The sequence below is a fragment of the Mauremys mutica genome, chromosome 5 (genome assembly GCF_020497125.1).
Source record: "Mauremys mutica isolate MM-2020 ecotype Southern chromosome 5, ASM2049712v1, whole genome shotgun sequence".
NCBI lineage: Eukaryota > Metazoa > Chordata > Testudines > Geoemydidae > Mauremys > Mauremys mutica.
Window position 1 is genome coordinate 131141152 of NC_059076.1, and position 72089 is coordinate 131213240.

A 72089-nucleotide genomic window follows, 5' to 3' on the forward strand; every position below is an offset into this window, starting at 1 on the left:
AAGAAACTGTATCCAGAAGCAAATTGTTCCCTGACTCCCTGCTGGTTCACTGGCTCATTACTGACTGATCAGGATTGGATCGCCGACATCACTGCCTGCAGTGCATGCATGTTCTTTGGAGAGCTTCCATCTACAAAATGACCCAGCCCAGTGGCGTAGGACATGAGACCTAATGAGACTGGCACACACTGAAGCAGTTAATCCAGCCAAAATGCTGGACTCGTTTTAGGCATTTCATAATAGGCATTTTCTGGAGGATTTGGTAATGGGGTAAAAATCTTTTCACCCCTAGGTTGCTACTGACTCAGATCAGCCCAAGTTGGCAGATACTTGGAAGTTGTAACCTTCTGATGGTCTAAATGAAATGGGCTGGTGATCTCATCCTGTTGCAGTGCAGGATAACTGCCTAAAACCTACCCCTTCTAATGCTTCCTGCCTGTCCTGCTGTGCCTACCTACTCATGTTGTTGGCACTGTAGCACACTTTGGGACAATGGGAAGGGTCTTGACTGAGCATTCAGCTGCCAGGAGAGTCTTTGCTCTCCTCCATGAGTTACAGTTCTGGTAGTTCAAAAGCTCTTCACAATGTCTTCTTCCTAGGGAGAACTTGTCCTCAACACATGAATGCTAAAGAGGTTCTGGGCTATAGGGTATTCTGGGTTCTCTCAGTCTTCTCTGTTGATGCTGTTCCATTTTGGGCCAGAAAGGCAGTGAACATTACCCTATAGCTTAGAGGCTAAGGCACTTCCATGGGAAACCTCAGTTCCAATCCCTGGTCTGATTTACACCAAGTGACTATTTGCACATGGGTTTCCCATATCCTCTGTGAGTGCTTTAACCAGTTGCCTATTCAGGAGAACAGGGGCACCATCACCACCTCACTCTTGGCTTTTCTTCAGAAAGGGCTGAACTAGTTTAGGTGCCTCACTCCAGGAGAAAGTTCATGGCAGTGAATCCTGAGTGGAGACAGGAGCCTCCCTCCAGCCCAGAGTTAGGTGACTGAGTCCCTTTGAGAGGTATGGTTTCTTGGGCTACACTCCCTTCCTCAGCATTTCCTACTGGATAGCTTAGGCAGTTCCCTGCTCAGCGTGCAAGTGTCCGTGATTCCTCTTTTAGGAGCCTAACTCTCCCTGTGCATTGTATAGGGAGCCAGGGTGCCTAATCTAGGTTGTGAATTCCACTGGACACAGGGCACCTAAAAATTATGTGGCAACACCCTGTGAATCTACCTTTTAGCTAACGCTGTACAGCTCATGCTCTTTGTTTTTGAGATCCTTGGTTCACTCCCCTCTGACAACCAAGGTGATGGGGTGGATGCTGAGCTTTTCAAACCAGACATACAGGTTCTGATCCGAAATCACTGTGTGTCCTTCGTTTGACTTCAATGGTCTCTGGATCAGGTCTGTACAGAGAAACAAAATGTCTGGCTTGCAAGGACAGAATAATCTCTTCCCAGACCTGACAAAGAGTTCTGTGTTGCTTGTAAATGTCTCTCTTTCACCAACACAGGCTGGTCCAATGAAAGATATTATCTCACTCACCTTGTTCTCTAAGCGCTACGAGGTATTTATTAGATGTGATGGGTCAGTCAAATCACTAGGAGTTCAAACTGGCATGGGCACAAAGCGGGGTGACCTTTACCTGGAGTAGAATGGCCCTCGCAAAGCACAGAGCTCTTTTCTGTCTTTGACAATCTCAAAAACAAAAATCAAAGCAATGGCTTCCCGATTCATTCTTACAGCTATTTGTGCAGCTGCAGGAATTACATGTTTCTCACATTAGTATAGCCTTCGCTGAAGACTTGAGGGGATCTAGCCCAACTTTCGTACTCAGCGGGTCAGATAACTTTGCAAGGGGTTCTATTCAGATAGCACAGAATCATAGAATATTAGGGTTGGAAGAGACCTCAGGAGGTCGTCTAGTCCAACCCCTGCTCAAAACAGGACCAACACCAACTAAATCATCCCAGCCAAGGCTTTGTCAAGCCTGACCTTAAAAACCTCTAAGGAAGGAGATTCCACCATCTCCCTAGGTAACCCATCCCAGTGCTTTACCACCCTCCTAGTGAAAGAGTGTTTCCTAATATCCAACCTAGACCTTCCCCACTGCAACTTGAGACCATTGCTTCTTGTTCTGTCATCTGCCACCACTGAGAACATAAGAATATAAGAATGGCCATAATGGGTCAGACCAAAGGTCCATCTAGCCCAGTATCCTGTCTACAGACAGTGACCAATGCCAGGTGTCCCAGAGGAAGTGAACCTAACAGGCAATGATCAAGCAATCTCTCTCCTGCCATCCATCTCCACCCTCTGACAGACAGAGTCTAGGGACACCATTCCTTACCTATCCTGGCTAATAGCCATTAATGGACTTAACCTCCATGAATTTATCTAGAATTTATTTAGAACAGCCTAGCTCCATCCTCTTTGGAAGGTAATTGAAGGCTTCTATCAAATCCTCCCTCACTCTTCTCTTCTGCAGACTAAATAACGTCAGTTCCCTCAGCCTCTCCTTGTAAGTCATGTGCCCCAGCCCCCTAATCATTTTCTTGCCCTCCGCGGGATTCTCTCCAATTTGTCCACATTGCTGCTGTACCTCTCATTTGTTGCCAGTTTTTCTTTTTCTCTTCCTTTCCCTCCAGCTGTCTGCATGCTGCGTAATCCTTGTTAATGCTGTAAATAACACCATTGTGTAACTTCATAAAAGGCCCATCAAGCCACACTTCCCAGTAAATGACATCAAAATGCCTGCTGAAGTGGCATGTAAGTCAATAACGACTGCAAGACCCAAACCAAAAATCTCAACAGAGAGAAAAAAATATTGGTACTTACCATTTTCCTTCCAGACCTTACTATTTCCCTGTCTTGTTTCCAGAGTGTGACTGGGACAATTACCAGTGCTTTCATGTGGCTATAAAACCAAGTGTTATTATCCAGTGTTGCCAACTAGGCTGGTTATTCTTGCTCAATAGCAAATTAAAAGCAAAAAAAAAAAAAAGGTTATAGAAAATATTGCTCAGAAACATGCACCATTGGGGGCTTTTTGATATTCTTAGGGATGGAGTCGCTGCTTGGCGAAGGCCACTTTGCTCCATGTAAAGTGAACTCGCACCAGCCGAAGGAACTCCCCTGGAGAATTACTCATGTGTACGGGAAATTCCAACTGGTGTAAAACTGGGAGTCGGAGCTCTGCTAACTCCATCCCATGATGCCTCTTCTGCTGGAGGTGCACTGCCTGGCAGGGTCATGTCAGGGAAGGAGAGGATGTGTTTTGGTAGGGAAGATAGGTGAGTCTGGGGAGGGAAGGAGAACATCTTCCATCAGTAGCATAAATGAAAGCTGCTGCTATGCTGTGAAAAATGCTACCGTATCAGAATGATGGCTCTTTGCAGCTGCTTTGCACTCACTTTGCACTGGTAAAAAAGATTGCAAGGGATGCTAAGCAATGATGAAGTGGGCACAAATATCCTGATTCTACAGGACTTTTCAGTAAGGGAGAGGAAATATTTTCCATCCGTGCACAAGATCCTTGAAAGTCAGCAAATCTCCCTCTGTCTTTTCAAACTAATTGTATTAGAACAGGAAGAAAAAATAGTCCAAGGGACAGAAACACCTGAAGTACCATTGCTACGAATATTGTTTGGCCTTATTTGAGATGGCCTTGCACTCCGTGTTGTCATTTACATTGTTATAATAGGAGAGCAGAATAGGGGTAAAACACTGATTTGATCTCATGTTATACCCACTTGTCACAGGTGTAAATAACTAATAAGGGACAAGGCAGTGGAAGAATAGGCCAATTAACTGTTACTGCGTTGGCTAATTAATTTGCAAAACATGCCTGTGACATGAGTAGACATGTTTCATTCCCATTTTCCAGTAGAGAAAGATGGGGTACAGGCAAGATGCTTCACTGGAAACCTGTTACAGAGTGAGGAATAAGATCCATCTCTCCTGACCTCCACTCTTGTTCTTAACCTCAAGAGACTCCTTTCTCCTCAACTTATTGAGGCCTGCTCCAAAGCACAGGCATATCAATAGGAATCTTTTCAATGACTTTTCAAAGTGAATAAGGAAGTTATTTACTTGTTCCCATAATATAAGAACTAGGGGCCAACCAATGAAATTAATGGGCAGCAGGTTTAAAACAAATAAAAGGAAGTTCTTCTTCACACAGTGCACAGTCAACCTGTGGAACTCCTTGCCTGAGGAGGTTGTGAAGGCTAGGACTATAACAGTGTTTAAAAGAGAACTGGATAAATTCATGGAAGTTAAGTCCATTAATGGCTATTAGCCAGGATGGGTAAGGAATGGTGTCTCTAGCCTCTGTTTGTCAGAGGGTGGAGTTGGATGGCAGAAGAGAGATTACTTGATCATTACCTGTTATGTTCACTCCCTCTGGGACATCTGGCATGGGTCACTGTTGGTAGACAGGATACTGAGATGGGTGAACCTTTGGTCTGACCCAGTATGGCCAGTCTTAGGTTCTTATGTTCTTATGACTTCAGTGGGCTTTGGATCAGGCCCTGACTGATTGGCAAATGTTTAAAGGCAGGGGTGATGGAAGGTAAGACTAAATTGGCTAATGGTAAAGCTCATCATTCCCAGTTTACAGATGGGGAAACTGAGGCAAGATGGACTTATCCAATATCTGATTTTGTGTGTAAATGCAGGTTTCTGCGGGCTTGGCTGGTGCACGGATCTTTTTGCAGACTCACCCATCACTACCTACTTTAGAAATCCTTTGTCTTAATTGAACAATGCCTGGTTTTTAGCAGAAATGATGGATCACAGAGTCAGAGATTAATTGGTTTTAAGGCCAGACAGGACTACCATGATCATCTAGCCTGACCTTGTGCATAACAGGCTATAGGATCTCATGCATTAATTCCTATATCTAGCCCAATGACGCCTGGCTGAGCCATAGCGTATCTTTTTGAAAGACGGCCAGTCTTGATATAAAGTGTCCCGGTGATGGAGAATTTACCACATCCCTGGGAAAGCTCTGCCAATGGCTGATTTTATTGTTCAAATTCTGCATCCTCGCTATATAGTTAAGTTTGCTTTGTGTGCCATAATATAAATGGGACAATAAGGTAGAGATGGCAATATTTAACCCAAATTCTGCTGTCCTCCACACTGGACCTCACCTGGGATTACCGGTAAACACTGCCACCCATGCCCCGCTGCTCACAGCGTCTCCACACCATAAGACAAACATTGGCGGAGACATTGACTAACTCCTCTGATATCACAGCAAAGACGAGGGGCGTGGGAACCTGATACACTCCTTCTCTCTTGGCATCCCTGGCTCACCAGTTGAGGAGCGGCGTTCCCAGTATCAAAGCAGGGGACGGGGAAAGGTTGGATTCAGCCACCATCCCAAATTATCATCCACAAAGCAGCAGCTGCACTGCAGCGTAGTCCCACAATAAGCAGAAAGACTTGGCATTAGTACCCACCACTATATACTGTAGCCAAATAAGCAGAGCTCAGTTAGCATCATTGTATTTGTAGCCAGGTTATACTGAGTGGTTGCCTTTTCCTCACTCTAGTCCCGAGAACTTTACCACCAGTTACTACCTACTCCAAGAAATAATAGTACTTGGTACTTACACCGTATTTTTCATTTGTCGCGCTCAAAGAACTTTACAAGAGATGGTAAAGCTCCTCATTCCCAGTTTATAGATGGGGAAACTGAGGCAAAATGGACTTATCCAAGGTCACTCACAAATAGTGCCCAGAATAGGGCCCCAAATTCCCTGATTCCTAGCTCTGTGCCCTAAAACTGAACATGCTTCTCTGCGCAGCCCAATCTCTGCTGTCTCTCAGTAGACGGGCACGGTCTTTCCTTCCTGGTATAGATGGCAAGAGTAATAGAATCAAATGCCGATGCTGGATTTATATTATAAAAGGGGCTAGATAATTTTATGCCCGATAACATTTGTAGGTGTGAATGGCCAGAGAGAGGGAATTACATTTAAGGCATTAGGGCATACACTGAAAACCAAAGGGGTCGGGAAAGAGTAGAGACCCTGAACTCCGCTCTCCTCCCTGTTTGTCATTAAGCTTTTACCACATTCCATTCTACCTTCAGTCAAAGCATCTGCAGTTGTAATTAGGCCAGATTCCCTAACCCCATAGGTTGGTACCACTTAGCTCTACTCTACCAGAGATCAGAGATTTGTTTTCCCATCTCTCAGGAGCAGTTTACAGTAATTCTCCCCAGCAACAGCCAATACATCCAAATGACCTTGGCTAAAGCAAAACTTATGTCACATAGGAAGCAAAGAGAAACTCCACAGAAATGCAAACAAAAGGAACCTAATGTATCTCAGCCTGTGCAAAAAAATGTGACTTGCTAGGCTGAAAACCTTCAAGTCACAAGCACGGAATGTTACCTCCAACATATGTGCAAAAGCCCTCACTCTCATTCCCCGGACTCTGACAAAGATGGTAGGGCCTAGAGTCCTCCACCAAAACTGAGATCCCATTGTGCTGGGCATTGTAAAAAACATGTAGTGAGATACAGTCCGTGCCTCAAAGCACTTTACTAGCTAAACAGACGAAGGGTAGGAGACAGGAACCATTATTAACCCATTTTGAAAATGGGAAACTGAGGCAGAGAAAATTAAGTGATTTACTCAAGGTCACACAGATAGTCTTTGGCAGATGAGCAAATCAACCACACATATTCTGAGTGCTAGTCCACTACCTTAAGTCATCATTAAGATCTCTATCTGGTCAGTATCCCATCGGTATCGGGGAGCAATCTCTCTTCCACGGGAGTCACAAATGCTTTTTTTATAGCCACCAGGTGTTTTTTGTTCTTCATCATTTCTGGTTGGCCACCCATTACATCCGTTTCCACAGACCCAATGTTTGCTGAATAATATTGCCCCACAACCTTCTCAGTTAAGGATTATCAATATGCTATCACTCCTCTACACCACCATTTGTCTTAGAATTTGGGGCCACTCATTTTTCTGTCTCTCATAGAGCCAAATGCACATCCGTGATGGTTTCTGCCTGGAAGTCACAAATGATGGGAGCTGTTTACCCGAGATATTTCCAGGTGAATTCATTCATCCAGACACTATCCACGAATTTGGAAGTACCCATCACACAGAATTTGGCAAGAACGCTTGTCTTTATCTCTATCAAATAGGATTCTTTGCAACCTAGGGTGCCTCCCCTCCCTAAAGTCAGTGCCACAGACAGAATGTTGGACTCGATTTACCAATGCTCTGATCTAGTGCAATTCCTGTAGGCATAATCATGATCCACGCTGAGGAGTAAGGTGGCAGAAGGCGCTCCCTGCAGCTTTTCATCGATTGCTTGTGCAGACAACATCTGATGATTTTAAATGAGAAACAGCTGAATATACCTGCTTATTATGGGGTCAGGTCATGCAAGCCTGAATCAGCCCTTACAGATAAATGAGAGTTTTGATTGAGAAAGGACTGAGGGTTGCATCCTGCAAACCGTTTTTCATTTGAATAGTCCTTCCTTATAGAAGTAGTCCCATTGCCTTCAATGGGGCTGCTCATGTGAATAAGGATTACTGACAGGTAAAGGATTTCTGGGATAGGGTCTTCAGCAAAGACTGATCCAGCTCCAGTCAATCGAATTTTGGTCATTGATTTCAAACAGGCCCCAGCTGAAGAGAATTTTTGACTATATAAAAGAGAGAGGAAGGAAGGAAAGAAGTATTCCCAAATTCACAGCGATTACCAGGAATTAACTCAGTGAACTATGGCTACCGTCAGGGCTGGCTTTAGGCCGATTCACCTGCTTCCCAGGAATCGGGCCCCGCACCTAAAAGGGCCCCATGCCTGGGCCCCGCGCTTTAGGCGCCGTTTAAATTTTTTTTTTTACACACCCGTCAGCGGTCTGCTCTGGGGTCTTCAGTGGCATTTCGGTGGCGGGGGGTCCTTCGGTGCCACGGAAGACCCGGAGCGGACCCCCCGCTGCTGAAGTGCCGCCGAAGCCCCGGACCACCACCGAGTATTCGAATCGGGCCGCGCAGTTAATAAAGCCAGCCCTGGCTACTGTAGCACCATAAATTCAGCTCCAGTGAAAGAATAGCTGAGCAATAAAATGAATGCATGCCAAGCTCCCTATAGGAAGGGGCTGTTGCAGATAGCCTATGGAAACAAATAATGTCTCGCTATCCATAGGTACACCCGGAAAGCATCCATCATCCTTACTTACTTTATACCATGCAGCCACATTAGCATTTAGCTCATGTAAGCTGATGGCAAAAATAATCAATGTCGCTAGATGAGGAGAATGGTAGTAAATACTCTTTTTTTCTTTAGTGTGCTAGACTGGTTTGAAGAGAGATGCATTTACCCTGGAACATTACAGAAAGCAAGGTAAAAAAAAAGACATCAAAAATACCAGCTGGTAGCATGTTTTTAAGATGCTGTAGTCATTATGGAAGGATGGTTTGCAGTGAGAATAAAAGGAAGAATTTCCTGTAGCCGCCTGTTTTGACAACAAATGATTATTGTCAAAGAGCTGGATGAGAACTGCTCACCTAAACAGCATCAGATATTCTATGATTCTATTTGTCTAAAGTTCCTTCCCCCACCCAACAGCAGCAGTGGGATCCTCCTTCCCCCATGTGACATTATTGACATAAACTGTGACCATACAGATCATCGTTTGCACCACCGTTATATATTTGCAGCAAATATTGTACAAAGGTTGTCAAGTAAGATGTCTATGACAAGGTTATGATTTGCTCATTATGATTATGCTGTCTGTATGTGTGTATCATTTTTTGTAGTTGAAGTTATGAGTATTGGCTACGTACTTGTATCTCAATGTGTTTGATTCTAAGTAGCCTCAGTGAAGCATTTGGTCAGCTTCTTGAGAAGGGATTATTTTTAGTAAGTGCCTAATCAAGAAACACTTAACTGACAATGGACTTTGGGAGACACCAATCCACATCTGAGCTTTCCTGGGAACGTTCAAACTAACATGTAAACAATGGCATTGGCCTGCAAACTGAGTCATGAATGGACATGTGACTTGCCCACGTGACTCCAAGCTCCATCTTGCTGCTGTGATTTTCCACAGTAAGAACAAAGAGGTGTCCTTCCATGAGCAGAGAATATAAAAGGCCCTGAAAACCCCTCCATCTTGTCTTCAGTCCTGCTTCTGACCTCTGGAGGAACTTTGCTGCAAACTGAAGCTCTGAATAAAGGTCTGAATGACCCATCCCAGCTGTGGATGTACTCCAGAGACTTAATTTGAGCCTGCAGTTTATTCCATCACTGCTACAAGCCTGAACCAGGAACTTTGCCATCACTGTATGTAATTGATTCCATTTAACCAATTTTAGCTCTCATCTATATCTTTTTCCTTTTATAAATAAACCTTTAGATTTTAGATTCTAAAGGATTGGCAACAGCATGATTTGTGGGTAAGATCTGATTTGTATATTGACCTGGGTCTAGGGCTTGGTCCTTTGGGATCAGGAGAACCCTTTTTCTTTTACTGGGGTATTGGTTTTCATCCCCATTCATCCCCATAACGGGTGGCACTGGTGGTGATACTGGGAAACTGGAGTGTCTAAGGGAATTGCTTGTGTGACTTATGGTTAGCTAGTGGGGTGAGACCGAAGTCCTCTCTGTCTGGCTGGTTTGGTTTGCCTTAGAAGTGGAGAAACCCTAGGCTTGGGCTGTAACTGCCCTGCTCTAAGCAATTTGTCCTGAACTGATGCTCTCAGAAGTGTCCCACCAAAGGCAGCATCGTTATACCCCACTATACCAGCCACTGGAGATCTTTACAAATGTATTGCAGTTCCAGTGTCCCTGCAATGAATTCTCATGTGGTAGCTGGCCAGATCCCCAGCTGATGTAAATCAGCATAGATGCACTGTAGTCAATGGAGCTGTACCAATGTATATCAGCCAAGAAACTAGCCCATAGTGTCCCCAGGGATCTGGAGCATCACACAGTGTATCGCCCAGCCAACCATGGGACCCAACACTAGACAGAGTTGGAGGACTTCTTGATAGCCCCATGGAGAGCCAGCGTTCAAAGACTGGAAGGTTGACCAGCATTTGGTTGGGGTTGCAGATGTGGGGGGAGGGATAGCTCAGTGGTTTGAGCATTGGCCTGCTAAACCCAGGGTTGTGAGTTCAATCCTTGAGGGGGCCATTTAGAGAACTGGGGTAAAAATCTGTCTGGGGATTGGTCCTGCTTTGAGCAGGGGGTTGGACTAGATGACCTTCTGAGTCTCTTCCAACCCTAATAGTCTATGTGGAATGTCCCACTGATCTAGGGCTTTATCTACACTGCATACCACTAGTGGTGGTATGTAAGGGATGTGTAGCTACACACTGCAGTGGAAAGCTGGCTGCATGCACACTGCAGTGTGTAGCTACCCTCTTCAGTGAAAGGCTCTGGCAGCAGGGAGCTCCCAGAGCCTTTTACCTGCTATCTCCCCATTACCAGAACCTTTCCCTGCAGTGGGGAAAGGCTCTGGCAGTGGGGAGGCAGCAAGACACTATATTGCTAAAAATAGCAGTGGAGATGGGGGAAGCATGGCTTGGGTGTGTAGAGAGCCGTGTAGGGTACATACCTTAAGGGTTCAGGTGTGGCGTGTCTTTACTCTATTTGCCTAAGCGGTACCTGACAGTCTACCCTATTTATACCTGTGCTAGGGGAGCATGCAGTGTATGTTCCTTACACACTACCATAAGGAGTGTGCAGTATAGACATACCCTAGATTGTGGGGGGGGGGGAGATCCTGTTAAGTGGAGCTGGTGGGTAGGTGGGACTTTGATGGCTCAGGTAATGTTTGGATAATCTGTCTTTGGATGAAATATGGTTGGTGACCTAGGGTCTGAATATACTGTGATGGAATGCACCCATGTATTCACACCCTATACACTACTGTAAAAAACATTGTACAAAATATACCTAGTGAGGTATTATTTGAAAACTAATAACTCACTGGTCAATAATATCATGATGAAAAGTGCACAACAACATTATAAGTAAAGTTATAAACATAGGATGAAATTAGGTCTGAAATGTTTTTATTCCAGACAAGTCTGGGTAAACCTGATTCTCAAAAAAAAAAGGACAAGTTGGCATCTCTAGCCAAGTGTCAAAGCTGTTAAGTGGCAATTATTTGGCTAGGAATCAGGGCAGTAACAAACATCTGTGTCTTAGGAAACAACAGCATGAAACCTCTTTCATCACAACATGCCTTGTCTCCATCCTCTCACAGCAGGGGTAACCCTCAGGAAAATGCATTTCAAAGGGTGACTGAACTATAAAATCAAGGGGCAAAACCACCCTGAGTTGTCTCCCCCTATGCATCATCTTTCTCATTTCACCTAAGATGGCAAAAGAGCCTTTGGATTTGGGGACCAAACTCTGGCCTGAGAATTTGGTCAACAATGTTACTAGGAACATATGGTAAGGGACTGCACCTTGAACCAAGTCTAGTTTGTTAAGTTTAAGACTTAGTACACCTCTACCTCGATATAACGCTGTCCTCGGGAGTCAAAAAATCTTACTGCATTATAGGTGAAACCATATTATATTGAACTTGCTTTGATCCACCGGAGTGTGCAGCTCCACCCCCCTGGAGCACTGCTTTACCGTGTAATATCCAAATTTGTGTTATATCGGGTCACATTATATCGGGGTAGAGGTGTACTAGGAAGCATTTTATCTTTATTTCTCTTGTAACCATTTCTGACTTTAATGCCTTAGGTTTTAGGTGAGTAAAAGTATACCTCTTTGTAGTTAAATAAACTTGTTTTATTCTTTAATAAAAACTAATCCAGTGTTGTGTTTAAACTAAATTGTGTGGGTAGCTTCATTAAAAGTAGCAAACTGTTGTATATTGTTCCCCTTAGGGGGGCAATGGACCTAAAATATCTGGACAGTCCAGCAGAGTTAATGTTCTCATTAACAGAACGTAGTTTAAGAGTTTCAGATAAACCAGTCATAATATGGGTCAAATGGGCTGATTCAAGCCATGCAATATGAGTTGGGTTTTTTTAAATACTCCAAACCATCCCTAATTTACAAACTTCTTAGACATCTTCTCATTAAAGATGTATGGGCAAAGGCAGGAAAGTGATTTTATAGTCATATCCATGAAGGTCAGAGTTAAAAAACAACAGTTGTAGGATTTATTATGGCTTGTTCCATTGAGTCTCTTAAAAGTAATTTCGGAGAAACTCAATTTCAGGTATTATAAATGTGCCGTGATGAATAACATTCTAATTTAAACAATATTGGTGCAACTGGAAGTGGGATCAGAGATCACGCATGGGCTGCTGAATGGTAGAAACTGAGCTAGTTAAAATTCTGCTGTGCCTTTCATGTGAGTCAACCCAAGACTGAGATGGTAGGTGTTTGAATATCTGATACCTTTTATATTATAGCTAATATAATTATATTCTCACTTCTGCTCACCTATAAAAAGAATTCAAATTTGCACTCAAAAGATTGTTACCCCTTTTTCGCTGATCATTGCTTAGAAAGGTATTTCACATGAGAGGTTTGTTATCTTTAATAGCACTTAAATTACTTAAAGCAATTACCTGCATCAATTTAAATTCTGTAGAGGTTATTAAAATACTCTTGTGGCAACTGTAAAGAAATATGAAAATAAGTAAAGATTAAATTGTACACTCTCTTGGAAAGTCATCTGCTTGGAGCATATTCAGTCTTTGATTACTCGCTAGCACGTTTGCCTCCTAATCTGTAGTAAATTTTTTCATGTACAATTGACCTAATTCTAATATTAGAAAAGGGTCTAAATGCAAAACCACATACCTGAACAGCAGGGGTTCAAAAGTCAAATCCAGGCATGGATTTTACAAATAATCACTAGCTTTATAATAAACCCACCTCCTGCATGCAAACATCCTTGAGCTTTGGGGAGTTTGTACACCGCATCTGGATTTGAATTTTTCATTGTGGGCCTGTTTCTCTTCAATATAAAACAAAGAGAATTAACTACCTGTAAACATACACACACATAGATCTGGGTTTTTGTTTAATTTTTGTTTTAATTCTCTCATTTCATCTCAAGAGATGTGCTGTACTAGCTTGGGAAAAGTTGCTACCACTCATGGACTTGCCTCAGAGCAATCTGCCTCAGTGCCTTCCCCAGGAGCCTCCCTGCTCCTTGTGGTTCCCCCTCTCAGACTGATCTCTCTCAGCTTTTTATGAGGCTCAGGTTTCCATTAATCTATCACCTGACCCCTTAGTTCCACTCCCTCAGACCAGGAAGCAGCTAATTAACTATACCAATGGCCATACTGAATCAGACCAATGGTCCATCTAGCCCCGTATCCTGTCTTCTGACAGCAGTCAGTGCCAGATGTTTCAGAGGGAATGAACAGAACAGGGCAATTATCAGGTGATCCATCCTCTGTCCTCCAGTCCTGGCTGCTGGCAGTTGGATATAGAGACACCCAGAGCATGAGATTGCTTCCCTGACCATGTTGGTTAATAGCCAGCGATGAACCTATCCTCCATGAATTTAATTCTTTTTTTAATCCAGTTATACTTTTGGCCTTCACAACATCCCATGACAACAAGTTCCACAGCTTGATTGTGGATTGTGTGAAGAAGTACTTCCTTATGTTTGTTTTAAACTTGCTGTCTATTAATTTCCTCAGGTGAATCCTAGTTCTTGTATTATGTGAAGGAGTAAATGACACTTCCCTATTCACATTCTCCATGCTGTTCATGATGTTGTAGATCTATGTCTTATCAGCCCCTAGTAATCTCTTTTCTAAAATAAACAATCCAAGTCTTTTTAATCTCTCCTCATAAGGAAGCTTTTCCATGCCCATAATCATTTTTGTTGTCCTTCTCTGCACCTTTTCCAATTCTAATATATCTTCTTTGGGATGGGGCAACCAGGACTACACACAATATTCAAGGTATGGGCGTACCATGGATTTATATAGTAGCATTATGATATTTTCTGTCTCATTATATATCCCTTTAGTAATGGTTCCTAACATTCTGTTAGCTTTTTTGACTGCTACTGCACATTGAGTGGATATTTTCAGAGAACTACCCACAATGACTCCAAGATCTCTTTCTTGAGTGGTAACAGCTAATTTATACCCCATCATTTTGAATGTCTAGTTGGGACTATTTTTTCAAGTGTGCATGACTTTACACTTATCAACATTGAATTTCACCTGCCATTTTGTTGCCCAGTCACCCAGTTTAATGAGATCCCTTTGTAAATTTTGTAGTCAGCTATAACATAGTCCCCTCTCCCCTTAAAGGGGACAGTCACCCTATGATAATTATGGAAATATATCTGATGGCAGAATTTAGTAAAACTCAGATTTGGGGGAGGAGAGGGCTGACCTCTTGAAATTAATATAGTAAAACATAAGAGTTAAGTTTCCCAAACTTGGAATAGAGACACATACCTCAGCAGCCCTTCTGGAGAGGTACAGTACGGCAAGTGATATTTAAAGAATTACATTGTGGTGTGACAACAGCATCACTGAACATGAAAGCAAAGTTAATTTCACTAATGGAAAAGCAGGCAATTATGTTACCATTTCATTTACTTTTATACATACAGTTGAAATAGCAAATTTGTAATGTCTGTGGCAATTAATAATCTCGTCTTGCTGCAGAAACGTTATTAAACCAAGCTATTATCCGTTCTCTGCTTTTTTTTCCATTGCAGTGCTCAGTTGTGAAGCAGCCTCACATTCACCTTTGCCAGCTGTCTGCAGTGCTCCATGCAAACTTTGAACAGTGCCTGGTAACTATAAAACTTGGAGGCAATTCATCTCAAACTTTATGCAAAGTTAGATCTAGGTTTGCTCATGCCATGATGCTTTCTCCCTGTTAATCTGGGACATTACATCCATTACAATCACACTGAAAGAAGTAAAAGTTGCTGATTAAAACAGCCTTTTCTTGTAATTTTGCATTTGCTACTTCCTCCACACACCCCACCTCTTCACAGATGAAATTGAATATTGAAACTTCTTCAGGTTGTTCAGCTTCTGGCATCTGCAAAACCCTAAGTTCAGAGCCATGTCAAAATCATTACCTGCTCTGAATCAGAATCACTTCTTTGTGTTCACAATCAGAGAGTCTAGTCCTTTCTAGTCAGCTTTGTCACTGTACTATTCAGTTAATAGCCTTATGCTCATTAGCTTCTACTACATCTTTTTTTTTTTCTGCTTTGACTTTTGGAAAACACAGGGTTATGCTGCCTCATGACCCTCTCAGCACATGATCAAAAAGGAAGTTCAGAGCCCTAAAATCCATTAACATTTCAATTGGCGGTATCACTGCAATTAGCATTGTGGCATGTGGGAAAAGTTTCGCATACAATGTGAGAACTGGTTTTCACACTGTACACTCAAAGCTGGTGCTCAAGTTAGTTTGTATCACTGGTTGTTCAGGGCATGCCTAACCGTAGATTTCATGGTGCTGCAGCTGGGTAAAAGGAGGTTTCACCTAGAGCTGATTGAAAGGTTTTCAGCAGAACAGATTTCCGTCAAAAATCTGATTTAATTGCATTCAAAATGTTTTGAGGGAACAGATCAATCTCATCCACATTTTTGGAGGGAAATTTATCAAATTTATCAAAACAAAAGAAAGTTCTGGGGGGGCGGGGGGTCAGGAGGGGTGCAAAAATCTATGAGGCGAGAGAGAATTGTAACCTCTCTGTCTCTTATAGATAGACAATTGGAAGGGTTGCGGGGACTAGAATTCTCATCTGTTTGCTTCTAAAATACAAGCCCCCTACCACGTGAGTTCCTTTAGGGGTTGGCTCCTTATCATCTCCATATAGCAAATGATTGACTCAAATGGGATTAAGACACAAATGCTGCTGACCTGTACCCATTTACAGTACAGTGGGGCGATAAAACTGGCTTTTGGCTATATAGGCACAGCTTCCACTGACCAGGGGAAATTACGTGTGTATATCTGAGGGTAGGCGTGGTACCGCTATCTTGCTCCCTCTACTCTAAGAGTTGTTAGGCTATAATTATTGTGTATTACACTAAGCCTAGAGGTCCCAATGGAGATCATAGCCCCATTGTACTAGGCAATAACCAAGCATACAGTGAGAGACAGTCCCTCTCTTGAAGATCTTACAGTCTAAAGTCAGACAAAGGGTGGGAGGGGAAGAGACACACAGAGAGGTGAAATGAATTGCCTAAGATCAAACAGCTGGTCAGTGTCATGCTCTGATCTCAGTCGTACCATTATCAATCCAGAGTAACTCCATCACCTTCAGTAGAATTATTCCAGATTTACACCCAGGTACAGGAGGCCAGAGCCTGGCCTCTTATTTGTAACAGATCTCTGTATATAGCCACTTCATCTCACAGGACAGGAATCTTCTCTTTGGCCCTGATTCAGGGAGGCACTTAAGCACAGGTATAACTTTATACATCTGAGCAGTCCCAGTGAAATGAATGGGATTATTCAGGTGCTTAAAGATAAACATGGGCTGAAAGGTCCTGATTCTCAAAAGTTGTTGTGCTCAGCTTCTGTATAGCATAAACTTCTGCCCCAATCCAGGCTCATGGGTTTTGTTAGTTTTCTCTCCACAACACATTTAGGCTAGGGCTGGTTTGCTCTTTAATGTTTATATTCCTGACGCTGGGGACAATTGATGTTCTTTCACTCGGGTTTCAAAGGCACGGCCCATACAATCAATTTATGCCTCACCACAACTCGCCTCAGGATACGATATATACCTAGCATCCAGTTCCCAGGTAACAGATCTTTAGGACAGCTTAATGACTGATGCAGCTGTGCAAGAGGCAATGATGAAAAGAAAATCCATATTTCAGCTTTTGCTCAAAATAGGGGACATTCAATCAGTAATTCCAAGGGAGGACGAAGGCAGAGGAGTGCCAGAGCTTGGCCTCTGCTGATTTTTATAGCTGTCAATAGAACTGGTTTATGTCGACTCTCAGATTTACTCGAGGAAAGGCGGTAGAGGGGCTGTTTGTCATAAAAATCACACACACATTTTTAATGGAAGTCAGTGCAGAGTCAAGGTTTGGTAGCTTGCAAATGGGTCAAAACTCATCTGAGCAAGGTAGGGCTAATTTCTCATTTACAGAAGTTGGGTGATTAAAAGATGAAATGAAGAGAACAGTGTGATGCTACCAGGCCAGATGTCAGCTCTTGCCCAGGCTGCAGGAATTAGCTAAGAACTGCCAGCCTCATAAGTGGAGACCAGAACCGGTCCCCTGTATGTTAGCTTTGCTCAAAATAGGTATTAGTCTCATAAAAATGAATTGTGTTTAAACTCTATGAAATGCGTGTATGCTGCTGCATGCATTAATCTCACTTCTAATATCTAAATGCCTTGTTATAAGGTAATACTTAAGTGTTTGCTCTAATTGTAAGCCCCCATTGTGAGGAAAGAAACATTACCAAGTGAAATTGCCACAGGACGTGTTATCTCTTGCTCAACACAAGAAGGCCCATAGACACCAGACAAGCCATTGTGGAATATTAAGGACAAAAGACTTTGTTGATTGGTCCCTTCCTCCCCGCATGATGATATGCACGTGAACTCGTCCCATCATCTGGAACTCTGTGGGAAGGGAATAAAATTTCCTGACAAGAAGAAATTGCATCTTTTGGGCTATTTGAACTTGGAAGGGCCAGAAACTGTAACCTGAAGCCAGAAATCCTCAGGGGTTGCCTCCTGGGTCTGCCGTGAAAGACATTTTGAACAGCCAGATCACAACTCTGTCACTTTTAGGGTTTAGATGATAACACATTTATGTGGTTGCTTGCTTTAACCTGTAAATAACGTATTCCTTTTTTCTAGTTAATAAGTCTTTAGATAGTTTATTACAGGATTGGCTACAGGTGTTGTCTTTGGTGTACATTCTAGGATACCAGGTGATCTGGGGGTAAGTGACTCCTCTCTTGGGACTAGAAGCAACCTGAATGTAGTGTGATTTTTGAGGTAAGTGACTATTTATCACAAAGTCCAGTTTGTCTGAGTGGCAAGATAAACCACAGAATCCAAGGGAACTGTCTGTGACTCCATGGTGAGACTGTTCTAGTGACCCAGAAGTTCACATTTGTTACTGGCTTGGTGAACTCTAATTTCAGAACAAAGCATCAGTTAGGGCAGACTGTCAAAAATAGGGCAGACACTCCAGAGGCAGGCCTGGTCATGAGACACTCTAGAGAGTGTGACAAGCAGTCCCATACATGTCAGGTTCCTGACAAAGGTGAAGGAGGGAAAAGAGAATTAATCTGGGGAGCAAGTTTGTTTAGAGTCTATGGACCTGACTCAGCAAGGTGCTATGGACTTGCCCAACTTTGAGCATGTGAGTGAGCCGACCTGACTCCACTGCAATCAATCACTCACTTAAAATTAGGCTTGTGTTTAAGTATCTTGCTGGATTAGGGCCTACAAGAAGATGAGTGCCCTCACGCTAGGCTTTCATTATTAATTAATGACACTTGCTATTAATCATTATGATTATTTATGATTAGGGCCCAAATTCACAGTCCATTTAGTTAATGTCATGGTCATAGGATTTTAAAAATCATAAATTTCATGATTATAAGTATTTAAATCTGAAACTTCACGGTGTTGTAATTGTAGGAGTCCTGACCCAAAAAGGAGTTGGGGGTGAGGGGGGGTTTGCAAGGTTATTGTAGGGAGATTGCAGTACTGCTACTCTTACTTCTTCACTGCTGCTGGCGGCGGAGTTGCCTTCAGAGCTGAGCCACTGGAGAGCTGAGCACCGGGAGCCCAGCTCTGAAGGCAGAGCCCACCGCCAGCAGCAGCAGCAGCACAGAAGTAAGGGTAGCATGGTATGGTAGTGCCGCTCAGCTCTGAAGTCAGCACAGAAGTAAAGATGGCAATACTGTGACCTCCTAAAATAACCTTGTTACCCCCCTGCAATTCCCTTTTGGGTCAGGAGCCCCAATTTGAGAAACATTGGTCTCCCCCATGATAGTATAGCACAGAGCAAAAGCACACAAAAGACCAGATTTTATGAGGGGGGGAACCAAATTTCATGGTCCGTGATGCGTTTTTCGTGGCCGTGAATTTGGTAGGGTCCTATTTATTATTAAGTGACAACAGTGGATTTCAGGTTTGTGCAAGGCAGAGGTCCCAGACCGCTCTTGCCCTAGGGAGCTTGCAGTCTGGAAACAATAGGCAAGGTGCACCAGGAGAGCCAGAGGAAGGAGTTACCTTGGACAATCTGTATTTCATTAATCCCATAATCTGTCATTTTCCATTTTTTAAAGTGAGGACCTCCTTGGAGCAGTGCATTTTTGGAAGGGGTTGGGGGCTGGGTGGCCTGGGATTAAGAACCTGTTCCAGGTGAAATTCACCCTTATGCAAAAGGTTGATAAGAGGCCAATGCATAGATTAAGTCCCATTTAAGACCTCAGTGTAGGAATTGCATGGGATTTATGTGGGCCTTGTGCTGGCTTTCCACACAGGGATGGATTTCCCCCTTAACACAGAGAGTCAGCATGGAGAAGAGTTGAAAAAAAAACCCCCATGATTCAGAGAAAGATACAAAGGCAGCAGAAAGACTGGCAGGAAAGGGGTTAAAGAGTGGACAGGATGGTGGATGAATTTCAAGGTGCAGGTCTTAGAAACAGATACTGATGGAAACTGATAGCTGGTGGGACCATTCAAAGAGGGGAGGAATTTAGCCTATCTAAAGGGCAAGGAAGATAATTTTGGGAGCCGCACTCTAGCTGGATTGGAGGGGAGTGATCTGGGTATCAGACAGGTCAGAAAGGAGGTGGCAGTAGCTGAAATCTGTAATAAGAACTCAGTCAGGTGCAGCAGCCATCACAGTGGAGATGGGTAGGAGCGATTGTGAGGGCTTTAAACAATATCCCCAACAACTGCTCTGCGAGGAACTCCGGTAAATAATTCAGGGAAAAAGTGCCACTTTTCCATTACTCAGAGATGCCATGTAGTAGTTGGCTAATTCGCAAAGGAGGACTGGGGAAAGCAAATGAGTTAGCCACCCACAGTGGTCCTGAAGACAGCTGTGGGTGGCTGAGAGGTTGTGTTTTGTGCATTGTTAAACCACTAGACACCATGGGTAAGGCTATGTGTACACTACCGCTTATGTCGGCAAAACGTATGTCACTCAGGGGTGTGAATATTCCACCCCACTGAGCGATGGCAGTTGCACTGACATAAGCAGCAGTGTGGACAGAGGTATGTTGGTGGGAGAGCTTCTCCCGCCCAACGGGAGAGCTCTCTCCCATCGACATAGAGTGACTTCACCACACCCGCTGCATCCGCACAGCTGTATCAGTACAGCTGTGCCACTGCAGCATGGTACATATCGAGATACCTAAGCAATGAGACTGGAATGCCTTTTCTTTGTACTGTTTGCCTGAGTGCCCTAAGATTTTCTTAGATGTTTTAACTTTTATATAACATTCTCATCAATCGTCATTTTGGCAGTTTTCACAACATGCTAAAGAAGCTTTAACATATTTCTAGTTGTTGCTGATTTTTAAGAAGAGAATATATACCTTACAGGAACTGAAACCAAAACACTGGTTCCTTTAAGCTACCTGTAGTTGAATTCAAAGGGCTGGTCTACACTAAGGGGAAAAATCGATATAAGATACGCAACTTCAGCTACGTGAATAACGTAGCTGAAGTCAAAGTATCTTATATCGATAACTTACCCGTCCTCACGGCGCGGGATCGATCTCCGGGGCTCTCCATATCGACGCCGCCACCGCCGTTCGCGGTGGTGGAGTTCCGGAATCGATATAAGCGCGTTCGGGGATCGATATATCGCGTCTAGATGAGACGCGATATATCGATCCCTGAAAAATCGATCGCTACCCGCCGATACGGCGGGTAGTGTAGACGTAGCCAAAGAGACGGTTATACTTAACTTTGCTTCACTGCATGAAGTTTTGTTTGGTAGGCTTCTTAACAAGATCTTCCTACGAGCTGATAAGCTTCAGCAATATATCTGAGAGAGGGAACGAGAGGAAGGGGGAGAACTACCTTTTGCTGAGATACATCAGATCAAAAAACACAAGCCAAGAAAAGGATAGTGTCACTGCTATGAAATCCTTCATGACAAACAAAGAACAGTCCAAATGGACAAAAAAATGGGGCTGGGAAAACTCCCTTTGCAAGTGGAGTACACAGTGGCTTTAATCACCCCTGGCATGCAGAAAAGACAAGCAGAAAATCTGTGCTACTCTGTGCTCTGAAAGCAGGTTGTGCAACTGTCAAGCACCCATCTGCCTTAAAACTGGGGACAGTGGGAGCACAGGGGATAGATTATTGCCACATATGGCCAGAGTGGTTTTGCCTAGTGCTGTGAAAGCAGCAGCACATAGTATCTAAAGCAGGAATGACAATGGCCTTGGGTAACAAAAGCATCCTAAGTTCGCAGATAATTGGATAATGGGGCTGACACAGCAAGGATCAGGAGGGAGAGGAAAACTGACACTTGATATGTGTAACCAGGAGTGTTTCCAGTCTCTCATTTCAGGTGATAAACAAGTTCAGATGGGTCACTCAGCTGGAGCCCAAGGAAGCAACCTGTACGAACATGAGGGACAGGCCTGAGTTAAATTAAATTATCTCTATTTAAGACAGTCACTGGTGGTATGAGAGACTTGGGTAAGCATTGCACTGCCTCTGCCAGGCTACTCAACAACAGCCAAGCTGCATACCTCAGGCTCATGTCCACACTAGAGAACTTACAGCAACGCAGCTGTACCAATGCAGCTGCGCCGCTGTAAGATCTCTCGTGTAGTAGCGGTGGTAGCTATGTCAGTGGGAGAAGATCTCCCACCAACATAGTGCTGTGCACGCTAGCATGTATGCTGGTGTAACTTACGTTGCTAGGGGGGTGGAATATTCACAGTCCTGAGCAACATAAATTTGACTGGCTACTAGGGTAGATGTAGCTGCACTCAAAGGGCCAGTGCAAGGGTTGCTTGGGTCCACAGCACACTCTTGTCTGGAAACCTTGATGGCTCTTGATTGGTAGGTGGCTACATGGACTGATGGAATCCATTATAGCAAAGCAAATCAGTGCATCTGCCTAATCCATTATATATACACACACACACAGAGTATCAGTAAATGTAAACAGCACAATCTGCGGCAGCTGCACTGAACTGAAATCAAACAGGTCTGGGAGCAGTGTCTATACTAAGCTTGCTTCAGGTTACTCATTATAATCACCCTGTTTTCAGATGCTTATAATGTTGCCAAGCTTAAGTGTTTGAGTTGATGTTTTCCATGCTTGTTCTCTGCTTCAAGACTAATTCTTTGAGGAAAGTTTCAGCAAAAATCGTGCAATTGTGATGGTTGCCATATTTTTGCAACACAATGAATTGAATTGGGAATTTACAGAGCTAAAAACCACGAGTCTCTGAAGAGACAATCTCTGTAGCTCGGGGGTGTAACAGTGTCAGATCTTTGTGGATCATACACACGTAGCACACACTAATCAGTAGGATACCTAATCATTTTTGAGAAAAAGGACAGTGAAAAGTAGGCGGTTTGGATAATGTTAATTTTTCCTCCCAATTGCTTTTGGTTTTGTTTTAATGTTTATTGCTGTAAATGAAGCAAAACTTTGTGAATAAAAAATAGCAAGACAAAGCAATAAGATGCAATGGTACCATTACATACAGGCAAGTAGGAGAGAAAATGGAGAGAGAAGAAGAGGAACGAAAAAAAGAATAGAAGAGCGCTAGTAACAATGTGGTTTGGATCTTGACAGCTGGGATATGTTTGGGTCTGGGGTCAGAGAGGTGTCTTTTGTTGTCTCTATGAAATATTAATAAAGACAGAAAGATGATACCACTTATCTGCCTACCTATCTCTCCATTCTTCTAAGGCAGGGGTAGGCAACTTATGGCACGCATGCCAAAGGCTGCACGCAAGCTGATTTTCAGTGGCATTCACGCTGCCCGGGTCCTGGCCACCGGTCTGAGGGGGCTCTGCATTTTAACTTAATTTTAAATGAAGCTTCTTAAACATTTTAGAAACCTTATTTACTTTACATACAACAATAGTTTACTTATATATTATAGACTTATAGAAAGAGACCTTCTAAAAACGTTACAATATATCACTGGCATACAAAACCTTAAATTAGAGTGAATAAAGGAAGACTCGGCACAGCACTTCTGAAAGGTTGCTGACCGCTGTTCTAAGGTGACTATCACTATGGCATGGCCACACAAGGCTACTGACCTCTTCCTCTTTTCCAGTAGAGGTATCTATGGGTCCAATCCCCCACTTGTGTCTGTTGGTGTAGTTTCAGAACCAGTGAAGAATCTAGCCCTATATCTCTAAATGTTATTTAATGTATATATCTTACCCTAACATCACAAACTCACTGTACAGAGAGAGAGACACATTTATTTCCATGAGTTGTTTTGAAAATAACCTTTCCATCAAAGCATTTAAGTGTTCAGAAAATTATATTAGCTAAAACGAACTCAGTGTGAAGTGATCAATAGGTAGCGCAGTGGGGAGTTTATGCCAGTAAACACCAATTTGCCCACACTATCTAGTGCAAAAGGGCTTGCAGAAAAAGACAGTGCCATTTAAATGGGCTTTTCACGACTCAAAGTCTCACCAATATTAATTGTCTGTAATGCATGACACTGAATCCCTTCTTGGGCAATCACTCCAGCCAAAAAAGACATGCCATTTATAAGGACTCATTAAGTCAATCCTGATCCCAAGTCAATGGCAAATCTCTCACTGAATGCTGTAGGGCAGAAACTGGCCTGTTATAAGCAAAAAAACTGTGCTAATGACAAAAGCTGGAAGATTCAGATTTTGAAATATGCTTTATTAAGTTTTAATATATTCCAGCCTGATTTCAACTTTCTTGGATACCCAGATGCCCTTATGATTTGAGGTGTCCAAAGAATAAGAGACCAGACTCTTAGGTTACATCTTCACTGCAAAAATACAACCCCTCCCCCAAACAAACAAACAAACAAACAAAAACCCCAAAGCCCCACAGCACTGAATCTCAGAGCCTGGGTTAACTGACTCGGGCTTGCAGAGCTCGAGCTCCGAGGCTAAAAATAACAGAGTAGTTATACTCACTGGAGCTGGAGCCCGGGCTCTGAGACCCAGGAAGAGAAGAGGCTCACAGAGCCTGGGTTCCAACCCAGGCGGGATCATCTACACTGCTATTTGTAGCCCCATATTGTGCACCCCGAAAGCCTGAGTCAATTGATCCGGGCTCTGAGACTTGTTGCCATAGGATTCTCCCACCCCCCAGTGTAGATGCACCCTTAGACTATAAGAACCCTGGTCAGGTGGTTAGTAATACTATGAAGGGTTGTCCTTTTGTTTGGGGTTCGTACAGCCTCTAGCTCAATAAGGTTCTAGTCCACGACTGGGGCTCATAGGCACTTACACAATAAATCATATAGAGAATGTCCAGGTATCAGTAACAGTGTGTGATCACAATGTACAATATTATGTTAAGAGAAACAAGAAAGGAAAGCGAACTCACAATTATAGGTACAGCATTGTGATCCCTTTGTCATGTCTCCCCTGCTGGGGGAGAAATCAGTGAGGTAGAATCTGGGTATTTTCTTAGTGTAACTTTATTTACATCATCTATGAAGGTCCTTGAGTAGAGGTGGTCACAAACGGCACACAGGACAGCCGTACTTTCAGTAATGTCAGCCTAAACACCTATGCCCTGTTCTCAGAAAGCAACTTTGCCCCAAAAATTAACTAGTTACAGAGATGAAGACAGAGAGCAAACTTTCTTGCTGCTTGCCACAGCTCCTTCCAATGAGACTGTACCACAAAACTAACAATACAGAATTTCTTCAAATTCTGCATACTGCTCACAGGTTACATAGATGGACTCAAAAAATATCTGACATCGCCACCTGGTGGTTTGTGCCATAGCAGCATGGGGGGGGGGGAATAACTCATTGTAAGTGTACAGTAGAACTTCAGAATTACAAACACCAGAATTATAAATGGACCAGTCAATCACACATCTCATTTGAAACCGGAAGTATGCAATCAGGCAGCAGCAGAGACAACCCCCCCGCCCCCGTTCCAATACTGTGTTAAATGTAAACTACTAAAACAATAAAGAGAAAGCAGCATTTTTCTTCTGCACAGTAAAGTTTCAAAGCTGAATTAAGTCAATATTCAGTTGTAAACTTTTGAAAGAACAACCAGAACGCTTTGTTCAGATTTATGAACATTTCAGAGTTATGAACAACTTCCATTCCTAAGGTGTTCGTAACTGAGGTTCTACCGAGGATGTATTTGCAGAATTTCAAGGTTTAGGGCTAGCGTGAAGCCTGGTGTAGCCCAGGCACAGGAGCCTCGACGGCTGAAAGAACCACCAGGAGGCATTCACAATCTCTGCGGGGTGACTGAACGGCAACTGTCCAATGCTGCCACAAAAATGAGGCATAATCCTTGTCACAAAATACATTGATACATGGCTGGACTGGATGTCTTTCTAAAACATATGCTATAACTCCAACGGAAGTTAGGGTTTTATGCTGAAGTGACTGGGGGTGAGGATCTATGGTCTGTGTTATGGAGTAGGTCAAATTAGATGATCATAATAGTCCCTTCTGGCCTGAAAATTTATGAATCTGTGAATCATATCTCCTGGGCAACCTCTATTGGCAGAACGCCTGCACTATTTGAAATGCCTCCATCAACTCCTTCTATAACTGTGGAGTGCAGACCAGGACATAGGGAAACTCAGCGTGATGCCATTAGACAGCACAGGCCATGTTAAATATGGGAGCTAGAGAGCTTGGGAGAACCACAGCGTCTGTCTCTGTCCAGCCATCGCAGGACATTTGTATTACAACTGGTCAGAAAATTTAAGACAATGAAATTTTGACAAAAAAAGGAAATAACGTGTTTTGAACATTTTCTCTCAGTCCCTCCTGCCCCCACCAGTTTCCCAACCAGTTCTGTTTTATAATTGCTACAAACACCCCTGTCTCATTTCTACCCCCAAGGGACACTCTAGAAACCGGACCTCAGTCAAGATGCACTCCCTGCCAGAACCCTCAAGGAAGGGCCATGGTACTAGAATCCCCAGCTCTCATCCACAGTTGAATTTACCTGCTGATGCATGGATGTGCAGCTTGTGCTTCTGTACATCAACCAGAGGTGAATCCATCTTGATATGGGTATTCTCCCACTAAACAATGTTAAAACCAAGGGAACACTGGAGTGGTCTAATGAACGGAACAGTGGACTAGGAGACCTGCATTGCTACATGACCTTGAGCCAGTCACTGCTCTCTGTGTGCCTGTTTTTCCCTCCTTCCCTGTGTCTGACTTCTTGATTTAGACTAGCTCTTCCGTATATGGACTCTCGATTGCATGTGTACTGTATATACAGCACCTAGCACAATAGGCCTTGAACTTGGTTGGAGCCTTTAGGCACCCAGAGCAGTAATGAGAATGATCCTCATAACAGTTATTAATTGATTGCAGCAGGCTGCAAACTGATGTTTGCTGGAGAGTCCGTTTCTGAAGGAGAAGGAATAATAAATCCCAGCTATAAGAAGAAATCAATGGGAAGGAAAAAGAGTAGCAATTTCAAGTACAATTTTAATAAGAAAGCTACAGTCTTATAAATCAGGCAAAAAAAAGAAAAGAAAAAATGTTATCAAGTTCTCCTCTGGCTAAAAGCCTTTCATTCTTTTTTACTATGATGGCAGCTTCAGTATCTATGAATTCTCCACTTTTTATTCGCATGAAGAAGAATCCACAATGTAGCAGGATTGCAAAGGGCCGTAAACACTCGATTGCAGGATAACTCATCTTTCAAATCATCAATTCGGTATCTTCCTTTTCACGTTGGTCATGTTGTGCTGAATATATGAACCCTTTCAACAAAAAAACACACTTTCCATCCCTAATACATAGAGCCAGCTTGCAATACCCGTGCCACTGATGAGACTGTTCAAACAGGAAGGTACTAGTGAATAGGCAGATGGCTTCTCAATTTGACTTATAGTAATATTTACGCTAGCGCTCAGAACTTCTGGAAAATAAGACCAGTTTAGTTTAATTGCCTTAAGTATGGATTTATATGCTTAACTTCTCAGGTACAAAATGTTAGAGGAGTTTAAATGATCATCACTCATTTATATTTCTTAATAATCCTTTTGTTCTCTTTTACCTCTGGAAATTCTTCACAATGTGAAAGTTCCAATGACATCTTACAACATTCTGATTTTCATTTGGTTTCTGTGTGTAACCTACAGTACTGAGATGATAGATCCTAAAAACATTCCCTGTATGAAAAATGTAAAACCAAAACACCACTATGCAAGAGTTGGTGAGGGGAGAAAAGGGAAAGAATCCAATTGAAGTGAGGGAAACTTAGTATTTAACAACTCATAATTCATTTAAGCACTAGAAAAATCAAGAGCTGTTCTCCAGTTTCCCATTAAGTAATTATTGAAATGTGAAGACCCTTTTCCATTCCTCTCTCAGCTCACATGTCAAGGCAGTGACCAGACACTGAGTGTGATCATGCAAATGGAACTGGTTTTTTTACTGTTAGGAGCACTTTAAAAACAAAACAAAACACAACACAACCAGTTTTCAAATGTGAGTTGAAAATTTTAGCCTATGAGTGACACTGTAAAGTATTACATTAGCAAATTTTACATTTAAGCAATAATGTTCAAGGCCCAGGGCGCTTCCTGGGGATTAATGATTGGCTGGGAGAGTTGATGGCCCAAGGCAAAGCTGCAGGCCATTAAGCAAGATGGCCATTAATTTCCTTGGACTGACGTCTTTATTGCTATTATGGGATTATATTTGAAAGGATACAACTTTTTTTTTTTTTTTCATTGCTGGAAATTAAACAGTTTAGGAAACGATGTACGAGGCATTGTGATAATTTGACTCAGTTTCTAGCACAAGAGATGACAGGCAGCATTACAGGGGAAGTGTAATTGCTACAAATGATTAAAATCGGGAGGTTCCTACTGGCTGACAATGGTATGACTTGAGTTCAGGAGTGCTGCTCAGTGCACTAGGTGCAAGAGGTCCGATAGTCAGATGCTTTAGCTAGGTTCAAGGCCATGAACAATTTTATGGCTGTTAATAACTAGACCTGGACACACTATAAGGTGGATAGAAAGCTGGTTAGATCATTGGTCTCAACAGTTAGTGATCAATGGCTCAATGTCTAGTTGGCAGCTGGTATCAAGCGGAGCACCCCAGGGGTTGGGCCTGGGACCAGTTTTGTTCAACATATACATTAATGATCTGGATGATGAGGTGGATTGCACCCTCAGCAAGTTCGCGGGTGATATTAAGTTGGGTGGGAGAGGTCGATATGCTGGAGGGTAGGGATAGGGTCCAGAGTGACCTAGACAAATTGGAGGATTGGGCCAAAATAAATCTGTTGAAGTTCAACAACGGCAAGTGCAGAGTCTTGCACGTAGGATGGAAGAATCCCAGGCACTGCTATAGGCTGGGGACTGACTGGCTAAGTGGCAGATCTCCAGAAAAGGACTTGGGGATTACAGTGGATGAGAAGCTGGATATGAGTCGATAGTGTGCTCTGGCTGCCAAGAAGGCTAACAGCATATTGAACTGCATTAGTAGGAGCATTGCCAGCAAATCGAGGGAAGTGATTATTCCCCTCTATTTGGCACTGGTGAGGCCACATCTGGAGTACTGTGTCCAGTTTTGGGCTCCACACTACAAGAAGGATATGGAAAAATTGGAAAGAGTCCAGCGGAGGGCAACAAAAATGATTAGGGGGTTGGGGCACATGACTTATGAGGAGAGGCTGAGGGAACTGGGCTTATTTAGTATGCAAAAGAGAAGTGGGGAGCGGGGTTTGATAGCAGCCTTCAATTACCTGAAGGGGGGTTCCAAAGAGGATGGAGCTCGGCTTTTCTCAGTGGTGGCAGATGACGGAACCAGGAGCAATGGTCTCAAGTTGCACTGAGCGAGGTCTAGGTTGGATATTAGGAAAAACTATTTCACTAGGAGGGTGGTGAAGCAGTGGAATGGGTTACCTAGGGAGGTGGTGAAATCTCCATCCTTAGAGGTTTTTAAGGCCTGGCTTGACAAAGCCCTGGCTGGGATGGTTTATTTGGTGTCGGTCTTGCTTTGAGCAGGGAGTTGGACCAGATGACCTCCTGAGGTCTCTTCCAACCCTAATCTTCTATGATTCTATTTGAAGCAGACACCGAGTAATGCGTCTGCACTCAGAGTTCAGGAGGCTGGGGCAAAGTTCCAGTCCAGCAGTGAGTCTTGGGTGCTCCTGGGAGTCTTCTGTACCAGTAAACTTTCCCCAACAAACCCCTCTGGTGCCCGATTCTGCTGCAAAGTATACTCTATTATCTAAACTTTTTATAAAAAAAACTTCTACAAAACACATAGGTCATAATGACCCCTCCTGGATCATCACTTTTCCTAACTTTCAATAAACTTTTAACATCAGAGGCATCTAGACTCAAGGCTGTCCATCCTCATATCTTCTTTCATTCTCCGTTATTTACTTTTCCTCCCCTCCCATTCTGATTAGCAAAACTGCCAGTAGTTATGACCTTGCTTCTGAAAGCCTGTCTCCAAATTAACCCTTAACTATATGTTGCTCTATTTCATTAATTCATAGTGGCTGAGTGCATATAATATGGTCACAATTAACTTGATCACATTCTGGGGTATATACACCCCTCTAATCCAGGTCAACAGCCCCAAACATACCTCCCTTCCCCCCCTGAATGTGACCGCAGACTACTACCCTACAGCCCCTTCCTGTTATCAGCTACCTGATTAGGGCTTTCCTCTCAGCCTTAATTCTCCCAGTTTGCAGTCTAATAGATTAGCGAGCCCTCTGGCTTCCATTAACCACCCCAGGGAGAGCCTGGGGCACACACCCTATCTCAGACCAATTATTGAGTGTGGCCATCAGGCTTTCAGTTTGGCATTGGAAATGAGTTAGAAAAAGCTTGACTAATCCAAGCTCAAGTGTTTAGAATAGGATGTGATATCTTCATCACAGCACCACTGTGTGTATAACAGATGGCTATGGTGAAATGCCTATTACTTTAAGAATGAAGCTTTTAGACTTAACCTTTTGGGCTAAAATCACAGGAAACCATGAGGATGGAAACTCTATGCTAATATATGATGAATGCTGGGACTTACGTGGTAGCCATGGAGGGCAAAAACTCAACAATGCTTCATGTAAGCAGGGTTAAACTGTGGGAAAAGCATCTTAGTGAAAAGTAAGGCCTAAAACAGGGAACAATCTATAGCTTTGGGAAAAATGCATTATAATTGGAAAATTCTACCTCCTGATGTAGGTATGCAGTTGTATAATGAAATTAAATAGGAAAAGGAGTTCTCAATGTACAAGATATAGCAAATCAATACCTTGGTGATAAGTGGGGACACTACTGCCAAATGTGTACTGATGGCTCCAAAGATGTAAGAACAGGAAGAGTGGGAACAGCATTCTGCATCCTTCACTTGAAATCAAGAAAGCTGTCAGACTATTACATTATGTAGCTGTTTTGACAGCTGAACTGGCAGGGATGATGCTGGCATTAAGCAGAGTCATAGATGTGTGCCTAGCTGCTGTGGTCATCCTATCTGATTCCTTATCAGGACTACTGGCAATCAGAAACAGCACTTCAGATAGCAGAAAGCATGTGCTTAATGCATTTATTACTATTAACAACAGAATTGCTGCAGTTGGGTGTAATCATAGTAATAGCATGGACCCAGTGCGTCTACAGGTAGTGGCCAATGAATTGGAAGATAAAGTGACAAAAAATGGTGTCAAACACAAGGACTCTGATTTAGAGATCCCTTTAAGGAAATGGGAGTTTAAAAATCTATTTTAAAAATGAGTTAAGAGAGGAATGCCAGGAAATATGCGGGGGTGGGGGAAACAGAGGGGAAAAGAGTCCATGAAATATGCCTGAGTCAAAACTGCTGATATACTCAAAGGACCAGGGAGAAGGAGTGAAGTGGGTCTACTTAGAATTGTAACTGGCCTTTGTGGCTTAAATAGTAATTTGTGTCTAATAAAGAAACAAAAAGATGGATTATGTGGACATGCGAGGTACAGGAAACAGTTGATCATCTCCTTTAAGAGTACACCATCAAAAGGGGGTATTTATATGGAAAACTTAGAGGTCTTAAAGTATCACATTTTTTGTTGTAACGCCTAGTGAGAGCATCAGGAAAATGGGTCTGTATAAAAAAAAGCAATATTGCAATTCTTTAAGAATAATGGGAAAAGTGAAAGACTTTAATTATTGAATTATGTATGGTGTCCAGTGCTTGGTGGTCAAAGACTCAGCAAGTGAGACTATCTCACCATAAAATAGAAGAAGAAGAAGAAAGAGGAAGCTGTGACAGAGAAGAGTAGGTGGCTCCTGTAGGAGACCCTGGCTGGGAGAAGGATTTCAGCCTAGAGGCCAGACCCAGAAGGCTGACTTCCAGTTAGGAAAGGCTGGGCAGATGTGGTGACTTTGTGAAGGCAGACTGGGACAGAAGAAGATGGTGTGGTAGAAGATGACAATGCTGATATGAACTTTTGTGTTATGGTGATAGACTTTATTTTGGGACCCTGGAGAATTGTTTTGAATGTTTTGTTATTAAATCAGTCCCACGCAAGTGTGGTGTTAGCCATGGGAAAGATTGTGCAGAGTTCTTAAGAGGCTTTGAAGAGGGAAAACAAAGGCAGGGTGCCACAGAACCACCCCTAGCCACACAGGGGCACTCAGTTGGTAGTTGCCTGTTACAAGGCCCAGGAGCCCACGGTTGACATTGCAGTGCCCTGACTGTGGTGGCAGAGAACTGACATCATAGAGAGGACCCACCAGACCACTGGCAGCAGAGCTGATATAGAACTGAGTCAAGTCATTTCACATTGGAGTGGGACCTGGTGGTGCAGCCTTCATTGGACTGAAGCTGACAGGCAATGAAGAGCCATCCCCTGATGCCAGAGAGTCTGACTAGACCTATGAGTATGGTTTTAGATGGGTGGAGATTGTTTTGTGAATAAGTTTTGGACTTCAACAAGTTGAACAATTAATATATTTAAACTGTGGGGTTGGACACTCTCCTGATGCGCTGACTGGGTTTGGCTCATGCATTTTGTATGTAGAAATACGTGTCATTATCATGTTCCTTTTTTTTTCTTCCCCCCCAAATAACAGGTCTTTGTGGTTCCCTGTTCCCAAGCAGGCTGAGTGTTTGGGTGGGTGAGAACCATCTGCAAGTCAGGGATGTTCTATTTTAATTTCCTTACATTAGAAGTAAGGGTGGAGCTTTGGGTAGTGGCTTGAGTTATAGTCTTATTTATTGCATAAAAAGACCCCTAAACAGATTGAACCCAGCCCTTGTTGCTGTCATTGGCACCTGGCAGGAGGGTTACACTTTACTGCAGCATTAGACCAACTCTCAGAGTGACATCAGTAGTTAGGCAAACTGAGATCATGGTAATCAATGGAGATTGATTGAGCAGATAGTGGGCATAATTTTATTGTCAGACATACTGGGGTAAATCCTGAGTTATTCCACTGAGTTCAAGGAAAGAGAATCCAGATTTACACTGATGGAAGTGAGAACAGATTATGATGAAGTGTCTGGATCCATGCCTGAGCTGACAGCCGGAAGACTGTATTATGGCTGCATAGCCTCTATAAACGTCCCATGCAGTGTGCTACGTAAGCAAAGGCACTACACATGATCACTGCCTCTGTCCTAAGATATTATGCAGTACCCAATCACCCTACATGACATTTGGGCTAAGCAATCATGGACTCTGTCCTGGAGGAAAAGGAAGGGTAAGGGGACCCACATGGTGTTATGGCCCTGCAGCAGAAAGGGGCACTCTCCAGAACGCACATAGTCATTTCCAGCTGTGGATCAGGCAGTACTATGAGGGCTCCATGCCTCAAGAACTACTGTAGCCAAGGTTCCGCCCATCCAGAAGGTATAATCCCTGCAGCAAAGAGTTTACAATCTAAGTTAGATGCACACCATACAATTCAGACACAGGCGGTGCAGAGAAGAGTTCAGGCATGAATCACTGTAGCCAGCTTGGAGAGGACTTTGTGAAAGGCTTCATAGACTATGTGCATTTTAAGGAGGGATGAGAAAGAGGTCACCTCATGCTCAAGCAGGAGGAGAGAGCTCCAAAAGACAGCTTGCTAGAATGCGAGCGGTCTAAGCTAGCCAAGGACAGATGCTGAGGACAGGGGTGCGTCCTAAACCCTGCTCCTATCAGGGACTTAGGTGCCTAATCCAGGCTGCAGAGAGACACCTATCTCCTGCAGTCAGGTGCCTAAAATGTTTCCTGAAAGTATGGCAGTGGTGCACACTAAACTGCTGGGAGGAATGAGGTGGTAGCCTCTCTTCCAATCTTCAGCAATTAGTGAACTCACCCAGGAGGTAATAGATTCTGATTCAATACCCTTCTGTACCTGACAAGGAGAAGGGACTGGAACATGGGTTTCCCACCTGTCAGTGAGTGCCCTAGCTACTGGGCTCTGGCATGTTCTAATACAATTCGTTCTCAATTTCTAATGCTGAAGCTGCCCCTGTGTATAAATGGGTAAATGTGTATTCAGTGAGAGAGAGAATAGATGGTGAGGGCACACACTCAAGAGACGGGAAACCCCTCTTCAAATCCCTTCTCTTCATCAGGCAGAGGAAGGAATTGAACAAGGGTCTCCTACACCCTGGATGAGTTCCCTAACCAAAGGGGAAAGGTTCTAGGGGAGGTGGGCTTTTCAGCCTCTTTGGGGACTGGATGAACTAGTAATCTGATCTGGAGTGGCAAATCCTATGTTCTTATCAGTGTGCTCATACAGTATAGGATAACAGCACAACAGGACGGCCACTTTGACTGCAGCTACCTCTTTTCCGTGGACTAATCAAGAGTTTTAGTCTTCTTGGCTATTACTCTGATATTTTTAAAAAATGAAACGTACTGAGAAGAAAAGCATAGCTGCTGGGCATCTGTATGATTTACTGGCAACAACAACTTTTTCAGGAAAATTTTGAAGTCTTTCAAAAAGTCAAAAGATACACATACACCAGAGGAATGTTATATAACCAAAAATAACAGGGACAGAGGATTTGTCACAGTGGATCAGAACATTGGTACAGCTGGGTCAACATTTTGCCTCTGGGAGTGACAAGTACCTAATGCTTCCAAGGAAAAGAGAAAAGCACCCGCAACACACCTAGTGAATTGTGAAATGCTGTATTTGGAGGCGGAAGCTGTAGATCAGGAAAGCTGTACAGGATTTGCCCTGGTGGCTCACAAAAGAGATGAGCTTGGAAATCAAATTCAGATCCTGGTTTTGAACAGTCTAAAGTAAAGGGGTGTTTGGAACCAGGGTTTTGGTTTGGATACAGGTAGTTTGCAAAATTCTGAATCTAACACCCTATCCACTGATGTTGCCCCCTTCAGTGTAGCATGTGAGCCCCGCACCCAGATTTACAAATTCATCTCCACAACACCCTGCAAATAGGAAAGTATTAGCCCTGTCTGCAGGTGGGGCTGGTCACAAACACACTGAAGCAGTAAGGTACATGGATAAATCATTTATAAGTTGCCATAGTTGGTTATAGGTCATGGTTATAACCAAACTATTCATCTTTTAGGCTCTATCACAATCTCTACTGAAACAACTATTGATCTTTTATTAACCCATTATAAACTATTTATTACATGTCCTTAATATAACAGCATGTTCCATATTAATTAATGTTGCTGATCATTTACATAGACTTTACAAATATTAACTAATGTGTCAAAGTTCCTCCTCTACCTTGGTGGGTCCTGCGCTTATTGGCAGATTTGCTCACCTCAGTGATCTTCCCCACAGTCTGGGTCAACTCCTCCTGTGTCTGATCAGGAGTTGGGAGGTTTGGGGGGTACCCAGGCCCACCCTCTACTCCGGGTTCCAGCCCAGGGCCCTGTGGATTGCAGCTGTCTAGAGTGCCTCCTGTAACAGCTGCGTAACAGCTACAACTCCCTGGGCTACTTCCCCATGGCCTCCTCCAAACACCTTCTTTATCCTCACCACCGGACCTTCCTCCTGGTGTCTGATAATGCTCGTACTCCTCAGTCCTCCAGCAGCTACACCCTCTCACTCTCAGCTCCTTGTGCCTCTTGCTCCCAGCTCCTCACACACACTTCCTCTCCTCTGGCTCCCCCCACCTGACTGGAGTGAGCTCCTTTTTAAACCCAGGTGCCCTGATTAGCCTGCCTTGATTGGCTGCAGGTGATCTAATCAGCCTGTCTGCCTTAATTGGTTCTAGCAGGTTCCTGATTACTCTAGTGCAGCCCCTGCTCTGGTCACTCAGGGAACAGAAAACTGCTCATCCAGTGACCAGTATATTTGCCCTCTACCAGACTCCTGTACCCCACTGGTTCGGGTCTGTCACACTAATTAACATCTATACCTCCCTTCTCTCCCTCTCACTACCTCCTTGCTGTGAAATGAGAAAATAATTATCATTAACCTCATTTTTTGAATGGGAAAACCGAGGCACAGAGGTTAAACGACATGCCAGTGGCCACAGAAGGCATCAGTGGCAAAGCTAGGATAACAGAGCAAATGTTTCTGCCTGTCAGATAGGCCTGTGTGTGCTCAAACCGCTACACCATGTTGCTATCATTGTTATTATTATGACCACTGTAGCCCCAGTCATGGGCCAGGATCCCATTGTGCCAGGTACTGTACAAGCACAGGGAAAAGTGATGGTCCCTGCCCCCAAGGAGCTTACAATCCAAGTAAACAACAAAAGGCAACAGGTGAATAAGTGTAGATGGGGATGTAGAGGGAAACAATGAGATGATGATTTATTTATTATTACTACTACCAGAGGCCCCAACTTTGGGGGCCCATTGTGCTAGGTGCTGTAAAAAACATATAGTCAATCTAAGAAGTGATATTTGCATGAAAGAGATCTATCTAAATTCCATATTTATTCCTAAATCTTTATTATATGACTGTGCTCCCATTTCACATCATCATCATAAAATGTCTGTCACATTTATCCACCCAAAAGAATCACATTGTCGAAAGAAAAGCAAATGAGGTTCCACACAATATATATCTACGGGAAGAAATTTAGGGGAAAAGAGTGGGCCGTTGAAATCAAGAGAACTGATTTACCAGCTGGGGAGCTAGCCCAACACTGTGTTTATCTTTGAGACTTGGGAAAGGTGATATTAAAAACAGGCAATTTAAAATAGAAAAGTCATTAAAAACAAAGGGAAAAGTTGTACTTAATCAAACATTTTGTTCTGCACATGTCAAATTAAGGAAACTTAGGCAAACAGCTTGAAAAGCAGTGGTGTCCAATTATAAGGTGCTAAAAGAGACACCCATGAAGAAAGTGAAAAATGATATTCAGGTGGAACAATCAGACATTAGCATTGACATAATCACACCACTGCATTTGAAGCCCTGTGGATACCAAGCTCTCCTCTTCATTAGAAATCTTCCAGAATTAGGAAGGGCTAATTCTTTTTTTTAAAATAACAGAAAGAAAGAGTCTGGCTGTATCTCAACTCATAACACCATAACGTCACTGCAACAGTTAATCCGAATCCAAGAGCTCCAATTCATGTAGAACATTTTTTTTACAATAACATTTGTAACTTGATTAAGTAAATGAGTTTAGCTAATTCAATTTGCTTTTTAAACAACCCATTCAAATGATTTTGGTTTGGGGAGCAAATATTTGATTCCAGCTTTGGGGATGGAATTGAGTCGGTCCTGAAACATGGATTTGTGTTTTAATTATTCACAAAACAGCATCAATATTTGTTGTCTTTTTAGATGGTTCATGACCACACAGTGAGTTAACAAAGCAGAGCCCAATAGCAGAAACCCGGGTTCAAATGATGACATGTCAATTGTGAAACTGCAGTCTCTCTGGCTATTCTCTAATAAGTATTGACTGGGATTTTTCAAATGGAGTTAAGTGCCCAAATCCCTTAGGATCCATAGTTTTTTTTATAACCTCTTTGTTCTAGTACTCTCCCACCCACAGCAACTGACATTAGTAATGGCATCTGCTATTTTCTCTGATATGGACTATTACCCAGGTAACAATGCATGCCAGGCAAATCCAAAGTAAATTAGATACACACACAGGCATACAGTCCTGGCTTTGCAGCTACCGTTGAATCCTGAGGCCAGTCTTTGGGCCTGATGGGAAGGATATCCATTGACTTCCAGAGTGGACTTTGGATCACATCCTGTGTAATGACATTGCCCTGTTTCCTATGTTGGAAGGAGAGGTGTGTGTCTGATCTCTGGCCTTTTCATGATGGCAGCTCATGAGACAGGTTAGTGTTTGTTTAGTGGCATGGCTTTATGTCCTGCTTGGGCCCTCTGCTTGGCTCCTATGTGTATCTCTCTCCCCTTTCGGCCCCACCTGTATCCCTCCCACACAACCTCATGGACTACACTTCCCATCTGACACAAAGACTGCTGTGTCCTTATGAGTAAGTACCACTTACTGGCCAGACTTGTGTTTTTGGAAAATCCTCAGGCCTGTGTGCTCACCTGAAGAGGGGACAATGCTCTTCTTGAGTGGACAATTCATAGAAGAACAGAAGGGACCATTGTGATCATGTAGTCTGACCTTCTGTGTAACCAGAAAACTTCCCTAAAGGAATTCCTAGAGCAGATCTTTTAGATAAACATCCACTCACAATGCTGGGGTTGAATTTTCAAACTCCTTCCCATGTCCTTACAATCCTCTGAAAACACATTATTCAGAGAGCACTCCTTCCCACACACATACACCTCAGCACCTCTGAAAAATCCCCTCCTAATGACAAGAATCCTGTATCTGTGCAAGGGGAACACCCATTTTCACTCTTCCTAAATCCCCATCTCTGGCATCTTCTAGACAACCTTGGACAAAAGGCCTTGCAGCATACCTGTAAGGTCAACAGACCTGGGCTTTGTTACACCGACTTGCAAGATGTCAAATTAAAGACTGACGTGGGATAACGGCCATGCACTAGACCAGGGGTCAGCAACCTTTCTGAAGTGCTGTGCCGAATCTTCATTTATTCACTCTAATTTAAGGTTTCGCGTGCCAGTAATACATTTTAATGTTTTTAGAAGGGCTCTTTCTATAAATCTATAATATATAACTAAACTATTGTTGTATGTAAAGTAAATAAGGTTTTTAAAATATTTAAGAAGCTTCATTTAAAATTAAATTAAAATGCAGAGCCCTCCAGATCCGTGGCCAGGACCCGGGCAGTGTGAGTGCCACTGAAAATCAGCTTGCATGCCGCCTTCGGCACACATGCCATAGGTTGCCTACCCCTGCACTAGACTAACAAGTAATGAGCTATAAACAACCAACCAATCACGCACACAGATTTGGTGAGACCAAACTAGAAACCTGATTCTTCCTGAGAACATAGGCTGCTCACTCTCAATCTAAAAGTAATATTCTTCAGCTAACTCTAGTAGTGGGTCTCATCCTCTCTTGTGAGCCACATCAAACTGGAGAGAAACATTACATGAAGAGCCAGCAAAGCCTACATCTTACATGTTCTTAGGTAACACGGCAAGGTTCTTGGACTGGCAAACTAATATCTCTGTCATCTGCTACTGCCGTCCAGCAGCTGCTGGGGATAGGAGGAACACAGGACCTTCATGGATGGAATCAGGAACTGATGATGTAGGCAAGTCACTGGAACCAGGAACCAGACTCAGCTGTTAGATGTCTTGATCGATGGTATGGATCAGGTGGCTGCTGAAGGAATCCTCCGACACCCGCACAAAGTTGCAATTACTGGCTGCCTCTCTGATGGACAGCCCAACTGACAGGGTGCACAGTCCTTTTGTAGCCTCTGTGGCGTGAAAGTTCCAATTCCAACTGGTTTGAAGCACCCTCTGCTTCCCACCAAAGAAGGAAGGGTGTGACAGTCTGTGAAGGAGGGTAGCAAAAATGGAGTCTATGTTGTTCACTCCTTCAGGCCAGACACCATCTTGGAAAATGGAGTCCATTAACCACAACAGATTACAACCAACTACATTATTACAAACACAACACTGTAAAACAGTGAATTCAATGCAAGCCAAGACACAAACAAGAATAGGCATACATATAGGGAAAACTTCCCTACATATAAATTAAAGTTTTGGAAGATATACGAACGCTGAGGCTGCAGCCTACGGAGGAAGGATAGCCCAATGGGCAGGGTGCTTGCTCAGGACTCAGGAGACCCAGGTTCACTTATCTGCTCTTCTACAGACTCCAGTGTGGCCCTGAACAAATGAGTTTGACCCAGCTCCACAAAAGGACTGAGGTCTGTGTGCTACTGTGATCCACAAAACCCCAACACACCTGGTGTCTAAAGGTCCCCCCAGTGCCTAAGTTTCTGCCTCTGGGCAAGTGGCTGGATACCTGTCTCACTTCTAGGCCCCAGAACGATCCTCAAACCTCCCAGTTTCCCAAGTAATAGCACTTCTCTACCTACCTGTCAGACTAGTGGTCCCTAAATTGTGGGGCGCATGCCCGTAAGGGGGCACAGAGGAATGTTCAAGAGGGACACGGTGGGGCCCAAGCCAGCCCCCACTCAGGGCGGGGAGGAAGTGCCATGCAGTCCTGCTCTGCCCCCGACCCAGCCTCAGCTGCAACTCCGGCTCCCAGTCCCGCCCCAGTTTCAGCCCGTGACTCCGACTGCGGCTCCACTCTCAGCCCCAGCTGTAGATCTGGTCCTGTCCGTGGCCCTGCTTCTGGCCCCGGCTCTCAACCGCTGATCCGGCCCCAGTTCCCAGCGGGGTGAGGGAACACAGACAGATTCCACTATGGGTTTGAGGGGCACAACAGAAAACGTTTGGGGATCACTGCCTCAGGCGACAGAGTGGATCGATGAGTTCATGTCTGCTCAGAACTCTGGCTAGGAAAAGTGCTCTAATTCTCATTGCTTCTGACTCATTAAAATGAATTTTAAAATTAGCCAGCCCTCCCCCTCCCCCCACACACATGCTGTAAAGTTGCCAGTGCAAATAGCAACGAGCTTAACCTGAACTGTTTGCATGTGTGCAAGCAGGCACTGAAAGCTCAGTTTTTCTAAAAGGCCAGCAATTTGGGACTTGGAACTTCTCTGGCGAAAATACACAGTTTCCCTTGAAGTATGCAGAAGCAACGGGGCATTTAGATCCAGAGGCACAGGATTGGACTATCCCAAGTCGTCAGTGTGATGGAATTTTACTTAATCCTGTCCAGAATATTGGTTTGTGCCCATGCATGAAAATACAATGAGATCTAATCACAGCCTTGCAGAAGAGTGCAAATGACACTCTTCATTCTCAACTGCCTCAATCAAGGGCAGTGACGGAGGAAGCTTTTATTCACATAGCATTGTGTGCCTTAAATGGGAATATCAATCTGACCTGGGTGAGAACTGCCTTCTAGATGTTACTCCAGTCACCTGGATGCTGCCTTAACTAGCAGGAGAAGCTGAAGCAAAGCTGTTAAACTAGCAATCAAAAGCAGCCATGTCCTTCCTTCCTCTCTCACCCATGGTCAGTAATCTGATCATGTTGGTGTTGATCACGGAACTTGTTGAAAAGAACATTTTCTATAGCTGCAACATTCCAGGTTTGGTCCAGCAAAACAGCAGACTATAAATTCAGTCCTGGGAGGCTCTCTACTCATTAAAAAGAACAGGAGTACTTGTGGCACCTTAGAGACTAACAAATTTATTTCAGCATGAGCTTTCGTGAGCTACAGCTCACTTCTCCATTCTATGCATCCGAAGAAGTGAGCTGTAGCCCACGAAAGCTCATGCTGAAATAAATTTGTTAGTCTCTAAGGTGCCACAAGTACTCCTATTCTTTTTGCGGATACAGACTAACACGGCTGCTACTCTGAAACCCGTCTCTACTCATTGCAACTCCTCGGAAAGCTGTCAGAAACATTTGGCTTGATCCACCACTGTGTTGCTCCAGAATAAAAGGAAATCTCCAGTAATGCAGGGGTGAACCTTTCCCATTATCTCTGATCTGGGGAAGGGGCTGGTTTTGAGGCCAGGAGTGCAAAAGCACTTGTGCAGTCAAGCCCTGTTGCTATAGGATGTTTTCAACTCCTTGCAAAGAAGCCGGGCTTCGATTTGTTTTACTCCACCTTGGGCATTCATTGTCATCAAGAGACTCTGCAAATGTCAAAACCATTATCACTCGCAGGAAGGCAGGCTCTTAATTGAACTTTTTTCATCTAACCTCCTGCACTCAGAAGAAAAGGCTACAGTGCCAGCATGGAAGTGGCCTTTTATAAGTTCCCGTCTGCTAAAAGCAAATGATTTTGAAAAAAACCTGCTTTGAAGGGAAATATTGGAGCTTTTGAACCGTTCTTCCCCCTCGCAACTGAACTGAAGCACCTGGCATCTCCTCACTTATACAATGTATTACTGCATCATAACAGAAGCCCAAAAAGGGGGGGATGAAATATTTTCTTTTGCAGGCTGGTGGTGTATCCATCCTTCTCTTTTATCCTTTATTCCCATTGCTTCCCTTCTCCATCCATTTAGAGCCAGGCATGACAGGCAGACCTGAGATTCAGCTGCTTTAGTCCATAAATGTCACTTTGGACTGTCTTGTATTCTGAACAAAAATCGGGGTAATTGGAACAAATATCCTGAGTCCCTTATTAGCCTTTCTGCTTTATTAGGGCTGTCTCTCTCTCTCTCTGTCTCAATTTGGTTAGATCAGGTCAGATCAGATCTGCTTTGACTGCAGCAACTATCATTTTTGTTGCTATGGACTTAAGTTTGATCTTTCCTATTGTTTTGGCCATAAATAGTCAAAAGGATTCAAAAGGTTCATGGCTATTCCTGATTGTTTTCTGGCATAAAACCAGGCTGGTTATAATAACCTCTCACATGCATACATCACCTTCCATTCCATCAGATCCCAAATCCTCAAGGATATTAAGTTGCCTGACTCTGATTGAAATCAATGGGAGTTAGGTGTCTAAATACCTTTGAGGATCTGGGTCAAAGTGTTTTACAAACTCTGGGCCTGACCCTGCCCACCGTGAATAGCAGGAGTGGCACTGATCACTATGAGCAGTCTGGCTGACGTGCATACTGCGTGTTTCCAGGATCAACTGAAATGCCAGCATTAGCACAGACTGGGCCAAATTCTTAGCTGGCAATATTTCACTGATGGTAGACCGGCACAGAATGTATGTGGTGGCCCGGGCATTTGCCAAAGGCCATCAGAAAAAGCATTACTATCTATGGTACTTATGTGGCTCCACTTTCCATAGTATCTGAGAGCCTCACAACCTTTAATGTATTGATCCTTGCACCCCCTCCTCTGAGGTAGATCAGTGGAGTCATCCCTAGTTTACAGATGGAAGATCTGAGGCACCGGAAAAACCGAATTACTTGCCTAAGGTGCAGCCTGTAGCAGAACAGGTAAGTGAACCTGGGTCGCCTAAGTCCTGGGCTAGCATCCTGCCTATTGGGCTATCCTTCTTCCATAGGCTGCAGCTTGTAGAAGAGCAGGGAATTGAAATCAAGTCTCCAATGAGTACCCGAGCACAGGACCATCCTTTCTGTTTGTTCTTACTGAAATTATTAGACACGTGCAGTGAAACAGCTGCACTGTGCACAACCCACCACACTGGTCCTGTCTCAAAGGGATGAAAGGGGCTGAGCTGACTCTACTGGGCTCTGAATTTCTGGCAGATATTTCAGACCTGATGCTAAATCCAGTGGACCATTCCCTCTGTTGGATGATGGAAGCTTTAGTTAATGTAATGTAAACTGCTTCCCTGGACCAGAATTATCCCTGCAGGAGTGCCACTGAAGTAAGTGGAGTCACACTGAAGATAAATCTGGCTCATGGCTTATGACAGCAATGTTTCCATTTCAGGTCTCATGGTGTTGCAGCAACAGGGAAAATCTGGCAAACTCAGGGCTGAAGGCTCCCCTCTGTCTGCACATCCTGACGGAGGGGAGTACAGGAGGTGAGCATGTCACTTCCAAGGCGGGATCTCTTTTGGCACCCAGCCCCATGGAAGCTCCCCTATGGATCCAGTTCTGAGGATATTCAGGTGATGGGGGCAGGATTTGTCTGGCAGATTCCTCTACCACTCTCCCCCAGACACCAACCACCGGACAAAGCACTAAATTACACAGCTTCCCCCTCTGTGCCATGAAACTTCCTTTTCTTCATTGGAGGCAAGGGGCTCAAGTTGCAGCCGAGCTTGGGGAAGCCCCTGGCAACACGGCTCTTGCGGCAGCCATGTTGTCTTGGTGCTGCAGTGAATCCATAGTGCAGAGTAAGTGACTTCAGCACTGATGCCCCACATATTGGACAGATCCCCTGAAATCTGCAGAATCAGCAGATCCCTGGTCTCTTCCACTGCGGTAAACCTCAAGGCTTCACACAGAAACTCCATGAGTTGAAACTCCTGGTTCAAATTCCGATCTCAGTTACATATTGGCATAACTTGAGTGCTGTAATACTGTGGTCTGGGTGGTATTGTTGGCCTGTGGTAGACAGGTGGTAAGACTAGATGGTGGTCCCTTATGGTCTAAAACTCTGTGATAACAGAATATCTCTATTCTAGTCAAGGAAGCTTCTCTGGATTTACAGTAGTGTGGACAGGGTCAGATTCACATCCCTAAGAATTTCCATTCTGCTATGCAGATGTAACCTGCAGTGTGGAGACCGTGGCCTAATGACCCAAGAGCCAATGAAAGGCAAATGGTAAATGTAAAGATAGATGTTTGAAATGCAATCATCTTTAATAAATAATCTTATTAGTAACAAACAATTCATTATTACCACTGTACTTCCCATGTGCAGTATAAAGCAAATGATTTATGACAGATCTTGGCCTTATACATGGATTATTTTTGTCTGAACTACCCTTAAACAATAATAAAATCTAGTCTTTTCCTTTAATTAGGGTCTTTGCCTTTTATGGGTTTGCAGTTTGCTAAGCCTTTTTCTTTGTGCAGTTGGTATTCATAGTTCCCATTGTTGGGACGGGGCAGGAGAGAAGGTTAAATTTGCCCTGATTCTTTCTTAAGATTGTAGCTCCTATAGCCTGCATGCACTTTATGAAAAAGGATATCTTCACTAAAAATCATTCTATCACTTGATGGCAGTAGAGCTATAATACAAATTTATAGGTACTGATGCTGCATGGATGCATCTAAGGAAAAAAAATCGTATTTATGTTTGTCCATATATTTTTCTGTGGTCTCTGTTTTCTATTATGAGTTTTAAGAGGCATAAGGCATAGGAAAGGCTTGTATTTCCAGAAGGGATTAATGCAGGGGATATTTCATTCAGTCAGAGACACCATAAATAATGGTAGGCGATTCTAAACATCCTCCAAATTTGTTCAGCTACAGCGCCAAACTTTGTTAGAAGTAAAACCAAGTTTTGTACTGCATTTTGAACTTCCATTGCATACCATTTCCTCTCTGCGTTGACTGCTTAGGTAAGGTTAGGGTGACCAGATGTCCTGATTTTATAGGGACAGTCCCGATTTTTGGGTCTTTTTTTATAGGCTCCTATTACCCTCCACCCCCGTCCCAATTTTTCACACTTGCTGTCTGGTCACTCTAGGTAAGATCGTAAGCTGCTCTCTTACTTATAGCAGCAAAGAGTCCTGTGGCACCTTATAGACTAACAGACGTATTGGAGCATGAGCTTTCGTGGGTGAATACCCACTTCGTCAGATGCATGTTATGCAGCTTTCTGAGTTTTTACTTAGTTGGGAACATATCACCTCTAGTTATTTTACAATCAAAATAGATAAATTAAACCCCCCACCCTCAGAGTTGCTATCAGGCATTGGGTTCCAATGATACTCAGATATGCTACTGATAAAGGGCAATATTTAGTTAGATGACCAATTAGCCCCAGGCCTGGCTAAGTATATACACTGTTGCTCTATTAGAAACAAGTGGCTTCTGCAACAGAAGATGAGGTGCCCACTAGAGAGCTTCCAAACTATTTAAAGGGATATTACTTAATTCCAATACACCACAGTTCTCTATGAAATTCCACAGGATGTCAGAGTCAGGATGTCAGAGAATGTGAATGGTTTAATTCCTGTTAAATTCTATAGTATTTTTGTTTGTTTGTGTTTCTTTTGCCCATAAGAGAGAAAAAATCCATTGCTGCGGATACTTCCCTACGATTCCTTGGGAGATCTACAGGAAGTGGTCATGGCAGCACTGAAATGTGTGTAACAGAACATAGAGCCATGTGTAGAAAGTGTTTAATAACATGACTGAATTGAAGTGTGGCATTTGCAGGAATACTCAGCGATTTCTATTCTATTATGCCCATCACCATGGCATCTGAGCGTCTTCTATGAAACTCAGAAGAAAGGGGAAAAAAAGACTTGATAATATAATGTATCTTTTTTAAAAGGATACATTTTCCAAGATCATATATATAATGTGTAGCCCAAGGCCGTGTGCACTGTAACACATAGGAAACAAATACTGGCTTACTTCTTCCCCACCAGCAATCGGACTCGTCCATCATGGTGAGCCTACCTAACCTTGGGCTAAAGGTAGTCTGCAGTAGAGTCAGATGTTGGCTCATTGATGAGCACAAGATCAATGATCGGCACCTACTGGCCACTATTAGCAACCAGACTTCTATTTAAATACCTAGCTACAAACATGGAGCCAATGAGTGATCATCAGATCATGGGCTGACAGATGCAGCGATTCTAATAGCGAGCACTGTTGACAGATATTATCAGTCCATCTATCTATCAGACTGTGATGAGGTGTTGGAAAGGAGCTAGCCCCCGTGGTAAGTCCTGGTAAAAGGTCAAAGCTCCAGGAAAATAGTCCTGGGGGTTGGTGTTCTCGAACAGGGTCAGGGAGCTGGGGAGAACCCAGCAGTGCTGAGAGCTCAAGGCACTGGACAGGCATTGGTTGCTTTCGGTGTGTTTGGGGTTTTCTGTGTTCTGTTGTGGGATGCCAGGGAACCTGCTGCTCTAAGAGAAGAGTGGCACTGCAGAGGAGCCTAGGACGGATCGAATATGCTGTGGTGAAGATCAGAGTTACATGAGATATTGTTTGTACTGAGCTCTGATATCCCAGCAGGGGTGAGACTTTAAACTTGCCTGGTTGGAGGGCTGAGTTATAAGAAGAAGCAGACCACCACGAGACTGGAGTGGCTCTGGGCAGAGGGTGCCAGAGGAGGAGACCCTGCTATGCCATGTGCTATCAGAAAGGGGTATGCCAGTGGTAAATCCATTATTCTACTCTGATTAAAATATCAGTATCCTATTAAGCTTCCCTGTGTTTACCGTGGACTCCAGTTATTCTATTTCTTGTCCTGCATACCCACCATAATATGCTGTGACTCTTGCTGTGTGTTTCACTCTACATTACAGTGAAAGCTCCTTGGTTACTAGCCACGTAGTAATTTAGGGGCCTCAACTCCAGAGGTAGGTGCCCAAGTCCCTGTGCTCAGCATCTCTGTGATCCACAAAACCCCTGCTTGGCTGCCACCTAACCTGTAGGCACCTAAACCCACTCAGCACTTTACTTTCCAGCGTGAAAATTCTCCAGCTGCCTCAGTTTTAGAACTTGGTGCATGCACGTTGCTGCTCCACTCTAGGCATTGAGGCACCTATCTCTGACCTAAGCCCCAGAGCAATTCGTGGACCAGGGAAGATGGGTGTTCAGCTGCCTAACTTGGTTACAGGGCCCAATCCAGTAGGCAGTCTCTGAGCACGCCTACCAGAGCAGGGCCCATTCAAACTCCAGTCAGAGGAGGAGGAGGAGGTGGTGCTGCCCATCTTATAGCTCTTATTCCAGTGGTTAGAGCACGCACTTGGGACGTGGGTGATCAGGGCTCAATTCCTCCCTCTCTGCCAGAGGGGGGGAAAGGATTTAAATAGGGCTTTCCTGCCCCCAGGACATGGCTGGAATGAGCTAGGTGCCTGCCTCCCTCCACACAAAATGGCCAGAGGCTGCTCACTGATAGGGCCCTGCATGCAATTTAAGTGGCTGAATGTCTATCTTCCCCTGGTTTGTGAATTGCTCTGGGGCTTAGGTCGGTGCTAGGTGATAGAGTGGGGCAGCTGCGCATGTGCTCAGAGACAGGAACATAAATGCTTAAGAAGCTTTTACCCTGGAAATTTAGGCTCTGAGTGATCCTAGGTGCCTAAAATGTTCCACGGATTACAGTGGAACCTAAAACTGGGAATCAGGAGCCTAAACCCCAGCTTTGTGCTTTCAATGGAAGTTAGGAAGCTAAATACCTTTCGGGATCTTGGCTTCTGTCTCAGTTGCCCATCTGTAAAATGGGGATAACACTGCTTCCCAACTGCACAGGGTGTTGTGTGGCTAAATACATTGAAGACAGTGAGGTGCTAAGATACTGTGGATACGGAGGCTTCTAATTATCTTAGCTTTGTAAACACCTGAAACAGAAAAAAAAAAGTTTGGCCAGGCAGCCCACAGTGCAGAACTGTTTCTTAAAGAGTGAGGGAAACACACCAGCTGAGGATATTTACTCCAGCTGAGGTATAGCTACACCAGCTGGGAATATGGCCAGTCCACTTTTAAATGACTCCAGCAAGAAGAAAAATCTGATGGCAGATAAACTGCTTGTATTGTGCTCCTGGATAGTCTGACATTAATAACATTGTGAACATTCAGGTAACAATGCCAGGGGAATGAAAGACTCTTCGGTGTTCGTTTTATTCTTGGGCTCATTACGTGTTGGAAAACCTATTACAGTGCAAATGTTTTCTTTCTTCTGAAAGAAAAGAGGAATGGGGGAAAGTAGCTGTAATTTTGAAATATAAAATGGCCAGAGATGGAGAGATTATTGACAGAAAAGCAATACACCTCCACCCCGATATAACGCTGTCCTCGGGAGCCAAAAAATCTCACTGTGTTATAGGTGAAACCGTGTTATATCAAATTTGCTTTGATCCGCTGGAGTGTGCAGCCCCCACCCCCCAGAGCGCTGCTTTACTGCGTTATATCCGAATTCGAGTTATATCGGGTCACGTTATATTGGGGTAGAGGTGTACCAAGTTTAGACTTAAAATATAGTTGCTTTATGGGGTCTGCTGCAGCTTCTCAGTTATCTGCGTTTTATGGGTTGGCTGTATGTTAAGAGCATTTTTACGCTTCTAACATATATACTGATGCACAGGTCCAGTGTCTGTCAGTAGAATGTATCAGTAACTGAGTGATCTCACTAGTGCACATTTTCCACTCGTAGGGTCTGATCCAATGCCCACTGAAGTTAACGAAAAATTTCGATTGATTTCAATGAGCTTTGGATCAGGACTATTTTGTAGAAATAATGTATTAAAAATATTACTAAAAAGAGTATAGCTCAGTGTCTGATGCAGTTGGGAAAGGTACATGTACTGTCTCAGTGGAAGAGTCTCATTACACCCATTAACATTAATAAAAGTTATCAAGTTGTTTACACTCCTTGTTTTATAAGGCCTGAATCTCCTCTCAGACCCCAGTGTAATTTTAGTGGGCCAAGTTTTCCCTGGCATCTGCTGAAATGGTGTAAGCCTTGGAGACAGCATCAAATGCCAGTGCTAGGGATGCAGGCAATAGATTCTTTTAGATCCTCAAAAGTGCACATCTGTGCCTTACCTTAGCTCTACACAATCTGTTTTAAGAGGTTGATAAGGAATGTGGCCTTTGGAAGTGGGGTTCGCCATGATATGGGAGATGTGGTACATCTTGACTTTAGTAAGGCTTTTGATACTGTCTCACATGAGCTTCTCATAAACATACAAGGGAAATACGACCTAGATGTAGAGTAGTTATCAGGGGTTCACAGTCATGCTGGAAGGGTATAACAAGTGGGGTCCTGCAGGGATCAGTTCCGGGTCCGGTTCTGTTCAATATTGTCACCAAATGATTTAGATCAGTGGTTCCCAAACTTGTTCCGCCGCTTGTGCAGGGAAAGTCCCTGGCGGGCCAGGCCAGTTTGTTTACCTGCCGCGTCGGCAGGTTCGGCCGATTGCACCTCCCAGTGGCTGCGGTTTGCTGCTCCAGGCCAATGGGAGCTGTTGGAAGCGGCGTGGGCCGCGGCCCTCTAGGGGCTTTCCCTGCACAAGCGGTGGAACAAGTTTGGGAACCACTGATTTAGATAATGGCATGGAGAGTACACTTATAAAGATTGCGGACTATACCAAACTGGGAGGGATTGCGAATGCTTTGGAGGATAGGATTAAAATTCAAAATGATCTGGACAAACTGGAGATATGGTCTGAAGTAAATAGGATGAAATTCAATAAGGATAAATGCAAAGTACTCCACTTAGGAAGGAACAATCAGTTGCACACATAAAAAATGGGAAGTGATTGCCTAAGACAGAGCACCGCGGAAAGGGATCTGGGGGCCATAGTGGATCACAAGCTAAATATGAGTCAACAGTGTAACACTGTTGCAAAAAAGCAAACATCATTCTGGGATGTATTAGTAGGAGTGTTGTAAGTAAGACACGAGAAGTAATTTTTCCACTCTACTCCATGCTGATTAGGCCTTTAACTGGAGTATTGTGTCCAGGTCTGGGCACCACATTTCAGGAAAGATGTGGACAAATTGGTGAAAGTCCAGAGAAGAGCAACAAAAATGATTAAAGGTCTAGAAAACATGACCTATGAGGCAAGATTGAAAAAATGTGGTTTGTCTAGTCTGTAGAAGAGAAGACAGAGAGGGGACATGATAGCAGTTTTCAAGTACATAAAAGGTTGTTAAAAGGAGGAGGGAGAAAAATTGCTCTTCTTAACCTTTGAGGATAGGACAAGAAACAATGGGCTTATACTGCAGCAAGGGCGGTCTAGGTTGGACCTTAGGAAAAAATTCCAAACTGCCAGAGTGGTTAAGCACTGGAATAAATTGCCTAAGGAGGTTGTGGAATCTCCATCAGTGAGGATTTTTAAGAGCAGGTTGGACAAACACCTGTCAGGGATGGTCTAGATAATACTCAGTCCTGCCATGAGTGCAGGGGACTGGACTAGGTGACCTCTCGAGGTCCCTTCCAGTTCAATGATTATGTGATTCTACGATTCTATGAATTTCCTCCAAAATCTTGTACTGAAGACCCACATGGGTTTGTGTATATTGCAAAGTGGTGTGTTCAGCTCTAAGCCTTGATTTTAGAATTATCCACCTTTGCCTCCTCCTTCCCATCCCCCCGCCCCATCTTCCTTATTTGATTTTAGGCCAGCAGCCTCCTTTGCCTTCAGAGACAGGCAAAACATAATGTGAGGTTAAACCCTCATGCTTCACATAAAACTAAACCCTCACTCCCTCTAGGAGTATCTCACTCAGCCTTTTCCTTCGGAAAGATTTCTGGGGTGTATGCGATGCCAAATGGGAGGGAACAAAACAAGTATCTTCCCAATGGCATTGTAAGAGTTCTCAGTGTGGCACCATCAGGCTGGAGCACGAATCCATTTGGGAGGAGCATATTTTGGTACCAATTAACTTCTGATTCTGTTTTCCATGATGGGAAAAATATAATTTTCCCTTCTTACTTCTTCATTGTTCCCAGTTCTTTCCATAACAGGCACCATGGGGCCGGTTGGTGAAGTAATGTGCTCAAATACACCATTCTCCATCTAATCGAGTTCTTTCTTCCCTTCAAGCAATGGTGCTGGTGCCCTCTGGCCTGGGCTGAACGCACAGGGTATTCCCTTCTCTTTCCATTAGGATCTTCACTGGTTCTCTTTTAAGCAGGCCATTTTCACAGAACCCTCTCCCAACTCTGTCTATCTCAACTCCACATGGCCCATCTCAGAAGCTGTGATTCAGTCTTAGATTATTTATGGTAGTCTCATTAAACAGAATGGCGTCAACACACATTGGACTCAAAACACATGCTCCTAAATGCATGTAGGGCTTTGAATTAACCCAGGCTATTACACAATCCCTTGAACTGTTCCCACCTAGAGCTAGGAATCATCTCCTTAAAAGTCTCTTTATATGTCAGTCACCTCTGAATCATTTTTAAATTAAAACAGCAGTGTTGCAAATCTTGAGATTAACAATCCCAGCCTGTTCCTCAACGCTGTCAGGAAAAAGGCATCTTTCACCCATTGGCTAAGCTGTCTTCAATGTCCTTTTTTCTTACACTTCCTGCACGTGTTTCCTCTTGCTAGGCAGACCTCTGCTGTCCTGTGTTCTTCTTTCCCACACCTGCCACGTTTCTGCTCAGAGAAATCAATGCTCTGAACAGGCCTTTTAAAAAAAATTATGGGGCTATTTCATAGGAATTTTCTTTCCTTTTGCTTCTTTTTCCACCTGCCTCCCACGACTTTCCTAAGTGACTTGAATATTACCTAGCCCAAGCTGCTGTGTCAGTACATAGATTCCAAGCCTGTAAGGTAACAGTGCAATCATTAGGTCTGACCTCAAAGGCCATAAATGTTCCCTTCCCCCCCAAAATTCCTAGAGCAGATCTTTAGGACCTATTTCAGCTTTACCTCAGATTTTAATTGTAACTGTATTTTCCTGAACATTTCTTCTTTAAAATACCAACTTTTACGCAGTCTTACATGTCTCATTTATGGATACCAAAGTCCCCATGCTCTGCTTATTCATACATACATACCTTTATAAAAGGTTTCTTGCACTTTCTTCGGGCCTCTGAATCCTTCCGTATATTCACTTTAGAATCAAAGGCTCAAAGCTTTCATGATAATGTCATGTTTATTCTGGTGAAGGCTTCTTCTTCTGCATGGATTTATTAAATGGGAAGTCTTGTGGTGGGGTGAACTTTCCCCTGGTTCAAAATGAGTCAATGCCCGGCACCATATTTCTTTGTTTCCTTGTACTCCCCCCCTCTGTCAGTTTCCATCTGTCACTTGTTTTATACTTAGATTATAAACTCTTTGGGGCATGGCTGTCTTGTTCTGTTTGTACAACTGCACAGTGGGGTCTGGGTCCATGACTAGGGCTGCCAGGCAGTACGGTAATACAAAGGAATACTAATAATTAATTGTGAGGCATGACAGAAAATGTTGCTTTCTTTTCATAGTGATCCTGCAGCACTCTGGTTTCCTGTTACAGCTTTAAAGCAACTGTACACGTATCTGCAAGCAACAGTACAAGCCTTTGCTTGGACCACATGTGGGGCTAATGGCCTCCTTCCCCATACACTCATATAAGGCCTCATGAGTGCTGGTGAGGTGCACTCTCCTGAGTCTCACCAGATTCAAGTGAAGTTTTGCTTGGATTCAAACTCCAGGACTGTGAAACCAATGAATCCGATCAGCAGGTTTGGATTTATGAATGTCGTGCAAATTGGAAGCTGAGGTTTTCCAGAGCCTTAATTCATAAGCACTCTTTTGCAGCTGTAAACCTTTGTAATTATGGGTGTAACATATTATGCATGTTTATAACATTTCAATTTCAAAAGTGATTTTAACAAAGCGAAATGCATGTTGATTGCTTATTCCTAAAGAGGGAGGGCACGGGTGGAACCCTCCCTGGGGGAGCTTTTTGTGACAACTGTGTTAATGTTGCAAAAGTCTCAGCCTACTCACTCTTCTTTACTTTTGGTCCTTGGCACCGGGGCCAAATTTTGCAGTCTTTTACTCATGCAGCACTCCCATAAAATTCCAATGGTCACACCAGAGTTTTCATCAATGCTTGACTTCAGTGAAGGCATATGTGTGGTGCGCAGTAGTAACGGATGGATGCTAGCAGATAAATAAAAAGGGCCAGGTCCTCAGCTGATGTGAACTGGCATATCTCTACTGAAGATAATAATAGTGTAGATTATGGCCCATTATATACTTTGGAGCCAAACCAAAAACATGCCTGGAGATTGCAACCTTCTTTGTCAATTAAGGAGATGCATTAAAGTCCACTGACATTAATGAGAGACTTTCCATTGACTTTAGTGGACTTTGGATCAGGCCCTAAATATGTGAAGACAAGTGTGATGTTACACCCCATATTCTTCATAGAAATATGGTTATGATATCCATATGGCATAACTAAGATATATTTTATGCAATATGGTTCATGTAAGGTATCATTGGAAAGGTTATGATTTACTGAATGAAATTATCCAATTTGTATGCATGTATCATTTCTGTATCTTAAGTTAGGAATATGGACTATGTAACAATTACAATTGTGTGTGTGTAGACAGGCCATCAGCCTTGATGGGCCATTAGGAAGAAACAATAAGCCTTTGAAGATACTAATCTCTCTCCTTCCTGAGAGGCATCCTGGGACATAGCTGTGATACCTACTACCAGGCCAGGTGGTCCTGTCACCTGATACAAAATACCACCTTCAACACCGCTGGTACTTTTCCTCTGTAGTAGGATGGGGATCAAACAAAGTTTCCCCGTGTTAGGTAACTCCTTTTTAAGGCTGGGGAGGGGTTTAATCTTGGCTCTCTTCCATTGCCTACCCAAGAAGAAAAACTGCTGAAAGTACCTAGGGTAAAGTCAGGGGTGAGTCTAAACTGAGATGGGGTTCCAGTCTGTAAAGAGAATTAACTGAAACTCTAAGCTACCGAAACTCTGCAACCTGCCTAAAATAACATTTAGGGTAAGAAATTACATTTTGTAACCTGTTTCTTGAGTGTGTTAAGCTTAGCTCGTGTATTTTGTTTTATTTGCTCCGTATTCTGCTTTGTTCTATTTGCTATGCCTTATAATCACTTAAAATTCACCTTTTGTAGTTAATAAACTTTTTTCTTGTTTATAACATAACCCAGTTTGTGCAATCCATATTGGTGGGGAGAAAGAAGCTGTGCATATCAATCTTCACACTGAGGGAGAGGGTGAATTTTTATGAGCTTGCGCTGTGCAGATCTTTCTCTACAGCACAAGACAATGCATCTTTGGGTCTGCACTCCAAGGGAGGTGATCACCTGAGTGCTGGGGCAAGTCCCTTAAGCTGAGCCTACCCAGAGTGATCTCAGTGTCTGTCTTTCTGCAGCTGGGTGTGGCCCTGCCTGTGTGTATGGTAGACAAGGCTTAAGAGCCTGGCTCAGCAAGACAGGGCTAATGGGGGCCAGGCTGGTGGAACAGGCAGGCTCAGTGGTATCCCAGTACATCAGGCGGCACCTTAAAGAGGGGCAACCCATCACAGTAAGTATTTAATTTCTGTGCACATGCTGAATCTATGTAGTTGAGAGAAGATGTTTCAGGATAAAAACGGACAAGAGACCACTCCAATCCACCCTCCTTTGTATCAGAAATCCCGGCATGTCAGGGAGAAAGGAATGTAGATGAGATGAGAATGCAGATATTAGGAGGCATTTCTATGGCAGCCAAAGTTGTTTGTTGGAAGAAGTTCATCGGAAGGCAATTCTGGTAAGGAGTTTGCTACTAATAAGGATGACAATAAAGAACCAATGACAAAAAAACAGACTGATGGGTTTTCTGGAGACAGTGGTTGATAGATACTGGCTGCAGCTCAGAATTAATCTGAGCTGACTTATTGGTCAAGACTTTGGGCTTGTGTTCACTTTTGGGAGATAGACGCTGCTGCAATCAATGGAGTGGTTGTCTATTTAGTGGGGGTCTAGTGAAGACGTGCTAAATCGATGGCAGAGCACTCTCCGGTTGACCCTGGTACTCCAGCTCCCCAAGAAGAGTAAGGTAAATCCACCGGGAAGTGTCTTCCATCGACGCAGCACAGTGATGACACCGGAGTAAGTCAACTCCAGCTACATTATTCACATAGCTGGAATAGCGTACTTTAGGTCATCTTACTCCAGTAGTGAAGACAAGCCCTTTGCCTAAGTAACAACAAAAGAAATAAGACAAGTTTTTAAAACAGAAGCTCTTTGGTTATGAATGAAAGTGAATATTCATTACTAACTGGGTACACACATAACAGACAAGTCGGACTACAGCATAAGACAAGTTGAAATGCCATATAAGCTCAATTTAGGTCTACTGCAAAATAAACTCAAGATACTGGCAATATGTATGTGATGTTTCTATTGTTGCAATATTTAGCAAATGATTGTTAGTGTTCAGTAATCACAGAACCAGGCAGTTTTACTTTAAAATAGATGCATGCTGATTATTGTAAATTAATTAAGAAAAGCAAGGGCATGTACTATAATATCAAATGACCAGAGAGGATTGTAATATAATAAGAAGTCTTCTGTTCTAGATCACTGAGCTCAAATATGGCTCCAGGTAATAGATTTTAAGGCCAGAAGGGACCTCTATATCATCTAGTCTGACCTCCTGTATAACACAGGTCATAGAATTCTACCAGTTACCTGTGTATTGAGCCCAATAACTTGTTTGACTAATGTATAGCTTCCAAAAAAGCATCCAGTCTTGATCTGACAAAATCCAGCAATGGAGAATCCATCGTCTCCATTATTTATTCCAATGCTTTGTTAAACCCAAGTCAACAGTGAGCAAAAAATAATTGTGCCAGATGTTTTTGTAATGTCAGACCTACTGGGACATCATCATCAAGGCATTTGTCTGGGAACCGTTGGGTCTAAACCATGACCCTCTCTACCTTTTGAACTATAGGACAAAGTTTGGTAGCCAGTAGGCAGTGGCTGACTTGTAAACTTCTTTATATTGTCCAGCCACCAGGAGGAGATAAAATAATTCTCTGCCATCAATTAGAGCTGGTGAAAACAATAGAAAAATAATTTCTAAATAAAAAACTGTTTACATTTTGCAGAGTCAAATGAATGTTTTAAAAATTTCCTGAAAAAAATTGTTTTTTGAAAAATGTCATCTGCCCCTTCCTGCAAGTGAAAAAAAAACCAAATTACATCCAGATTTTCTATTTTTTCCTCCTCCCTTACTTTTTTATTTCTGACTCTGTCCAACTTTTCAAAACATCTCCAGCTTTTGAAAAAATGACAGCAGCTGATTTACTGAGTTTTGTGTTTCTTTGTACTGTTCTGTAACTGTTTCAATGTTGAGGATTTGGAAAAGTTAGAATGGAAAAACAAGGTGAGAGGGTGAAAAAGTGAAGGAGAGAAAAAAAAAAGGAACCCAAACCCAGAAAATGTTAAAAACAAAAACGTTATGCAAAAGGCCACTGTTTTTTGTGGGGGGAGGGGGAAGTGTTTTGGTTGGTTGTTTGGTTTAGGATTTTTTTTGGAGAAAATCTAACAAAAATGACCAGCCCTAATATCAATGTATATTACATAGGCTCAGATTATGCACACCACAGTGAATTCCATGGCCAATGACCCCTTTCAGGCCAGCATCACTCACTTTTGTAGGTGTGATAGCTACAGACTCTCATTCCCCGGGGGGGGGGGGGGGACAAGAGTGCTCATGGCTGCTTTGTGCAGCACTGACCTCCTTTCGGAAGGTCCCTCCACTAATGTGCACATTAGCATATACTACAACTGACCCCTGTGTGAATTTAGCCCAATCACCTGTGATTTGCTGCTGTGATTTGTTTGGGAATCTATATGAATTTATGCAGACCAGTTTGATTTTAAGAACTCTCTGTATGTTTGTATCCTTATTAATGTCTTTCACTGTATCCTCGCATCATCACTCATGTGTTAAGGAGAGGGAGATTTGCACCTGTGTGTCCCCCTGAATGGACTATCAGCGGTTGAATAACACTTACCTACCAGGATAATATAGTCTCCTGACCAAACACTATTGACTTAGTAATGCCTGTTATCGCTATAACAAATAATAATAAACATAGTGTTGGAGGCCACAGCCAACACATGATTAGAAAATGGGGAAAAAAAAAACAAGGGAAGGACTGAACAGGAAGGCTGTAAAAAAACCTGTAAAAACCCTGATTTTAAATAAGGACACACACTGTACATAAATGAAAGCTCACAACCGGAAGAGAAAACTGAGCAGGAGAAATGGGTCTTGGAATCACTGAAGGACACTAAGCCTGAAAGTGTTCTCAGGAGTGTGGAAACTGAGGTAAGGTCTTGCATGCAGGTGTTTGTTATTTTTCCACAGACCTCTAGATCTCTTATTCTATGCCTAGCAGTAAGATGTATGTGGTTTAGATGTGCCTTAGCAAAGTCTCTGTTACATACTTTAACTGTCACACAGTCTCTGCAAGTTGGAACAGCATCCCACAATGACGGAGCTCTGAAGAGGACATGCTTAAGCTACTGGGGAGACTTAGAAGAGGAGGAGCAGGACTGGTCTTGAAGCCTAGGACAGCTGGGCCCCACATCCCAAGAAGGGATACCAGCATTATAGTCTGAATCCCAGGACTGAACCTGAAGACTAGACACAGAGTCAGTGAATGGATTCAGCTCAGACTCAGTAAGATTAAAAGGACGTGAGATCCAAGCTTTCGGCATAATAGAGCATCCTGCTGACCTTCTACAAGGCCTGGTCTACATTAGGGGGAGGATTGATCTATATTTGCAACTTCAGCTACCTGAAAAACGTAGCTGAGGTCGATGTACTTAAATCTACCTACTGCGGTGTCTTCACCGCGGTGAGTTGACTGCTGCTGCTCCCCCGTCGACTGTCTGCACCTCTCGCTGAGCTAAAGTGCAGAAGTCAACGGGAGAGTGCTCAGGGGTCAATTTATCATGTCTACACAATAAATCAACCCCCGCTGGATCGATCACTGCCCGCTGATCCAGCAGGTAGTGAAGACATACCCTAATGGAGATAGCTCAGCCAGAGCTGTAACACTTGCTCTGTTACTTATATACATTAAGGTTGCGGATCACCATACAATTCATGGAACCCCTCAATGCCACAGAATCACTTTTCAGAATACAATAACACCTGAATGTTAGGAATCAAATATTGAAGCAATGGGCTGTTTTAAATGTGTGGGAACGTGTCCGTGGAGTACCCACCTTTTTCTTTTGCCAGTTTGTTGAGACTGATTCTGCTTTTTGCTTACCCTGGTGTAAATAAGAACTGACTCAATTCAGATCAGTGGAGTCAGAGTTGTCAAAAGAGTCTAGAATCAAAATTGGCCTCAGTGAAGTGATAGCTCTTCGCCCATGCAATTTGCCCAGGACTACTTGAAAGACTGCAGAGGGAAGTTCCACGGCAAAAGCAGATCCCAGCTGCTTCCCAATTTTATTCCCAAAGCAGTTGGGATGAGATGAATGCTGCATTGACAGCATGGCACTCAAATGTAACAATAGATCTTTTTGCTGAATAACCTTTTAAATCCAATGGACTGAAAGCCAAATGCTAACAGAGCTCACACAGGGGAGGAACTAGACTGTGTCAGTTCTCTGCACACTTTTGTTACACATGCTATTCTGCTTCTTTCACTGAGAAGGCAGCAGGTGATGTTGAGTTAAACTGGTCATAATAGCGGCTCCTTCTTTTTCCTCTGAAAATCAATTGAAACATTCCACACTTGGGAGCTCATTAGTACAAACCATTCAGAAATTTGGAGGCAGTTGTTGAAATTGTATATTTAGGCAGTTGTGTAACACCATATGCCTAGGACTTCAGAAAGGTCTGAATTTTGTATTTACATTAAATAGGACATAGGGAACAATAGTGTTTGTTCTGGTGCTTTATCTTTACTCAAGATAGTTAAGTCCATAGCTGACTGCAAAGAGTTAGGGCAGGTCTACACTATGGGGCTCAATCGACCTAAGTTACACAACTCCAGCTATGTGAATAATGTAGCTGGAGTCAATGTAGCTTAGGTCGACCTTTTGCGGTGTCTACACCATGTTGGGTCAATGGGAGAAACTCTCCCGTCAACTTACTTTACGTGTCTCATTCCAGTGAAGTACCAGAGTTGATGGGAGAGCGATCGGTGGACAATTTAGCGGATCTTCACTAGACCCGCTAAATTGACCCCCGGTGGATGGATTGCCACGTGTCGATAACCCAGTAAGTGTAGACAAGCCCTGAGAAAGGGATCTCACAAAACTGGGAGACTGAGCAACAAAATTGTTGATAAAATTCAATGTTAATAAATGCAAAATAATGCACATTGGAAAACATAATCCCAACTAGAAAGACATACAAAATAACTTTTCAGCTTGGAAAAGAATCAGCTAAGTGGGGATATGATAGATATCTATAAAATCTTGACTGGTGTGGAGAAAGTTAATAAGGAAATGTTGCTTATTCCCTCACATAACACAAGAACTAGGGGTCACCCAATGAAATTAATAGGCACAGGTTTAAAACAAACAAAACAAAGTACTTCATTGCACAATGCACTGTCAACCTGTGGAACTCATTGCCAGGGGATGTTGTGAAGGCCAAAACTATAACAGAGTTCGAAAAGGAACTAGATAAGTTCATAGATGACAGGTCCATTAGCCAGGATGGACAGGGATGTTACACCATGCTCTGGGTGTCCCCTAGCTTCTTTTTGCCAGAAGCTGGGAGTGGATGACAGCATCCCTCAGTGATTGCCTGTTTTGGTCATTCCCTCTGAAGCACCTGTCATTGGCCACTGATGGAAGACTGGATACTGGTCTAGATGGACCATTGTTCTGACCCAGTATGTCCGTTCTTATGTGCTGGTAGAGGTGCCATAGTAAGACCAATAACAATCACAGCAGGCATTTGTCTGCTATGGCTGAATTCTGCAGTCACTATTGAAGTCAATTGGTGTCTTGTATGAGTCTGAACTGCAGAATTCGGTTAATAGAAAGTTAGAGGATGCCATTGGGCTAGATGGCCTAGTGGGTAGATAATGGATTTACTATGCCTAATAATTTTGCGTTTCTGGTTCAACTCTAGCCTTGTTTGGCAGTGACCAGAATGTTACTAGCTGATGGCAGATTGATTGTTTAGCTCTTATTTTAGTTCCCAATAGACAAAGGGATAGATTTTCAAATGTATTTAGGTGTCTAAAATTGCAGTATTTAGTGGGATTTTCAAAAGCAATTAAGCAGATGAGGTGCTTAACTTGAATTGATTTCAATAGGAGTTAAGCATCTAACTGGCTTAGGTTCCTAGTGGAATTTTCAAAAGTGCTTATCTGCATTTTTAGGCACCTACATACCTTTCTAAATCTGGCCCAAAATGCCTTTACTGGATCCACCCCAAACCACCTAGCAATAATGGTCAGTCTCAACAGAGAGGCCAATGGATGGTTGAGTGAACGGACTTTATGCAAACTCACATTTCAGGTCAGAATTGTGGTGCTAAAGCCAGGCATTGAGACTGAGTTCCCCCGCAGCTAGGGATGTCAGTCCTGCACCTTCTAGGAGCACTGTTATATACATGTTAGAAATAATGATGCTGGAATGACAGCTCTGAAGGTATTCACAATGGTGTACCAGTCTGGGTTTGATATTGGGAGCAGCAAACCCAGAGATACAACAATCCAGGGGCTTCAAAGAGCAGATTTGTATTGCATCTTTTTCTGAAATTGCACATGGTCTGTACCGTGGACAGTTCCAGCTGATTCACTTCCTGGTGTCTGCCACTGCTGAAAGACACAAGTACACCACGGCACTGGACAATTACTGTGAGGCCTCAGTAAGGCCTCAATCTCTTCTTTACTTCTTACACAGTTGGAATGACATACTTGATGCATATTAATGCAGCATGGGAGGGCACGTTTTCCAGAAAAGTATATCCTAATCCAATTACATGCTAATAAAAGGGATGAGGGAACCATTTAAGTTAAAATCAAATCTGACACACAACCCTTTGCCCAAGAGGCAGAGTTCAGTTAACTCCTTCCCTTAGCTTCATTGCTATGCAAATCTGCATGTCTAGCTTGTGGCCAGAACTGGGAGCAGCAGTGCTCCAGTACTCATGGAGAGGTTCTTTGTGACGTCTACTGTTGAAGAGGAAGGAAAAGCTATGATGCTCTAACAAAATGGCAAAAAAGTAAATGTCCCCCCAAAGTTCCACACCAAGGGTCAGATCAATGCAAGCATTTGGCACCTAGCACAATTCTTACTATCTTGAATAGGCTCAAGATCTACTCATAGGAACATAGAACTGGCAGGGACTTCCTGGGTCAATCAGTCCAGTGCCTGCTATTTCAGGGAACCCTGTCATATAATCCCTTCCATAAACTTAACACTATGGTATTAAGTACTACACCAGGTCATATTTTCAGAATCAGACTCCAAGTCTGCAACCTCGAGAGGTTCAGAGATGTTTCAGGTAGGAATCCTGACTTCTGAAGATGTACTTAGACCATAGCTTCAAAGCTTCAGAACGAGGCACCAATCAAAGCTCTGGATCTGAATGGCTTTGAACTTTGGGGACCCGGAAATTGCAGCTGCCCTGCTAATTTCACAATGGTTCAAGTGAAATCCCCATGCATGGATACCAACAAACTGAGGACATTTGCCTCAGGACCCATATCTAAATGTTCCATCTCAGCCCCATCTCTAATAGTATTTAGGTTCATATTCAATTCTAGCATCCTGATTCTCACTTACATTGGTGTATATCAAGAATAAATGTAATGATACAGATTCTAATCTCAGATATACTGGTGTAAATCTGCAGTAACACCATTGAAGGCAATGGTGTAAATAAAGAGAGAGATGAATCAGGCCCAATGGAGTAACACTGGAGTAAGTTTGGTGTAAAGAACAGGATCATCAGGCTTTTAAACCTGAGGTTGGATCTTTTCAATGGATTTTTAAATGTTTAGGTAGTGGAAATAACTGTTCAGTTCGTCTTGTTCACCTCTGAAATACATCATATGAAAAAAAAAGATGGAAAGGAAGCATGATCTGTACAGACAGAGTCACATAAAAAGAAATGGAATAAAACAAGAAAAGAAATTAGCATGGATATTTCTTCTGGGCTGGTCCAGTTGCTAACTTCACTGCCAGAACGCTGTCCTATGTGCTCCAGTCATTTCCATCAGTAATCAGCATGTACTTTACCATATACCCCCACATCTCTGAGTTCTTACAGCCCATCACTCTAAGAAGGGATTTAAGTGTAAAATTTAAAAGGAGACAAAGTATGTATGTTTTAACCTCCACTCATCCCTAAAGAATTGTTAACATGGGGGTCTAGTCTGAAAAGTGGCACCTAAATAGGACACTGAGGGATTGCTTCTTCGTTGTCTTGCAATGACACCAAAACAAATTTCCAGGAAAAAGGTCACTTTTTCTATCTGTCCAGGGAGTAACCTTTGCAACTGAGGGTCCAGCTGGTTTCGCTTGTGTTTCTTTTTTCTTACTGCCAGTGGTGTACACAATCAGGCAGGTTATGTTCTGCCCTAAATGATATCTATGCAATGTCATTGAGTTTAGCCTCACGAATGGCCCCATCTAACCTGTGAACTCTACGCAATGAAACAGAAATGCTCTGAACTATAAGGTCTGATGACCTATGGTAATTGTACTGCAGTTCCACAGTCCATACATGGTGAAAGGAAGGATGGTCCGGTTAGAGCACTAGCCTCGGACTTAGGAGCCCTGGGTGTAATTCCCAGGTCCGCCATGGGCTTTCTGTATCATTTTAAGCTAGCTCTCTAAGTACCTTAATTCCCTATGTATAAACTGGGGATAATAGCACTTCTCTACCTCACAGGGGTTTGGTGAGGATATCCAGGTAGACATATCAAAAAGGGTGCACAAGAGATACCAAAGCATCACAACCTGCCAGGAGTGAGTCTGAATGTCTGGTTAGTGGCTTGGAATAGGACAGGGACTAAGACCCAAGGGGGATTCATGTAATTCCAGTGGAATGACCAAGAAGATGTGACTCAAAGAACCTCTCATGCTCACAGCATTACCTTATGGGCCTTGGAAAGAGACCAGCACTAGCCGTATGTGTAGAAAAGGGACATATCTATCTCAGAGCCTGACTATCTCTCTGGATTTGTCAAAATCATGCTTCCCACCAAGTCCCGAGGTCACAGAGAGGTTTAAGGGTATCTGTTCCTATTTTGTCATCTTGAAGGAAATAGCCACTGGCAACAAGCCAGAGTTTGCTGGCTCGGAAGGCTTTTTGCATTACCTATTGCAATCTGACCTGTACTGAGTTAACCGTGACAGAAGGCTCATTTAAGAACTAGAGTTACCTGGGGCTCAGTGTCTGATAAAAAAGGATTTGGATTTTAATTGTCTGCAGCCTCTGTCCTTTGAGCCTCCTGCCAAGTCACAGAGGTCAGTGAAGCCCCAATGCTGCAAACCTGAGCCTATAAAGCATCTGTTTGGTTTAAAATTACTTAACCGGGCACACTGAGAAGCTGTTTGTTACATTTTCCTGGTTTAATGTGTGCTGGAGAATTGCAATTGAGGGCAAAGAGGGTAACAGATGGGAATTAGGCACATAGGTAGGAGAAGCTCAAAACAACTTCCCTGTTCACTCAACGACTCTTCAAAAGACATTGCCATTCCTCTGTCAGTTCAGAACTACTGAGGCAGCAGGAAGTCAGACTTCATTTGTCACTTCCCGGAAAGTTTGATAATCTGAGATGTATTAGGTTATTACAAAGCCATCCTGATAGTCAATAGAACCCCATTGCCAGCAATTACTGTAAGTAGCAAACCTTTGACACCAACTAGTGTGCTGGCAAGGAACCGATGAAAATCTGCAGGCAGCATCACTGCAATAAATCAACTCCTGCTGTATCAGGTCAAAAGTGGTCAGATTCTGTTCAAATTAAAAAGATCAGATAATAGACATCACTCAGAAGGGAGGAAAAACCATCCTCGAATCCATGAGTGATAAAGTTGGTGTTGTCAATTATCCGTGGACAGTTCACTTACTTTCCAGCATATTTCTATTTATAAGATAAAGGTCAATACAGAAAAAACATGTAGTTCTGCCCCATTCCACTGGAAAGACCTTTTGATTTGATGAGAATGTTGTGCTGAAGAAATGAGCTTTTTTACCCACTTCTAATTAATCTAGATGTTCCTTAGAGCAATTTTAATGAGCTATGATATGCAAAGAGATGAAGTATGCTAATTATTTTTCTATAATGCCATAATCCTTTTACAGGTACTTCCTTCTGATGCATAATCTCCACAATCCGGTGTTAAAGAACAGATACCCAGTTTGATCTGTGAGGATCCCATGGGGGGGGAACTACCTTACTAAAAAAAAAAAAAAATCTTGGTTTTCAACAGTTGGGTGAAGAATTACCACCAGAGAAAAGTCTTACATTAGATCAGTACTTTATGTTCCATGTCCTCTTTCTCTTCCTGTTAATTTGATTCCAGCGGAAGCCATGACAGATTGTGGAACAGTGTTTGATGACCATTCCCTTCTTAGTGCTTAATTTATAAAAAAACAACCCCCCCCCCCAAAAAAACCCAAAAAAACCTTAAAAAGCTGCATCAGCATATTAAGAAATTTGCAACATTTTGTGTGGCAGTCTGGTAATTTGTATTATATTAGTGCCCATTCGGCCCCAACTGAGATGGTGAGCCTCATTGTGCAAGATGCTGTACAAACACAGAGTAATAGACAGTCCATGCCCCTAAAAGCTTGCAATCTAAATAGACAAGACTGACAAAAAAGAGAGGGGAAACAGAGAAGTGAAGTGACTTTCCCAAGTCCCACAGTGGGTCAATGGCAAAGCTGGGAATAGAAACTAGAGTGAAATCTTGGCCCCACTGAAGTCAAAGAGAGATCTGCCACTAGCTTTAGTAGGGCCAGGATTTTATCCGATGTCTCCTGACTTCCAGTCCATTTCTCTGTCCACTGGACTTTACTGCTAAATTCTTCAGAGTTTTAGAGCTGATTGGATTTTCTGGGACTTTTTTTCTTTTTTGAGATTTTTTGGAGAAAATCATCCTAAATTAGGATGAAAAGCCAAAATTTTGAAATTATTCACAAAAGGGAATTCTGAAAAAAGGTATAGATTTTTCTCCCCCACACACGTACACACACTCACAGACAGACACACACACACACACACACAAAATGAAGTAAACTGTACAAAAACATTTAATTTTGAAATGAAAAATCAAAACTTTTTATTTTGAAAATCTCAAAGTGAGCCAGTCACTTTGATAGATCTAAAATAGGGTTTTTTTTTGTTTTTAAAATTTTTCTTCTAAACAAAATCTTAAGAGATGATTTTGCAAATAAGCTTGGTTTTGTTAAAATTGCTTTTTCCTGCCAAAAATCAATTTTGATGAACATTTTCTGACCAGCGCTACTATTTATCCTGAACAGGGTGAGCAAATTGGTTGCTTTGATTCATATAAAACAAGAAGTTTCCCTCACCCCAAACTTGTGTCCACTCTTCCTCCTTGTTATATCCTTGGGGCAGCCGGTGTAGGAAGCAATCACTTGAGGCCAGAGAGCAGGCAGCTAACCAAAACCTCCATTTTATTTACATATATACAGAGAGCTCCTCAGCCGGTTGAAACCGGTTGAGCTAACCCATAATAATCAAACTCAGTTGCCATAGCAACAAAACCATGACAACCAAATACACAACATATTCCTCCCCCCCTAATAAGAACATCCCCTAAATAAAACACACACTAGACTAGAGAAGGAGGGTAGACTGCCTCCATTCCCGGCTAAACCCTGGGGATTATTTTGCCCCATAACCGTGGGTTCGCCCTAGCTAAAGATCCAGCCGATGAGGAGGCCTTCTGTCTCTAGGTGGATTACGGCGAACTACTGGTGTTATTGCACCCGAAAGCACTAGGGGCTCAGGGTCCACAGCACGAACAGGTGAGGAGGTGGTATCAGCTCGTGCTGGGCAAAGGGGTATCTCAGCCGCCGGCAGTAATGGAGGAGAACAGTCAGAAACAGGTGACTCATGATTCGATCCCTCACCAGAAGAGGTGAAGTCAGACCCCTCAACTGCAGATGGGTCCTGAGGACTGGCATGACCTGGCAACAGCTGATCTACATGTCGCCGCCAGGTAAGATTCTCTGCAGTCCGGACTGTGTAGGAAACAGGTCCTGTTTGAGTGATGACTGTGGCCGGAACCCATTTAGCTCTGGAAGTATAATTCCGAGCCAAAACTGGCTGTCCCGGGATAAAGGTTCGGTCTTTTGCTCTGGGTGCCCGTCTGATGACTTGATATTGCTGCTGATGTTGCACAATTTGTCGGGGTTCAGAAGGTTTCAGCAGATCAAAGCAAGTGCGCAGCTGTCGTCCCATCATTAGAAAGGCCGGAGATGCGTGGGTCGTAGCATGAGGTGTGTTTCTGTAGGAAAGTAAAAAGGTATCCAGACGCTTTTGAATGGAGTGTTGTCCCCTTACTGATTTCAAAGCGTTTTTCATTGTCTGCACAAATCTTTCAGCTAATCCGTTGGTGGACGGATGATATGGTGCTGACGTGATGTGGTGTATCCCATTTGCTTTCATAAAATTTTGAAACTCCTGAGAAACGAACTGCTGTCCGTTGTCGCTCACAAGTTGTTCTGGCAGACCAAAACGACTAAAGAGTCCTCGTAGTTTTTGGATAGTACTCTCTGCAGAAGTGGACTGCATTACAGAGACTTCTGGCCATTTAGAATGGGCATCTATTGCCACCAAGAACATGCTTCCTTCAAGGGGGCCAGCAAAGTCAACGTGAATACGTTGCCACGGGTTTTCAGGCCAGTCCCATGGGTGTAGGGGTGCCCACTGGGGTGCATTCCTCACACCCTGACATGACATACAAGCTTTTGCCTTCTCTTCAATAGCGCTGTCCAGTCCAGGCCACCAAAAATAGCTTCGTGCAATTTCCTTCATGCGCACTATTCCACAGTGACCGGAATGTAGCTGTTCTAACATCTGTGATCTCAGTGGTGGTGGAATAATGACACGTCTCCCCCACAACAAACAACCAGATTGGACCGATAACTCCGTCCACTTGGACATGTAGGGAACAAGGTCGGATGAGACCGGAGAGGTTTGTCGAGATGTTCCATGCATCACCAGGTCCATAACGTGGGACAATACTGGGTCAACGCGAGTTGCCTTCTTTATCTGAGTAGCAGTGATGGGTGTATTCTCTACCTGTTCAAAGTAGAAGATTTCCTTGTGGGCACTATCTTGGTGTTTGACCGGCAAAGGCAACCTTGAGAGGCCATCTGCATTGCTGTGTAGAGTGGATTTCCGATATTTGATTTCATATGTGTGTGCTGAAAGTAACAATGCCCAACGTTGCATACGACTAGCAGCTAATGGGGGAATGCCTGTGTAAGGTCCAAAAATTGATGTCAGAGGTCGATGGTCTGTGAGAAGAGTAAATTTTCGCCCAAACAGGTACTGATGAAACTTCCGAATTCCAAAAACAATTCCTAATGCCTCACGTTCGATTTGGGCGTAGTTAGTTTCTGCTTTGCTTAGAGTGCGTGAAGCAAAAGCAATAGGTCTCTCTTCTCCTGAAGGCATAATTTGTGACACGACTGCTCCCACTCCATAAGGGGAGGCATCGCAGGCCAATTGCAGTGGTAAGGATGGATCAAAGTGCGTTAGAACTTCAGAATTTAGCAATGCATCCTTAGCTTTGTTAAACGCAACATCACAGGCTTCAGTCCACTTCCAGGCCTTGTTCTGCCCAAGGAGCTCATGAAGTGGTTTTAGCAGTGTGGCTAACTGTGAGATGAACTTTCCATAATAGTTCAGGAGTCCTAGAAACGAGCGCAGCTGGCTTACATTTCAAGGTGGGGGAGCCTCCACAATAGCTTTAACTTTTGCAGGGGCCTTATGAAGACCTGCAGAATCAATGATGTGACCCAAATATTCAACAGAGGGCTTGAAGAATTCACACTTGTCTTTGCGAACTCGTAGGCCATACTCTTCCAGTCTTTGTAGGGTAGCCTCTAAATTCTTTAAGTGATCCTCTTCATTTCTTCCAGTGACCAGGATATCATCCAGATAGCACTGAACTCCTGACAAGCCACACAAGATCTGGTCCATAGCCCTCTGGAACAGGGCGGGAGCAGATGTTATTCCGAAGGGTAGACGACAGTATCGATAAAGCCCCTTATGAGTCACAATAGTCAACAGCTCTTGGGACTTTTCATCGACGTGCATCTGTAAATATGCTTGACTCAGATCAATCTTACTGAACTTTTGTCCCCCAGCCAGGCCCGCGAAGAGGTCATCGATGCGGGGAAGCGGGTATTGCTCTGCACACAACACTGGGTTGACAGTGACTTTAAAATCACCGCAAATCCGGAGAGAGACATCTTTCTTCACTATTGGAACGATAGGAGTGGCCCATGAGCTATGGGTAACTGGTATTAGGACTCCATTGGTGACCAGGCGCTCCAGGTCTGCTTCAACTTTTGGCCTGATGGCATATGGCACAGTTCGGGCTTTCAGATATTTTGGTGGACTGCCAGGTTTAATGTTCAATGTCACAGTGATTCCCTTCATACTTCCCAAATCATCTCCAAAAACAGCAGCATGTTTCCTTAGTATAGGGGTTACACTGGTTTCTTCCTTAGTCAACCGGTGCACTTCTGCCCAGTTCAGTTGAATCTTCCCAAGCCAAGACCTACCCATTAAGGCTGGGTAGTTACCTCTCACCACAAACAGTGGCAATTTAGCCACCTGTCCATTGAGCTCCACCTTAACATCAATAGTGCCCAGCATAGGCACAGCTTCTCCCGTATACGTCTTCAGAACAGTTTTTGTTGCCTTAAGCGGAAGATGCTGTAGCTTTTCTTTATACACAGTCTCGGAGATCAGTGAGATGGCTGCACCGGTGTCCAGTTCCATGCGTATACGTTTGCCATCCAATAACGGGGTTACCCAGTATTCATGTGAGCCCATTGCCAAAGACAAAACATGCAGTGGCACTTCCTCTTGCGATGAGGTGTCACCTTGATCATCCTGGGTCTGCTCTAGGGTATGCAGGGTTCCTCTTTTGTTTACAGGCATACTCAATGTGTCCCTTTTTGCCACAGTGTCGACACACCAGGTCCTTACACCAGCATTCTGATGCCTGGTGACCCGGCTTACCACAGCGGTAACATTCTTGACTCTGCACAGTTTTGTGGGTCGGTTCTTGTGACACTTTTTGCACCCTAGGGGGTGCACCGATGTATTGTGCCTCCCTTGTAGCCAGTTCCATGGAGACAGCAATATCAACAGCCTTCTGTAAGGTAAGCTGAGCCTCTGTCAGTAGGCGCTTCCGTATAGCTTCACTGTACAGGCCACACACTAACCTGTCACGCAGGGCATCATGTAACATTTCTTTAAATTCACAGTGTTCTGCTAGCTTTTTTAAAATGGCTACAAATTGTACAACTGTTTCATCTTCCTTTTGGTCTCTTTTGTGGAACCTATATCTTTCAGCAATTACCAGTGGTTTTGGGGAGAAATGGGACCCCAAGATTTCCACAATGTCACTGTAAGATTTAGTTGCTGGCTTAACAGGGTGTAGTAAGCTGTGTAGCAGGGAGTAGGTTTTAGCCCCTACAACACTTAAGAATATTGGCACCTTCTTCACTTCTGTAATGTCATTTGCAATAAAAAAAAGCTCAAAACGCTCAGTATACACATGCCACTGCTCTGTATTCTCATCAAAAGGCTCCAGGGGCCTGGTCAGAGTAGCCATGATTTTTAGTTTCACTTTCACAGTCAGTGCAAAGAAGCAGCTTTTTTTCTTTGTTTGGTCTTTACCTTGACTTCTACTTCCTTCTGTTACTGGAGCAGCACCGGAATCCCATCCTCGTCGCCAGTGTTATATCCTTGGGGCAGCCGGTGTAGGAAGCAATCACTTGAGGCCAGAGAGCAGGCAGCTAACCAAAACCTCCATTTTATTTACATATATACAGAGAGCTCCTCAGCCGGTTGAAACCGGTTGAGCTAACCCATAATAATCAAACTCAGTTGCCATAGCAACAAAACCATGACAACCAAATACACAACACTCCTCTGTATTCATAACCTTCTACACCTTTGGGCTTCTATCTTTGGTACTTATTTGCCCCACATTCACGGCACTATCTGAATACTCACAACCTTTAAATGTATATCCCTATGAGTAAGTGCATTGCTATTATTCCCAACTTACAGAAGGGAAATTGAGGCACAAAGAGGCTAAGGCCTGGTCTACACTACATGGTTAGGTTGAATTTAGCTGCTTTAGGTTGATTTAAAAATGAATGCATTCACACAACCAACCCCGTTCTGTCAACCTAAAGGGCTCTTAAAATCGGCTTCTGTACTCCTCCCCGGCGAGGGGAGTAGTGCTAAAATGGACCTTGCTGCATCGAATTTGGGGTAGTGCAGATGCAAATTGACGGTATTGGCCTCCGGAGCTATCCCAGAGTGCTCCATTGTCACCGCTCTGGACAGCACTTTGAACTCTGATGCACTAGCCAGCTTGGCTTACCAATGAAATCCTTGCTGATCTTAAATGCAAAAAAGAAGCTTACAAGAAGTGGAAGATTGGACAAATGACCAGGGAGGAGTATAAAAATATTGCTCAGGCATGCAGGTGTGAAATCAGGAAGGCCAAATCACACTTGGAGTTGCAGCTAGCAAGAGATGTTAAGAGTAAAAAGAAGGGTTTCTTCAGGTATGTTAGCAACAAAAAGAAAGTCAAGGAAACTGTGGGCCCCTTACTGCATGAGGGAAGCAACCTAGTGACAGAGGATGTAGAAAAAGCTAATGTACTTAACGATTTTTTTTACTTCTGTCTTCACAAACAAGGTCAGCTCCCAGACTGCTGCACTGGGCAGCACAGTATGGGGAGAAGGTGACCAGCCCTCTGTGGAGAAAGAAGTGGTTCGGGACTATTTAGAAAAACTGGATGAGCACAAGTCCATGGGGCCAGATGCGCTGCATCCGAGGGTGCTAAAGGAGTTGGCGGATGTGATTGGAGAGCCATTGGCCATTAGCTTTGAAAACTCATGGTGAACGGGGGAGGTCCTGAATGACTGGAAAAAGGCTACTGTAGGGCCCATCTTTAAAAAAGGGAAGGAGGAGGATCCGGGGAACTACAGGCCAGTCAGCCTCACCTCAGGCCCTGGAAAAATCATGGAGCAGGTCCTCAAGGAATCAATTCTGAAGCACTTAGAGGAGAGGAAAGTGATCAGGAACAGTCAGCATGGATTCACCAAGGGCAAGTCATGGATGAATAACCTAATTGCCTTCTATGAGGAGATAAATGGGTCTGTGGATGAGGGGAAAGCAGTGGACGTGTTATTCCTGGACTTTAGCAAAGCTTTTGATATGGTCTCCCACAGTATTCTTGCCAGCAAGTTAAAGAAGTATGGGCTGGATGATTGGACTATAAGGTGGATAGGAAGCTGGCTAGATCATTGGGCTCAACGGGTAGTGATCAACGGCTCCATGTCTAGTTGGCAGCCAGTTTCAAGCGGAGTGCCCCAAGGGTCGGTCCTGGGGCCGGTTTTGTTCAATATCTTCATTAATGATCTGGAGGATGGTGTGGACTGCACTCTCAGCAATTTTGCAGATGACACTAAACTTGGAAGAGTGGGAGATACGCTGGAGGGTAGGGGAAGGATACAGAGGGACCTAGACAAATTAGAGGACTGTGCCAAAAGAAACCTGATGAGGTTCAACAAGGACAAGTGCAGAGTCCTGTACTTAGGATGGTTGAATCCCAACCACTGTTACAGACTAGGGACCAAATGGCTAGGAAGTAGTTCTGCAGAAAAGGACCTAGGGATTACAGTGGACGAGAAGCTGGATATGAGTCAACAGTGTGCCCTTGTTGCCAAGAAGGCTAACGGCATTTTGGACTGTATAAGTAGGGGCATTGCCAGCAGATCAAGGGATGCGATCATTCCCCTCTGTTCGACATTGGTGAGGCCTCATCTAGAGTAATGTGTCCAGTTTTGGGCCCCAGACTACAAGAAGGATGTAGAAAAATTGGAAAGAGTCCAGCGGAGGACTGGAGCACATGACTTATGAGGAGACGCTGAGGGAACTGGAAGTGTTTAGTCTGCAGAAGAGAAGAATGAGGGGGGGATTTGATAGCTGCTTTCAACTACCTGAAAGGGGGTTCCAAAGAGGATGGATCTAGACTGTTCTCAGTGGTAGCAGATGACAGAACAAGGAGTAATGGTCTCAAATTGCAGTGGGGGAGGTTTAGGTTGGCTATTAGGAAAAACTTTTTCACTAGGAGGGTGATGAAGCACTGGAATGGGTTCCCTAGGGAGGTGGTGGAATCTCCTTCCTTAGAGGTCTTTAAGGTCAGGCTTGACAAGGCCCTGGC